General features: G+C 40.2%; 1 protein-coding gene across 1 annotated transcript; it reads left to right on the forward strand.

The window, feature by feature from the left end:
- The first annotated feature begins 19,415 nt into the window (after nt 1-19,415).
- On the forward strand, nt 19,416-47,066 carry LOC137018299 (dynein axonemal heavy chain 9-like). The gene is made up of 13 exons (XM_067382903.1): nt 19,416-19,565; nt 21,761-22,000; nt 22,554-22,714; nt 23,533-23,689; nt 34,200-34,312; nt 37,176-37,325; nt 38,088-38,226; nt 38,568-38,855; nt 43,568-43,778; nt 43,853-43,980; nt 44,162-44,270; nt 45,796-45,943; nt 46,871-47,066. Exons 1-13 carry the CDS (start codon nt 19,416-19,418, stop codon nt 47,064-47,066), a joined length of 2,190 nt encoding a protein of 729 aa, XP_067239004.1.
- The last annotated feature ends 25,023 nt before the right edge of the window (nt 47,067-72,089 follow it).

Here is a 72,089-nt window from a genome sequence, read left to right on the forward strand (position 1 = left end):
CATCAAATATGAGAAAATTCAAATTCTGCTGTAAACCAACACTACAGAAGACAATAGTGTTGACATTGAGCTCACGTCTGTTCAATGTTGATTCAGTTCAGTTCAATAAATGTGTAAAATTAATCTAGTCTCCATTTGTTTTCAGTTTTGACTGTGTGAATCCGCATGAGATGCTGGACACAGCACACAAACAAATTCAGGAGATGGAAACTATGATGGCTGGGCTTATTGAGATGGCCAGTCTCTTTGAAGTCAACATATTAGACTATAAACAGCTGAAACAGTGCCAAAAAGAGCTGCCCATTCTCAAGGAATTGTGGGATCTGGTCTTGGTGGTCCAGTCTTGTTTGGAAGCATGGCAGATGACACCCTGGAGACAGATCAACGTGGATGACATGGAGATGGAGTGCAAGCGTTTCTCCAAAGAGCTCCGTGCGCTGGACAAAGAGGCTCGCTCATGGGACGCCTTCACTGGGCTTGACGGTACTGTGAAGAACACTCTGATCTCGCTGAGAGCTGTCGCCGAGCTCCAGAACCCAGCCATCCGACCGCGTCACTGGTTGCAGCTGATGAACGCCACTGGCGTGCACTTCACCATGAACCAAGACACCACGCTGGCAGACCTGCTTCGCCTCAACTTACACCACTTTGAGGATGATGTGAGGAGCATCGTCGACCGGGCGGTGAAGGAGATGGGCATGGAGAAGGTGCTTGGTGAGCTGGACACCACCTGGACCAGTATGACGTTCGACTTTGAGCCTCACCCACGTACAGAGATTCCTCTGTTGAAGTCCAATGAAGAACTAATTGAAACACTGGAAGACAACCAGGTGCAGCTGCAGAACCTCATGACTTCGAAGTACATCTCGTTCTTCTTGGAGGAGGTTTCGACGTGGCAGCAAAAGCTCTCGGTGACTGACTCTGTGATCTCCATCTGGTTTGAAGTGCAGAGGACTTGGTGTCACTTGGAGAGCATCTTTATCGGATCGGATGACATTCGCTCTCAGCTACCAGAGGTCGGGTTTGCTGATGTATTTCTTTTATTATCCGTTCTTGACTGAAAACTTATTTTGCCCTCGGATAGTCACCCAACACACATGTAAAAAAAAGCCAGAATAGATAAATTGGAAATGTGAAACCGATATCTGAGATGCTTTAATGGAGAACTGAGAGTAAAATATGAGTGCTCAGATTTGAGTAGCATCTTGTACTGCCCTCTAGCACTCTATTCATAGATCTAGATGAGAGATGATAATGTCCATCTTATGCTTTTGGCCGAAAACATTTAGATAATTACTGTTGGGTGCCTGTGGCCAGTCACAGATGTTCTTCAGAATGTCAGAGGTTTTTTTGAGGTTTTTTTCTTGCAAATAAAATTGTATTGAGTATCGACTCATTCTTTCATGAATATCTCCGCAGGATTCCAAACGCTTTGAAAGTATCGATACTGATTTTAAAGAGTTGACACATGATGCCAGAAAAACACCGAACGTTGTGGAGGCCACCAATAAACCTGGGCTCTACAGCAAAATAGAGGATATGCAGAGCAGGTTTGCAGCTGGTTTCTGGATTTATTTGTCTGTCTGATTACCTTAAGGATTTTTCTCCTTATAGTGGACTTCAATGGGCACCAAATGGTTCAAGGTCCAAATGACAGTTTCAGTGCAGCTTTAAATGATACCAGACGATGAATAAGGGTCTTATCTAGCGAAACGATCAGTCATTTAAAAAAAATAATAAAAAAGTTTAAGTTTTTACAAATGCTCACCTTGCTCTGTTCTGCGATGCGCGTTCGTGACGTCACGTAATACGCAATTACGTTGAAAAGGTCACGCTTGACATAGGCGGAAGTACCTTTGAAGCTGCACTGAAACTATCATTTGGACCTTGAACCGTTTGGTGAACCGTTTGAAGTCCATTATATGGAGAAAAATCCTGGAATGCTTTCATCAAAAACCTTAATTTCTTTTCAACTGAAGAAAGAAAGACATGGACATCTTGGATGGAGTAAATTATCAGCAAAAGTTTATTTAAAAGTGAGCTAATGTTTTAACTTCCTCTCCTCAAGTCAGATGAATTGTTCACTTAGTTCAGGAGTTAATAGTAAATATAATTCAGGAATATGTACATTTGGACACTTTCTTGATGGCACTTATTTCTAGTCAAGTCAAGTCACCTTTATTTATATAGCGCTTTTTACAATGCAGATTGTGTCAAATCAGCTTTACAGTGATAGAGGGAGCATAATTTTGGCTGTAAAGCAGCTCTTCTGTCCTTTTCCAACTTAAGTAAGCTCAGTATTGATTCATTCCATTGTAAAAATAATTAGTTATTAATTTAGTGTATTTATCTATACAGCAGTCATGCTAGTTTGCATGTGACTGATTGTGGAAACTTCCAATAAGAAACCTCATTGAGGAAGTCTTAATTTCGGAAAGCACACAGTGTCTCATGATGCTTTGTGTTGAGCTGATGATTATCTCTCAGATTGAGAGTGTGACAGTCATTGCACCTGTTCTTGCAGATTGTCTCTTTGTGAAAAAGCCCTGGCTGAGTATCTGGACACCAAACGCTTGGCCTTTCCACGCTTCTACTTCATTTCCTCAGCTGACCTGCTAGACATCCTGTCCAGTGGCACTGACCCACACCAGGTACATCACAGTGGCCTTACATACAGCTTTCCATATCATATTCTTTAAACATTTCACATATGTTTTTGTGCTTAAATGTTTCAGCATTATAAGTATAAGGTTTGCTTATAGCTGAACTGCAGTGTAGCAATGGCATTTATTTACCTTTTGCACACACTAGATGGCAGTGTTGATTGCTGCTTCTCAAATATTCTTGAAGGCAAATTTCAAGTTTCCATGTCACATTAGGGAAAAAAATTGACTGAAATAGCAGCTGTGCAGTTGTGAAGCCATGCATTTTCTCCCTCAGGTTCAGAAGCATCTGTCAAAGTTGTTTGACAACATGGCAAAGTTGAAGTTTGAAACGGATGGAGATGGCAATCACACAAAGATGGGGCTGGGCATGTTCAGTAAGGAGGAGGAGTACGTTCCCTTCAGTCAGCCCTGCGACTGCACTGGGCAGGTACAGCCAGCACACATTTTCCACATTTGCACACATTACCCACAAAGCACCATCAATTATTTATCATGAGGGCAATTAGAAGAGTTTGTTTACAGAGACAGAGGGTGTTTCTCAATATGCGTTCTTCAGCGATCTTGTGTCCTTGTGTTCTTGCTCTACGTCATCATCAACCGTCGAAGTTCGTTCCATTACTCAAGAACGCAAGAACAGAGGACACATGAAAGTACCCGGATATGTTCTTGATATCGAGGATGCATTGAATGCAAACTTGAGAGAATTCCTTTCAAACAGATTCCTTTCTGAAGAAAGCATATGAGCCAGCTGCCTACATCACTTGGGCTGAGAACACTGTAGGTGATGATACATGGGGCAACTTTTTTAGCTGGGCAATGTTGCCATCAACGCGCAACCTGGTGAGGCACAGGGCAACTAATTAGGGTATGCCTACAGCTTACGCCTCTACAGACGCTAAACGGAACGCGTCTTTTTGAGTATTTAAATAGAAAGTTCTGGCATGAAACTCTAGATGGCGCAGACTAATAGGTCCTTTAATACAACCTGCTAATTATCACATCATTATCTATAGGTCACAGATGATTAGTTCCTGCTGTATTAGTAGACTATGAACTTAATCTTTAAATACATGCATTGCTTAGTAGCGCAGCGTGCTTCAGAAATCATCTAAGATAAGTACATGGGTTTTACACTATATAACTGCATTTTTGCGTAGTCTGCTTTATCAATTCTATGTCATATCAACAGTCTGTTTATTGCTTAGAGAGAATTACTACGCATTTTATCAGCTAACGCATATGCATGTTGTATAAAGATACAGAGACAAGCTTGCTGAACTTTAAATGGAAACAGGTTTCGCTTTTGTATCACATTCTAACGAAGCTACAACAAGTATTTTGTGCAGCAGCAGCAGCAGTATGGATAACAAATTCAGATAGCAATGGAGCGGATATCAACAACATAACATAGAACGCAGCAGACGTTGCGTGCGTGCCGTGTGCAGGGCTAAAGTAATCTGTTTGCTATTGAGTGAGATAAGTTTGTGTCGGCTAATGAGTGATCATGCAATGTGAATATATCATGATTAACCCGTGTGCATTTTTCAAATTCACTACCCTTTCGTTATGTTCGTGGCTGAAAACATTCACTAAATTAAACTGCTGTAAAAATGTATCAGATAAATATTTTTTTTTTGCATAAATCTGTTAATCAACCTCTGTCCTGATCAAAACTACTAAATGTTTAAAAAAAATTCAAGGTTTTTACTTTTTTATTGCCAAGTTTATAAATGATGTCACTGATTTGGGGAAAAAAAACACACAAAATGACTTATTTTCAATATAAAAAGTGATAGTGGACTGGATTTTATTTTACCTTTTATCACAGTCTTGGACATGTCAAAGATTAGTAACATTGGTTTTGACGTATTGTTAGTTTTTGTGCAGCATCAGATTTAAATTTTTTCTCCCTCATTTATTGTTCGTGGGTGTTTTTGCCCCATTGACTTCCATTATAACGCCATGACACCATAAAATCATGCATTCTTGATTTATGGTGGTTTTCCCTGTTGGCAAGAGGTAAAATGTCAAATTTTTACAGTTGATCATCAGGTTGCGCCATTAACCCTTTAGATAGGCCTGTGCAAAAAAAAGCTTAGTTACTGGCTTTTATATGGAATTATATGGAGTATAACAGCATATTATAGTGTGTGTGTGTGTGTGTGTGTGTGTGTGTGTGTGTGTGTGTGTGTGTGTGTGTGTGTGTGAGAGTAAGACCTTTGCGCACTTACCTTGAAACTATGACTCAAAATATGCACCTCAGCTCTCAGAACTACATGGAGTAAACAAAAACAAAGTAAGTGTATTTATGCACCTGCTGCCTTTTGATGGTGAGAAGTACAGACTAAACATAAACAATGTAAGTGGATTTAAACACTTGCATGCCATCCTGCTGCATGACTCCAGGGCCAACGCATTAAGGCAGGAACACACCAAGCCAACACCGACGAACTAGTGGCGACGAAAGCAGACTGCGAGGTTGGCTCACGTCGGCAAGGTCTGGGTCCAAAGTTGCCCTGACACACCAAATCGACGCTGACGGCCAAGTAGCACATCCATTTAGTGCCTGCATAAGATGAAATGCCTTTCCATACCAGCAGGTGGCAGTAGCGAAACAGCCAATCAGAATGACCAGATGACCCCACGGATGACGAGCTCGAATGTCGAATTGGCCGAAAAAAAGCTGACAGGGACCAACTTCAGCCGACAGTGAGGAACACACTGAGAAAACTTAGTCGGCTGAGGAACAAAATCTGCCCAACGGCTGACCGTCGGCTTGGTGTGGTTCTGCCTTTATGCCATCGCAAGGGTCCAGAACGTGGATTTTGTGTTCAATCTGTTTTTTTTTTTTACAGAGGAGATGAATGACCTCCATGGGTGCCTCACAATGAGAAACTGGAGTTGTTCCACTTTGGTTCATAATAAATTGTTCATAAATTTGATGCAGAGTAGACTTTTTACAGAAAAAAATGGAAAAGTGTATCAGTGAAGGATTTTTTATGGTTTTAAACTGGCTTTACCATCAAGAAAAGACAAAGCATTTCACACATTATCACCATCAAAAGGCAACAGGTGTATAAATACACTTACTTTGTTTTTGTTTACTCCATGTAGTTCTGAGAGCTGAGGTGCATATTTTGATTCATATTTTCAAAGTAAGTGCGCAAAGGTCTTACACTCACACACACACACACACAAACACACACACACACACACTATAATATGCTGTTATACTCCATATAATTCCATATAAAAGCCAGTAACTAAGCCTTTTTTTGCACAGGCCTATCTAAAGGGTTAATGGCGCCACCTGGTGATCAACTGTAAAAATGAGAAATTTTACCTCTTCCCAACAGGGAAAACCACCAACAATCAAAAATGCATGATTATATGGTGTCATGGCTTTGCAATCAAAAAATGTGGTTATAATGGAAGTCAATGGGGCAAAAACAGCCACGAACAGTAAATGAGGGAGAAAAAGTTAAAATCTGATGCTGCACAAAAACTAACAATGCATCAAAACCAATGTTGTTACTAATCTTTAATAAAAGGTAGACTGTAATAAAAGGTAAAAAAAAATCCAGTCCACAGTCACTTTTTATATTGAAAATAAGTCATTTTTTGTGTTTTTTCACCCAAATCAGTGACATCATTTATAAACTTGGCAATAAAAAAGTAAAAATCTTGGATTTTTTTTTAAACATTTAGTAGTTTTGATCAGGACTGAGGCTGATTAACAAATTTATGCAAAAAAAAAAAGAAAAAAATATTTATCTGATACATTTTTACAGCAGTTACAACAGTTTAATTTAGTGGATGTTTTCAGCCACGAACATAACGAAAGGGTAGTGAATTTGCCCACAGTGTATTTTTGAGGTTTTGAAAATTTTCAAAGCATTTTCCCAAAATATATATCAAAATAAGATTTGTCACCAAAAATCATTCCATTTGCTGAAACACAGAGAAAGTTGTGGCCAAATTAAGATTCAAAATCACCCCGTAGTGGATGAAAACATCCCCAACAACACATAAGGGTTAAAATTCAAACAATGATTTCATCTTATTTACATACTAAGTACGTGAGCAGCTGTATTCGGATTTTATTGTGCATATACTTTTCATACTACAGGACGAACAGCGATTTTGCAAGGTATGTAAGTCATTTAATTAATGGACTTCACGTAGAATGATATTAATCATTTCTGCTTACCCAAGAGCAGTGGTTCTCAACCTTTTTTGGGCCAGCGCCCCCTATCCATTATCCAGGTCCTTTACCGCCCCCCAAATACCGACACCCCCCCCCAACCCCCAACACACACACACACAACACACACTCACACAAGGGATAAATGTCTTTATTGAAAGTATGCTGATTATTATTCTGTATTAATAATAACAAAATGTATAATTCACATCTGTGTTTTCTTATTATTCTTATTCTTATTATTAATATTAAATCTGTAACTTTTTTGTATTTTGTAACTTATCCTGAATCACTATGACACACCTATAATAAGTGTTTATATTGGGACTATTAGACTGGTTTGAGTCGACACCGCTGCGGAGTACAGTACCTGCAGTACCAAGACGCCTGCAGTTTAGTTTATTTACCACTAGAGCTCCAAAAGTTACGGACTGCAGCTTTCATAATTAAAAGCATGTCACTGAAAGCCAAATAACAGATTTGATTTGACTGAACAGCGGCAGGAAGCCCTTAATTTGTGCCGGGACATGTTGGAACCGGAACCTCCGAAATCTGATCCGGCACCTCATTTGGGGATCCCCCTCTCATATAACACCAAAAGTGGTCCATATCGTGTTTTGTGTTTTCCGACACATAAGCAACATATAAAGCAGTGGCTGTCAAACTTTTTTTAAAGAACGACTTTTTTTTTTTTTTTTTTTTTTTTTTTTTTTTATTGACACGACCAAACCAAGTCAAGCCATACATAGCATAAGAGTACTAAAATATATAATATACATGTACAGAACAAGATTAAAAACTTATAAGTAGCTTATAAACAAGCCCAAACGAATTAATTTGAAGCGAAACTGAAAGTAAAAACCGGTCTCAAGCAGCCTCTCATTCAGCACGAATTCAAATGTTTCCATATTAGCAATGTATGTGGATGTTGAACTTTTATTTATTATGTCAAACAGGATTTGTACTTCACTCCTGTTTCAATATCAACGAAAACAATCATCCTCTTCACATGAGCAAAAATGTGTTTGGCAGGACCAGTTTCAGCGGTGGCCACACTGAACGATCACAAATAGGATATTATGGAGTATGTAAAATGAGCAGTGTAATTTTTTATATGTTTGGCTGACGGTATTTTATTTTGATAATGAACAGGCTGCGATGTCAAGTTTGCAATGAATATGTTGAGTGCGCACGCGAGGCGCCGGCGCGATCACTTCAACTGTTTCCTTATACCAGCAGAAACAAAAATACTCCGTAATTTACAGATATGAATAAGACATTATTCGATACTGCGAAGTTTACTTTTATACACTCACACTAAAAACAGAACATTATGCTTTTGCAAAATAAAGAAAACAGGATGCGCTTTTTGCCATCTCAGTTTCCTTTCCTTGAACTTGTTTGTGGAGCGCCGCACCTCACAAAAATGAATCAAACTCAACAGTATATAGGCTACTATTGGGCAGTTTTTCTTTTTTTCTTTCGCTTTGTTGATCAATTAAGGCAAATATATTTTGTTTTATATTCATTTTAGACTATGCTTCTATGAAAATTCCAACCCATTTTTAAGTCTCGTGACATGGGGTTTGAAAACCTGTGATATAAAGAATACATATAAATTATATAATTACATAGACATATAAATTTCAATGATGATGTTTTCTGAAACTTAAGCGTGCAAGTCGCATGCTTTGCATTATGAAGGGAACTTGTGACTACAGAGAGAGCTATTTGTGTTGTTGGATATCGTTTTATTGAAATGCTGTGAGGAGACGCAGAAGAACTGATGAAATACTGGTTAAATGCGTATGCCCATACACTGCAGTCTCCACATGAACGCGCTCGTGCACAAAATACGAGTTTAAACATCTGATTTCTGTCGAGGGCTGTTTGTCAGACTTTGTTGGGCCTAATGCATAATGCCATGGTGTTTTACGCACAAATGGTCACTACACACCATAAGTATGCCAATAAATGGTTTCCATCACCTTAACGCGCATTTGAACTAACGCAAAACTCAAGATAATCTGCGTCTGCCTATTGAATTTCTTTGATAATTCTGACATTATTATGGCTATTATATTATAAATGGAAGAATTGGAATGCAAGATTTCTTGTGACACCTTATAAACCGAAAGAATAAGGAATAGCATAAGTCAATTTAATTAAAACATAAAAATGTAAATTAATGCATTATTTTAAAAAATACAAATGAGTAGACATTTAAAATTGTTGTGCAATACTTGTTTTATGTTGAATGTTTGATTATTCATGTTAAAATGTAAAAATGCTAAATAAAATAGAATAAATTAATAAATATAGTAGTCATATATTAAAAATAGATATTGTCAGGTGGGTGGAGCGAGGACTCAATTTGCAGGGAAGAGGGCTTTTATTAATAAAAAATAAATAAAACAAAAACACAACAAAAACTACCCCGTGGGGGAAAACAGACTTGACAAAAACAGGACACGACTTGACTTGACTGACTACACCAGGGAAAATTATGACAACGAACCAGCACAGGACTGCAAACACAAGGAGAATAAATAGGAGAGCAAACAAGGCAGGTAACAAGGGAGGACAGGTGGGGCAAATCAACCAATAATGAGGTAACAAGGTGGGCGGGGTCAAGACAATAGACATGAGAGCACATGGCACAAAGAAACACATGACAAGCCATGTGCTCACACCAAACAAAACAAAGATACAAGCACATGGCCAATGAAGACAAATCACAAGCCATGTGCTTACACAAGACGAGACACGAACATGTGACTATGAAAACTCATAAGCCACGTGTTCACACAAAACAAGACAACATGAGAGCATGCAGCCTGTGAAACACAGACTGCGTGCTACACAACACAAGACAAAAACACAACATGAAAGCACGCGGCAGGTGGAAAAAAAACGCGTGCTACACAACATGACAATACAAGAGACAAAACATGAGACAAGAACGCACGGCAAGTGAAAGAACACTCGACCGTGCGCTCACAACAAAGACAGGACTGGGAGCGCGAGTGTCCGAATCCAGACACAAAACCAAACTAGACACGAGTGCCGGGATCCGAACGCCAAGCTCCCAACATGAAAACAAGGCACGCAGACAAGAGAGCACACGGCCCCGAGTACACTCGAGACCGTCTGCTCACACAAAAACACAACAAGAACGGGAGTGTCAGAGCTCTGTCACAAAACCAAGAAATAAACTAGACCGAAGTGACAGAACCCTGACACTACCCCCCCTCTAAAGGGACACCACCTGGCGTCCCTTACGAGGGACACAAGACAAACATGACAACATACACGACACAAGACAAAACACCAACAAGACAACATGACAGAACATCAGACACAAAGACAAAGAGGGGAGGGAGGGAGGGGAGCCAAGTCAGTCAACAAAACAAAAACAGAATGTCTTTAAGGAAACCAGGGAGGGATGGGAGGGTTGAGCCAGGGAGGCTCAGGCAGGTCTGGGGTCCCAGCTGCGGGCCAGGGAGGAGCCGGCGGGACAGACCAGGGCGGGACCGGCGGGACAGACCAGGGCGGGACAGACCAGGGCGGGACAGACCAGGGCGGGACAGACCAGGGCGGCTTCAGCTGGTCTGGGGTCCTGGCTGAGGACCAGGGCGGTACTGGAGGGACCATCCAGGCAGGCTCCAGCAGGGCAGACAGCTTAGCAGGCGCTGGCAGGGCAAGGTGCTCGGGTGGCGCCGGCAGGGCAGACAGCTGGGGTGGCGCCGGCAGGGCAAGGCGCTGGGGAGGAGCCGGCAGGGTATATGGCTTGGCAGGCGCCGGCAGGGCAGACGGCTCGGGTGGCGCCGGCAGGGCAAGGCGCTGGGGAGGTGCCGGCAGGGTATACAGCTTGGCAGGCGCCGGCAGGGCAGACGTCTCGGGTGGCGCCGGCAGGGCAAGGCGCTGGGGAGGCGCCGGCAGGGCAAGGCGCTGGGGTGGCGCCGGCAGGGCAAGGCGCTGGGGTGGCGCCGGCAGGGCAAGGCGCTTGGGCGGCACAATAATGGCTTCTGGGGTTGGAGCGGGCTCACGGGCTGGAGCGGGCTCTGGAGCGGACTCACGGGCTGGAGCGGGTTCTGGAGCGGACTCACGGGCTGGAGCGGGCTCTGGAGAGGACTCACGGGCTGGAGCGGGCTCTGGAGAGGACTCACGGGCTGGAGCGGGCTCTGGAGAGGACTCACGGGCTGGAGCGGGCTCTGGAGAGGACTCACGGGCTGGAACGGGCTCTGGAGAGGACTCACGGGCTGGAGCGGGCTCTGGAGAGGACTCACGGGCTGGAGCGGGCTCTGGAGAGGACTCACGGGCTGGAGCGGGCTCTGGAGAGGACTCACGGGCTGGAGCGGGCTCTGGGAAGGCCTCTGGGCCTGAAGCGGGCTCTGGGAAGGCCAGCCTCTCTGAGTCGGAGGAGGCCTTCCTTTTCTTCCTCCGCTTACGTCGACGAGGTGATGGCTTGGAAATCTCTCCCTCTGTGGGAACAGCAGCATCTTCAGCTGCCAACGGGAACACTGCAGCCTCCTCAGCTGCCAACGAAAGTGCTGCAGCTTCTTTGAACACCTTTGGGGAAGCTTCAACAGGAGGATTCCCATTCCAATCAAGGAATTCCACGAATTCCACAAAAGTCAGGTGATCCAGCCCTCTCATACACCACCAGTTCTGGGGCTCATCAAGGGCAGAATTAAAAAGGTCCTTGAGAGCTGGATCGTTGAACCCCAGTCCTTCTGCAGCACCGCTGAACTCAATGGCAAACTCCCTCAAGTCAGTCCCCTGTTGCCGGAGGGAGCTCAAGTATTTAAACTGGAGGATGCGATCATAGAGGGGGCTGGAGAGAGTGGAGGCTGGTGGATGGCGCAAGCCCTTCTTCCGCTGAGTCCTCATGTTGGCTGGTTCGTTCTGTCAGGTGGGTGGAGCGAGGACTCAATTTGCAGGGAAGAGGGCTTTTATTAATAATAAAAAATAAAACAAAAACACAACAAAAACTACCCCGTGGGGGAAAACAGATTTGACAAAAACAGGACACGACTTGACTTGACTTGACTTGACTTGACCTTGACTTGACTTGACTTGACCTTGACTTGACCTTGACTTGACCTTGACCTTGACCTTGACTTGACTTGACCAGGGAAAATTATGACAACGAACCAGCACAGGACTGCAAACACAAGGAGAATAAATAGGAGAGCAAACAAGGCAGGTACCAAGGGAGGACAGGTGGGGCAAATCAACCAATAATGAGGTACCAAGGTGGGCGGGGTCAAGACAATAGACATGAGAGCACATGGCACAAAGAAACACATGACAAGCCATGTGCTCACACCAAACAAAACAAAGACACAAGCACATGGCCAATGAAGACAAATCACAAGCCATGTGCTTACACAAGATGAGACACGAACACGTGACTATGAAAACTCATAAGCCACGTGTTCACACAAAACAAGACAACATGAGAGCATGCAGCCTGTGAAACACAGACTGCGTGCTACACAACACAAGACAAAAACACAACATGAAAGCACGTGGCAGGTGGAAAAAAACGCGTGCTACACAACATGACAATACAAGAGACAAAACATGAGACAAGAACGCACGGCAAGTGAAAGAACACTCGACCGTGCGCTCACAACAAAGACAGGACTGGGAGCGCGAGTGTCCGAATCCCGACACAAAACCGAAACCAAACTAGACACGAGTGCCGGGATCTGAACGCCACGCTCCCAACATGAAAACAAGGCACGCAGACAAGAGAGCGCACGGCCCCGAGTGCACTCGAGACCGTACGCTCACACAAAAACACGACAAGAACGGGAGTGTCAGAGCTCTGTCACAAAACCAAGAAATAAACTAGACCGAAGTGACAGAACCCTGACAGATATATGAGACTGTTTATTGACATCTTTAAAACATAGTTTAATAAAGCCAGCATTTAAAAACAATTTGACAGTTTTTGTTATCCATTTGAAAATATAGTTAAAATATGCTATTATAAACTCGTAGGGGCATCAAATCAACTTCCGACTCTCTCCCATGCCACTCAGAGTATGGGCTGTCATTGGACAGTAAAAACGACCATACGGTCATTTCAGCGCTAATGTGTTATTACGCATTTAGGAGAGTATTGCAAGAAGCTGCTTACATTAATCTTACTTTCGAAAAAGATAAGTAAATACAATCATGATTTTTCATGAAAAATTATGTTATAATTATAGGCTTAAATACCTTGGTATCAGCTTGTTATCATCAATGGTATAATTTATTTGGTTTGTCATGATTAATTTGTGTCCATAATCAGTAAAAAAAAAAATAATAATAATCTTCTAACAAGAATAAACACATATGAACAATTAGATTAAATTATTATTGTATTATTAGTTATTTTTAAGTAGCTAGCCTATCTTGAAATTATCCAAGCAGTGTTTTGCGCTCAGATGTGACGGCGAAATTACCTAAATGTGATTACAGAATTTTAAATTAATTATCCATCAAATTGTAATTTTCTCCTTACAGTCTTGCGAGTTAACAATAATGCCCAGTAAATTACTTTGTGAACAAAGAAAACATTTTGTCATCAGACATTAAAAACGTAAAAGTTTTACCTTATAAATAGAATTTAGTTTAATTCATTTTAAAATTCGTCACCGGAGTGAATGGGAACATGATTTATTGAACATATTTGAAAATATAAGTGGTTCTTAAGTCAATACTTTTTTAATGGCTTGTCAACTTTCCATTCCTCCGCTGCGTGGTTCAGCGCTAGATTGTTGTCAGCGCGAAACACATTTTTGTGCACGTGAATTTTTGTCAGCACTTGAGCACTGATCTATGACTGGAAAAATAATTGTTGCAAAAGAACCGATACATAGCCTAGCTTACATGTTGCGTGAAACTGGCAGATTTTAGAATGTTGTAGGCAATTCTTTTGCAAGTAATTACAAGTTTAATCTTGTCTTGCCTGGATCTTTGGTGTAAACTCGTGAACGCCCCCCAAGAACACCAGAACGCCCCCCTTTTAAAAATCTTGCTTCCAACGCCCCCCGTTGTTCTCTGAACGCCCCCTGGGGGGCGGTACCGCCCCCGTTGAGAAACACTACCCTAGAGCGTGCAAGGCAGTTCCATGTATTCTTCAAATGAAGCAAGAGCAACTCAGTATGCTTAATATGTATTTTATGTTATAATCTGTATAGCATAATTTGTGTTGCGCTCTGGATAACATTAGGTGTTTTCTATACGCGGTGTGTTGCAGTGGCAGGCAGTGTGGATGAATTATGGACACGCTTTGTTGATCTGATCTTTTGAGTTCGCTACTGAGATAAGTGAACGTTTTACACGCTTTCGCGGCCATACGTTTCATTTGTGTTTATCTGTGAGGACCGACAGTCTGTTGCACGCTGAGAAATGATGTTATGGCATTCACTGTCAAATTGCATCAACTGACATAACCTTTGCATATGGCACAAAGTCAAACATATAATAGAAATGCATTAGCATGCAACTAGATAGAATATTAATTAAAATATTGAGTTTCTATTAATCTCATTCATATTCATATTATGACTTGTAAACCTAAATGTTTCATAGTATTGCTCACTTCAACAACTCTTCAAGGCTGATGTTTCATGTACCTACGCGTTCGGGCTGGGTCAGCTGATGCATGTTGGAGTCATGCTCATTAATTTTTCAGTTCATCCGAATTAGTTTACTTTTTAGGAGTTTACAGGGTTACAGTGACGTTATCAAATGATCCTACATCATTATACTATTTGCTCAGGTGGTCGTGGAGGGTTTCTTATCTCTGTTAGCCTGCAACATTTTACCATTTGTTAAAGCCACACATAATGTGCATTCTAATTGGTATGTTTGAGCCATTTGGCTCACACACATATATACATAGGCCACTAGAGCTAAGCCATTCAGCGTGGTAGCCCAGGCACACATAGCCATATCGTTCACTAGAGCTAAGCCATTCGGCATGGTAGCCCAGGCACACATAGCCATATTGTTCACTAAAGCTAAGCCATTCGGCATGGTAGCCCAGGCACACATAGTCTAATAGGCCACTAGAGCCAAGCCTTACAGCCCAGAATTACTTTTTGTGACAAAAATTGGCCAGGCACACATAGATAGCATACACATGGTTCCTATGACTCTTCGGAGCAGCAGCAGTACATATGTTTTGGAGGTAGATCTGCTGGGGGGTGAGGGTGAATCATCATCTTGCCTTCTGCGTTGATGGGGGATCTCTGAAATCATGTCACCTGCTCTGTTGGGGGGTTATTCATGTATGCTATATTGTACAGCAGCAGCATATCTTAAGGCCAATTCACACCGCACCGACAACAGCCAACAAACGGCAACAAACTCGTCTGTCGGAGTTTGTTGGATCGGTGTGAAACCCCTGTTGGCATCTGTTGGCGTTTGTTGGCGTGGTCGGAGTTGGTTTTTATACCTTCAGTTTCGTTTTTAATAATTCGTTTTGGCTTGTTTAGCTACATGGTTGTATATGCTTATGGGTCTAGTTAATAAAAAGGGTCACGCTAAAAAAAAAAAAAAAGTTTAAAAACCGGTGTATACCAACCAATAGGTTACGATCAGATCGATGTCTACAGCGCTTCGGATTTCAGGTATTTTTGTTTTGCCTCAATACTTTAATACAATGGAAATATATATGATACTATATTACTAATATAATAAACTTGCCTGACAATATTGTTAACATGGTTACATATGTAGTTGTGGAATTTTCCCAATCAGACGTCACTCGTTGGTCGGTGTTTGTTGGGGCGGTGTGAACATGACAGTTTTTTTCTCATAGAATTCTAAATCCAACGGCCAACTTGTTCATTGGCGTTTGTTGGCTGTTGTCGGTGCAGTGTGAATTGGCCTTTACTTGCTCACAGCAATGGGTCGTGTATGTATTGGTAGTAGCAAGTCCCGTACTTGCTCTGCAGCAGCAGCAGCAATAATCAACAGCAGCAGCAGCAGCGTAACAGATCTATTCCGCCAAGACCAAATATATCTACATATCCATATCCATTACCATACCAAACACTCCGAGAGTTGTCATGACAGAAATACAAAGTTCTGGCATGAAACTCTAGATGGCGCAGACTAATAGGTCCTTTAGCACAACCTGCTAATTATCACATCATTATCTGTATGTCACAGATGATTCCTGCTGTAGCCTGCTTAATCTTTAAATACATGAGTTAGCATTGTTTAGTAGCGCAGCGTGTTTCAGAAGTCAAGTCAAGTCAATTCACCTTTATTTATATAGCGCTTTTTACAATGCAGATTGTGTCAAAGCAGCTTTACATTGATAACTGGTACATCATTTTGGCTGCACAGCAGCTCTTAAAGAATAATGTCAGTGCGGGCAGATCAAAGCACTGTTGAATAAATGTCAAGAATACTGTTGAATATCAACTGGCAAGTCAAATGTCAAGTGTCCCCAACTAAGCAAGCCAAAGGGAACAGCGGCAAGGAACCCAAACTCCAACAGGTGACATCAGGTGGCAAACAAGTGGCAAATAGGTGTTAAAATGGAGAAAAAAACCTTGGGAGCAACCAGGCTTAGTCGGGGGGCCAGTTCTCCTCTGGCAAACAGTGCTTTGTTACGAATCAGGTTGCTATCATAAGTCTGATAGGATCGCAACAATCAAAGTATTTATTGCAGTTCCATCCAGTTGAGGATCAACAGTTTGTTGAGGAACTGTGCTACTGGCTGTTGTGTTGATGAACCTAATTTATGCAGCCTAATAATCCTTTAACGGATTTGAAAATATAAATTGATAATGTGTTATGTGTATGCCAGGTTAAAGAGATGTGTTTTTAGTCTGGATTTAAACTGACAGTGTGTGTCTGCATCCCGAACAATGCTAGGAAGATTGTTCCAGAGTTTCGGTGCCAAATAGGAGAAGGATCTACCGCCTGCGGTTGATTTTGATATTCTAGGTATTATCAACTGGCCTGAATTCTGAGATCGCAATAAACGTGAAGGATTATAATGATTAAAGAGCTCGCTCAGGTATTGGGGAGCTAAACCATTTAGTGCTTTGTAATTAATTAGCAAGATTTTAAAATCTATACTATGTTTAACAGGAAGCCAATGCAGTGATGACAGAACTGGGCTAATATGGTCATACTTCCTAGTTCTAGTAAGAACTCTAGCTGCTGCATTTTGTACGAGCTGTAGTTTATTTATCAAGCGGGAGGAAAACCCACCCAGTAGAGCATTACAGTAATCTAGCCTTGAGGTCATGAACACATGAACTAACTGTTCTGCATTTTTCATTGAGAGCATATGTCGTAGTTTAGATATATTTTTAAGATGGAAGAATGCGGTTTTGCAGATAGTAGTAACATGGCCTTCAAATGAAAGATTGGTATCAAAGAGCACACCCAGGTTCCTAGCTGATGACGAAGACTTAACAGAGCAGCCATCAAGTGTTAGACAGTATTCTAGGTTATTGCGTGAAGTAGTTTTCGGTCCAAAAATTAGAATCTCTGTTTTTTCTGAATTTAGTAGTAGGAAATTACTGGTCATCCAGTTTTTTATATCAGCTATACATTCTGTTAATTTAGCGAATTGGTATTAACACTCCTCCTTCCCCAGCTCCACCTGTATAGATCTGCTATGGTTATTCATGTGCGCTATATTATACAGCAGCAGCATGTCTTACTTGCCTACTGCCTACGCACATTAAATTGGACACCTGTTGGTATTTTAAGCATTAAATGAGGTAAATTCCCTGTTTTGGGTTGACACATGACAACTTACAAGCGTAAAAAGACATAAGTTCATGCTCCTTTTCTTCGCTCCACTGCTACTGAGAGGCTGCCATCTTGTTGCCCGGCCAAAAAACATCTCTACAGTATGGGGTGTTACTGAGACTGTTCGGGATGCTGGTGGCAGCCTCCTCCGTGATTCCCCTGGGATTACTTCATCTGCGACCCCAACTTGATTTAAAGGGGTGGTTGCATGCGATTTCACTTTTTTAACTTTAGTTAGTGTGTAATGTTGCTGCTTGAGCATAAACAGTATCTGCAAAGTTACAGCGCTGAAAGTTCAATGCACATGGAGATATTGTCTTTTAAAGTTATGGCAGTTTATTGCCTACAAAAACGGGTGGTTTGGACTACAACGAGCTTCTTCCTGGGTTGGTGACATCATAAACCCTTGCTATTAACATAAACACTGCCCCCGGGAACACGCAACAAAGTGGGCGAGGCCATGTAGCGCAGGATAATGAAAGCGAAAGAGTTGTTTACACCAAACGCGAGCTGCGCGACGCGACGCATCAAAAGATATAGAACCCATTATTATCTGTGATATTTTCTACACTGGATGCGGTGCTGAAGACAGCTTCCTGAATCTACACGAGTTTAATGCTGGATTTACACAAAGACTTTTACTGAAAGATGAAGCAGTTCCCACTTTAAAAGCAGAAGCTGCTGTTTATCAGCCCCAAACTGTAAGTACGTTTTATTGTTTGTCTTTTAAACGTAATGTTATAGTTCTGTTGCTATTTTTAATGCATCTAGGACGTATACAAAGAGCAACTCGTTTTTGCTAGCCAGTTAGCTAAATTCTAGTGCAACAAACACCAACAAACTTCTATGTTCATAGACAAACAGTTGTTCATGCTATAAATTAAACGCTACCTTTACAAAAATGCGACTACTCAGGCATGTATTTACTACAGTAAAGCTTTAATCAGGATAAAACTGTATATTGAAAGCTAACAAACAGCAGTGACAGCTTATCTAAACACTTTGACACAAATACTAAATGAAATACCATTCATAAACATCCTTCAAAAGCCGCGATTGCAGAGGCTCTACTTTTTCCTCTTCATCTGGGTCTGATTTGGCTCAATTTGATACAGCAATGTAGGCACTATTATTTACTTTCCACCTAAGCGCGTAACTACGAATGGTAAGGGGCGTGGCATTTCCGGACACTTCAGCGAATCACGACAGACTGGGCCAGTAACCAACCTGCTGACCAATCTGAGCACATTGCGTATGTCGGAGGGAGTGGCTTCATAGAAGCAGGAAGTCAAACGAGCCGTTCATATCACAGTCGAAACAGAGGTGTAGAATTAAGATAAAATATATGAAAAATACAGCATTTAAAAAAAAACGAAGCATTAAGACATGTTAAACTGTGCCCCCAAAACACAATCAAGCCTAGAAAAAAAACATGCAACCACCCCTTTAAAATAAAAAAACCCAGATCAACAAATCCTAGATTAACTCTAAACTTCGCCTTTAATTCTTATTGGCACAACTCATCCTCTGTGTTTTTATTCTGCAGAATAATGTTTACAAAAGGAATTTAATTAGGATATTTGCAGGGCTAAAATGGCATACCGACATGAATGATGCCTTTTTACACCACAATCTAATCCTGCTCCTGAAGTTCTGTATTCTTGTCGAGTTTTGCTCCAGTGCTCCTCAAACATCTGCTTATGGATTAGACAGATGCATACATATGCTGACAAACATTATCATCACACTGGAGTGATGTAATGCATGGAGCTGTGTTTGTTCAGGTGGAAGTGTGGCTGAACCGTGTTTTGGACACCATGCGTGCCACTGTGCGTCATGAGATGACTGAGGCGGTCTCGGCCTATGAAGAGAAGCCCAGGGAACAGTGGCTGTTCGACTACCCAGCCCAGGTATTTAACTCCATTTTCACTTATGAATTCTAAAAAGTGCAACTGATAAAGTTTTGTGATGATTCAGCACTGGCCAGATTGGGACAGTGAAAGTTCAGCCAACTGTCCCAAGTGTCTTTCACTCTCACCCTGGGCCATCATCCTTATTGTTGAGCCCTGACAGGTGAGTTTAATCGAGAATGCACGCGTTGGCAATAATGCACATATAGACATTGTGTGAAGATGTCGAGAGTGTCATAAAGGTGCCTCTTAAAAAAAAAAAAAAAAAAAAAAAATATATATATATATATATATATATATATATATATATATATATATATATATATATATATATATGGGGTTGGGGGTCAGGGAAAAACAGCAGTCCACTAGAGAGCGCGCACGGACTTTGAAAGGTTTGCGTGCTGAACTGTGCACAAGAAGGAGCGGGACATGGAAAATGAAGTAAGGCCTGGCTATAGTCTACCCGCGGCCTAAGACAACTTTTATTTTCTTTCACACACAGCACAGAGAAACATCTTTCTAATAAAACGACCAAACTGCCTGTCAAGTGATAGACGAAACTGACAATGATTTTATATTTTTTAAACAAATGAAAGGCAATGTGGATAAACATTCACAGCCACGAGAACACCACACAAAGATATTGAAGAAAATGAATAAAAACATTTTGGATCAATAAACTTATATAATATATATATATATATATATATATATATATATATATATATATATATATATATATATATATATATATATATATATATATATAAATAACTGCAGAAAGGCCACACTGCAGAAATACATTTCATATGTCGGCAAATAAAATTACATCGGCTAGCTTTAACTAATCTACTGCGCAACATTGATTATTATAATAAATTATATATTTTTTTATCAAACATTAATTTACAGAATTGAATTAGAACAGAATATACCGTTCTAATATAAATGAAAATAGCCCAATTAAAAAAATGAAATATGATCAAGTCAAACTGCAAAATGCCTGAAGTGCAGGGAACATATATTCAAAACACAAGCAAGAAATAGTTAAATTAAATAACCCAGAGTGATCAATAAATAAATTAAAATTAAAGAAATTATTAAAACAACGAAAGTATAGCTAGAATTGTCAACTTGTCTTTTTAACTGCAGAGACAATAAATGCTAAACTGGAGTGGCAGTCTTTTTAGCTAAACATTCACAACATCCAAAAATCATATTACATCCGGCTGAAATAGTTTGAAATCACTTGTAGCTACCCTACCTGATTAAGAGAGAAAAATCCAGTCTTTCACGCGATTTGCCTGTGTCCGTTTGAGTCTTTTCAAATAGCGCGCTATAGTCAGCTCGTTGGCCAGCAGAAGCGCGCCGCAGTGTTTGTCGTTGTTGAGTTCTAGGACATGATCGAGCTGTTGGCACAACTTGCATCATACGTTTTTTTTTTTTGATCATCTTTTACCATTTCAAAGTGCATCCAATTGTACACTTTATCCCAGACATTGTTGAAGATTTAATCCCTGCTGCAAAGATGCTCATCTGCCGGTCACGGATCATGGAAGTGAAACTTAAATCGGTCACAGGTTGCATTTATTCACGCACATTAAAAATATTTATTAAAAGCTTATTTCTTTTCACATTTTTATTTATATTATTAACATAATAGGCTGTATGTTAACCTATTGGGAAAGAACCGGTATGTCTATGTAAAATCAGATATTGAGCGCCCCCATATCTCGTCTCATAACACCTCTGCGACGATTCGACTGTGAGATTGGTAGTCGAATCAGGCTCCTCCTATCGAAGATTCGAATCGTCGACTATTCAGGGTCACCCCTAAAATATATATATATAAAATATGTTGCATCAATACATCATATTGTTATACATATTTTTTTCCCCTTTTACCCTTGAACAAATGTGTGTGCAAGTATTATTACTTTTTTTACTTGAACGCAAATATGTCATTGACCCTCATACTGTACCAAATACTAATACATCCTGACATCAGTGTTAAATTTTTTACATGTTGTGCTGAGATATATATATATATATATATAATTTGTAATAAAACAATCTAAGTTGATCGTAGCTCCATTGGTTTTTAATGGAGGTACGATCAACTTAAGCTTACGATGCTTTTGGGAAACGCTGCTCTGGACTAGTGGTCATTGGTACTGTGTGTATATCCATAGGTCGCTCTTACCTGCACTCAGATCTGGTGGACGACCGATGTAGGTATTGCTTTCTCCGGACTGGAGGATGGAAATGAGAATGCAATGAAGGAATACTATAAAAAGCAAGTGAATCAGTTAAACACTCTCATCACCATGCTGATTGGCCAGCTCACTCCTGGAGACCGGCAGAAAGTCATGACCATCTGTACCATTGACGTCCATGCGAGAGACGTGGTGGACAAAATCAATAAGCAAAAGGTACAGCAAATTTGTCTCCATATCATTTTTCCTATTGTTAAACACTACATTGAGTGTTATTTTTTTCAGATATCTGCAGATGAGTTGAACCCACACATGCATTAGGCGTCTCATAAGAGAATATTATATTCTGTCTCTATTAACATTTGCCTCCATAATGAAAGTCTCGATGTGCTCTCATGTGATTGCTCATATTTTGGTCTCACTTGAAGGCCTGTGGTTCAGTAGAATAGAAGTCAAATTGTCTTGAGGCCTTTTCACATGACTGGCATTAGGACTTTAACGTCAATAAAATAATATTTAGTTCTGCCTCTATTCACTCCATTTGTGAATATTCACTCCAATTCTGCCTCTATTCACACCTGCATAATGAAAGTCTCAATATACTCTCATGTGATTGCTCATATTTTGGTCTCACTTGAAGGCCAATGGTTCAGTAGAATATAAGCCCTGATGAAAGCTGTATAGAGTGGCTTAGAAGCGCACTAATGTTTTATCCAGCCCAGCTCAAAATATTTTCTTCCTGCTAATCCTTCATAATCATCTTTCTCAGGTGGAGAACTCTCAGGCCTTTCTTTGGCTGTCCCAACTCCGGCATCGCTGGGGCGAGAGAGAGAAGCACTGCTTCGCAAACATTTGCGATGCCCAGTTCCTCTATTCATATGAGTATCTGGGCAACACTCCACGATTAGTAATCACACCACTCACAGACAGGTAAGACAGCCTGACAAACACATCTTTAGGTTTAAAATGACTAATTTTGAACATCCTCATTTAGATAGAGGAGCCCATTAAACCGTAAATGTCCCAGCAGTTGGCCTTATGCTAAAAGAAGACAGCAGGTTGCTTAGGAGAATCTGTCTTGAGCGCTTGAACCTTTTGAAAGCATAGAAAGCAGAGACCCTCCTGTTTGATGGTCAAATAAATGCCAGTGCAGCTTCCTGAGCATATGGTGTGTCTGAGTCACACTTCTGTCTTTCATTCACACTGAAGTGAGAACATGCAAAGAAATGACACCGGCACATCAATATTTGAACCTATGCAAGCTAAAAAGAAAACTCATCAGACTTGCATGTTATACATTAAGGATCATAAGAAATGTACACTACTGTTCAAAAGTTTGGGGTTGAAAAGATATTTATTTTTAAGAAATTAATACTTTTATTCAGCAAGGATGTATTAATTTCATCAATAGTGATAGGAAAGGCATTTGCTTATTAATGCAAATTATCTTCACTGAAGGACTTCTTATAGGTAAAGGTTTGCCAAATAGCCTTAAACACTTAAAATATGTTTGTTCCTTATCAGTAAATACACAACATTTAGCAGTGCTCCGTCTCCCAAAATCGAGTGCAGGCTGAAGGCTCTTGAGTCTGTAGTCACAGCTACAGCACACTGTAAAAACAGGAGTTTAGCCTTGGGCAAACATTTGAATTTGAGGAAGTCTATATTTATACACCAAATATTGTATGTGACTGAGCATTTGTGTTCATGTTTTTTGCTAAAGCATGTTTTTCTCCTCTCAAATGCAGATGTTACATCACACTGACCCAGTCGCTGCATCTGGTCATGAGCGGAGCCCCGGCTGGTCCTGCCGGCACAGGCAAAACCGAAACCACTAAGGACCTGGGCCGAGCCCTGGGCATCATGGTCTACGTATTCAACTGCTCGGAGCAGATGGACTACAAGGTGATGAGAACTGAGCATATCACAGGCTGTTGAAATGGACTGGCCATGGTGTGGTATAAAAAACCTTTTTGCATCTACATACATTTATGCCTTTGGCATATGCTTTTATCCACAGCGACTATCCCATTTCTAGAAAAATTGGGACATTTTGTAAAATGCAATAAAATCCACAATCTGTGATTTGTTAATTCTCTTGAACATTTTTTTTAAACTCATAAAAGTACTAAGAAATGATTTCCAATGTTTTCACTGAACAACATAATTGTATTTTGTAAATTTAAACAATTTCAGATTTTGATGGCTGCAACGCACTCCAAAAAAGTTGGGACAGAGGCAAAATAAAAGTGAAAAGATTATAGAATATCCAAGTTAAACTGTCCACAATTAGCAGGTGAATTGGTAATAGTTTAGGGTATCGTGTTTGGGTGTAAAAGACCTTCTCAGTCTTTGCAAGCAAAGATGGGTCATAAAAGCTGATTTATACTTCTGCGTCGAGTGTACGCCGTAACTACGCCGTAGGCTGTGCGTAGCATACGACGTAGCCTGACGTGCACCTCTTCAAAAATGTAACAATGCGTCAATTCTACGTGGACCGTAAGCGCTCTGATTGGTCTGCTAGAACCCCTCCCGCAGGTCAAAAAACTGTTGCAGAGCACTCGGAGAAGAGCGAGCACTTTTCAACTTAACTATGAATGAAAAACACTCTGTTTCAGAGGACACATACAGTCAAACTGCAACAAAAGTCATTACCTATTTGCCGCTTCTCTGCCGTTTCTGTTTGTAAGCTTCTCTGACAACGTACATGACGAGCTGCTTCTTCTTTGGCTTTTGTTTTGATACTCAACATGACCGCGGACACTGCCTCCTAGTTGTCTGCATGCACGTCGACGCGGACAACAACGCAGAAGTATAAATGAAAACAGACGCATAGCCTACGGCGCAGAGGCTCCGGCGCAGAGGCTCCGGCGTAGGTCCGACGCTGAAGTATAAATCAGCCTTAACTCACCAATTTGTGCCAAATTTCATTGTCAAACAATTCAAAAATCACTTTTCTCAATGCAAGATTGCAAAGAATTTATGTCTTTCACCATGTACCATATGTAATTGTGAAAAAATTGTGAAAAAATTCAGGGAATCCAGAGAAATCTCAGTCTGTGTACGGCCAGGCAGTATACTTCTGTTTAATGTGTGTGACCTTCGAACCCTCAGATGGCATTGCATGAGAAACCGTCATGCTATTGTGTTAGATATAGCCACATGTGCTCGGGAGTACTTTGGAAAACCGTCGTCACTTAACACAGTCTGCCGCTGCATCAAGAAATGCAACTTGAGTCTCTGTTACACAAGGAGAAAGCTATACATCAGTTTAATGCAGAGATGCTGCCAAGTTCCCTGGCCCCGAGCTCATCTAAGATGGTCTAAAAAAGACAGTGAAAATGTGTGCTGTGGTCAGATGAGTCCACGTTTCATCATGTTTTTGGGAAAAAACTGTCATCGAGTTCTCAGTCCCAAAGATGAAAGGGACCGTCCAGACTTTCATCAGTGACAGTTGCAAAAGTAAACATCTGTCATGGTATTGGGGTGCAGCAGTGCAAACGGCATAGGTGACTTTCATATTGGTGAAGGAACCATTGACGTGGAGGCATATGTTGGGATTGCACAAAGACATAAACTTTCATCAAGATGACATCTTTCCAGGGAAGCAAGACAATGCCAGGTCTGCACGTGATACATCAGAGTGGTTTCGTAGACACTCTACACTGTAGAGTGGATGTCCATGACTGACCTGCCTGCAGTCCAGGTCTTACTCTAATTGAAAATGTATGGCCCATCATGAAAAGGAGAATCAGACAATGATGACCATAGACTGTTGAACAGCTGTCTTGTATCAGGCGAGATTGGGCAAAAATTTCACTTGCAAACTTCAACAATTAGTATCCTCAGTTCCCGGACAATTTAAAAAGTCAAATTAAAAGGAAAGTTGATGTGACACAGTGTTAAACATACCTCTGACACAACTTTTTTGGAGTGTGTTGCTGTCATCAAAATCAAAATTTGTTTATATTTACAAAATACATTCAAGTTGGTCAGTGAAAACATTGGAAATATTTTCTTGGAAATCAAAAACATTACCTCGGGTTACCTACAATTCATTTTACAAAACTTGTCTTGTATTGTTTGTCAGTGCCGAGGCAGCTCTTTATTGCTCATGAGAAACTGTATACTTCAGGTAAAGACAGTTATGGCATATACATAAGAGAATTAAAATATGGGGAGAATGAAAATACCAGTTGTTTTCATCTCATCGAAACAGCAAACTCCGAACTCTCTGTGTTGAATCTCTGTCTCCGTCTCATTGCTCAACACCTCGCCTGATTCTGTCATCCATCTTATGAGCGATTTCCTAATATACTTCTCACATCATGGGGTCCAGCAGATTAGTAAAGCTCTGATGGCCGGGCTTAAAGGGTTAGTTTGTCCAAAAATTAAAATTCTGTCATTAATTACTCACCCTCATATCGTTCCACACCCGTAAACCTTTGTTTTTCTATCCTTTGTTTATCTTGTTTATCAAATTATTAAATTAAGATATTTTTGATAAAATCCAATGGCTTAGTTAGGCCTCCATTGACAGCAAGATAATTAACACTTTCAAATGCCCAGAAAGGTATACTAAAGACCTATTTAAAAGTTTATGTGACTACAGTGGTTCAACCTTAATGTTATAAAGCGAAGAGAATACCTTTTGTGTGCCAAAAATACAAAATAACGACTTTATTCAACAATATCTAGTGATGGGCAATTTCAAAACACTGCTTCATGAAGCTTCGAAACTTTACGAATCTTTTGTTTTGAATCAGTGGTTCAGAGCGTGTATCAAACTGTCAAAGTCATGCGAACCATTGAAATTTCAAAATGTTTCGAAACACTTATGATGTAATAAAGCCTTGTTTACTGAAATCACGAAACACACACAAAACAGATTAGAAACAAAAGATTCATAAAGCTTTGAAGCTTCATGAAGCAGTGTTTTAAAATCACTCATCACTAGATGTGTCACAGACACGCCAGGCTCCACCTCACCACAGGACCCACGCACCCAATCACCAGCATACTAATCACCACACTCACACACACTCACTGTCGGCTAAAATAGTGTTCATTATTTCACAACTGCAAGGGAAGGCTCTGCAATGGGCAGATTCGCTATGGACCCAAAAAGGCCCAGTCGTCCAATCCTATTCGGCGTTCGTCTCCCACTTCCGGGAAGTATTTGGGAAACCTCTGACGGATTCCTCGACTGGTGAGAAACTTTATAATCTAAAGCAAAGAAATCTCTCTGTTAACGAATATGCCTTGCAGTTTCGAATGCTAGCCGCCACCAGCGGATGGAACGAGCAAGCCCTCATCACCACGTTCCGTCAGGGGCTGGAACCCTCCGTGCGGCTGCATCTCGCTGCATACGAGGACTCCATGGGATTAGAACGCTTCATCCAATTCGCCATCCGCGTGGGGTCCCGTATGCAGTCGTGTATTCAGGAACACCAGGGCCAGTCATCCACCACCAACCTCCTCCGTCGGTCCGAACCCGTCAGCTCCCCAGAACCAGCCACGGAACCCATGCAAATTGATCATTCTCGTCTCACCCCTAACGAAAGACAAAGAAGGCTGGCCCTGAATCTCTGTCTCTATTGCGGGACTATGGGGCATAATCTCTCCACATGCCCAATACGTCCTCCTCGACACGTGGTGAGTGCAATATTTCCCTCCATTCAGAAAATGAAACCACTCACTACAACTGTAACCCTTACTGCTGCAAACATCTCTGTTCCAGTGGTGGCGCTCCTTGATTCAGGGTCAGCCGGAAACTTCATCTCAGGCACCCTCTGTAGACAACTCAACCTCAAGATCTCTCCTTCACCGACGAGCTATCAAATCCACTCCATCACGGGCAAACCCCTAAGCCGCAAACACATCCGTCATTGCGTGGGTCCACTTCAACTCAGCATCGGAATCCTGCACACTGAACACATCCATTTGCTGGTTCTGGAGGAATCCACCGCTGACGTGGTTCTAGGGCGCCCGTGGCTGGAACAACATAACCCCAACATCTCCTGGCGCACGGGCGAAGTCCTGAAGTGGGGCGATCACTGCTTCCCAGACTGCTTCCCAGCGCTTCCTGTTCCGAAATCTCCACTCCCCAAGTCTCTTCTCGTGAACGCCACATCCATCGAGAGCCCTGTTGAGAAGCGCTCCGTGGATGTTCCCCCGGACTACGCCCCCTTCAGTGACGTGTTCTGCCCGCAACGCGCCTCCAAGCTTCCTCCACACCGGCCATGGGACTGTGCCATCGATCTGCTGCCGGGTGAACCAGTGCCCAGGGGACGCATATACCCCCTGTCCATACCGGAGGAGAAGGCCATGGAGGAATACATCAAAGAGGCACTCGAACAAGGTTACATCCGCCCGTCTACTTCCCCTGCTGCTTCAAGCTTCTTCTTCGTGGCAAAGAAGGACGGAGGCTTGAGGCACTGCATCGATTACCGTGCCCTCAACAAGATCACCATAAAATTCCGCTATCCACTTCCCCTCGTCCCAGCGGCCCTGGAACATCTCCGCGGTGCCACTGTGTTCACCAAGTTAGACCTCCGCAGCGCGTACAACCTCATCCGGATACGTGAGGGGGACGAGTGGAAGACCGCCTTTGTCACGCCCACAGGACACTACGAATACCTCGTGATGCCGTATGGCCTGGTCAACGCCCCCTCCGTATTCCAGGATTTCATCCACGAGGTGCTCCAGGAGTTTCTCCATAAGTCCGTTCTGGTTTATATGGATGACATCCTCATCTACTCCCGGAGCTTGGCCGAACATCGCCACCACGTTGCGGAGGTCCTCCAGCGCTTACGGCAGTTCCATCTCTTCCTCAAGGCTGAAAATTGCTCGTTTCATCAACCCTCCGTCCAGTTCCTGGGGTACGTGATTGATCACAGTGGCATCCGGATGGACGAGGGGAAGGTCTCCGCTATACAGTCCTGGCCCACTCCTACTACTATCAAAGAACTCCAAAGATTCCTAGGCTTCTCCAACTTCTACCGCCGGTTTATCAAGAATTACAGCACTATCGTCAGTCCACTCACCAACCTACTCCGTCACCAGCCCAAGTCTCTGTCCTGGTCTCCACTAGCCACCAATGCCTTTGAGACCCTGAAGAAAGCCTTCACCACCGCTCCCCTCCTCGTCCACCCTAACCCGAACGCATCTACCACCGGAGTGGGAGCGGTCCTTTCACAGCAGCAGGGGACACCAAGTAGACTCCATCCATGCGCCTTCTTCTCCCGCAAGCTCAACCCGGCGGAGGTCAACTACGACATCGGTGACCACGAACTCCTGGCCGTCAAGCTTGCCCTTGAGGAGTGGAGGCATTGGTTGGAGGGAGCTACTCACCCGTTTCAAGTTCTCACTGATCACAAAAACCTCGAATATCTGAAGGCCGCTAAGAGACTCAACCCTCGCCAAGCTCGCTGGGCTATGTTCTTCTCTAGATTCAACTTCTCCATCTCCTACCGTCCTGTTTCTAAGAATACTAAAGCTGACGCCCTATCTCGCCTCTATGCTCCTGAGGAAAAGCCCGAAGAGCCTGATACTATTCTGCTGGAGTCCATCTTCGTGAGCCCCATCCAGTGGTCCGAGGAAACCATTCCCTCCGCCAATGCCTCCACACGCATTCCGCCGGGTTGCCCCCAAGGCTTGCAATACATCACACGGGCACGTCGCACTCCACTCCTGCACAGCATCCACTCTTCACTTTGCACTGGTCACCTGGTGTCAAGGAGACCCTCTCGTTGCTCAAACAACGCTTCTGGTGGCCTAACATGGCCAACGACGTCAGGAGGTACGTGCAGGGCTGCAGGGAGTGCGCCATGTCCAAGAGCCCACGCCATCTTCCCACCGGCAAGCTCTTTCCTCTGCCCGTTCCTGAGAGACCCTGGTCACACCTGGGAGTGGACTTCGTCACCGATCTCCCCGAGTCTGACGGTCACACATGCATCCTGGTGGTTGTGGACCGCTTCTCAAAATCCTGCCGATTGATACCCCTGGAGGGTCTACCTACCGCCATGGCCACCACAGAACTAATGTTTAATCATGTTTTTCGCTATTATGGATTACCTGAAGACATCGTCTCCGACAGAGGACCCCAGTTTGTCTCCCACGTCTGGAAAGCCTTCTTCTCCCTCCTGGGTGTGACCGTCAGCCTATCGTCTGGATACCATCCTCAGTCGAACGGGCAGACGGAACGGAAGATCCAGGAGATCGGCCGCTTCCTGCGTACCTTCTGTCACGGCCACCAGAACTCCTGGAACCAGTACCTGGGTTGGGCCGAGTACGCACAGAACTCTCTCCGCCAAGCCTCAACTGGACTAACACCCTTCCAGTGCGTACTCGGCTACCAACCCCCGATGTTCCCCTGGGACGGGGAACCCTCCAACGTTCCGGCAGTCGACTACTGGTTCCGGGAGAGCGAGAGGGTGTGGGACTCAGCTCACCACCAGCTGCAGAGGGCCCTGCGCAGACGCAAGATGGCAGCCGACCTTCGGCGCTCCGAGGCTCCTGTCTACCAGCCGGGGCAGAAGGTCTGGCTGTCCACCCGGGACATCAGGATGCGTCTGCCCTGCAAGAAGCTGAGTCCCCGCTTCATTGGCCCATTCACCATCCTTCGGCAGATCAACCCCGTCACCTATCGTCTCCAACTCCCAGCACAGTATAGCAGAATTCACCCCACATTTCACGTGTCTCTACTCAAACCTTACCACCCTTCTGTTGTTCCCTCCACAGAGCCTGACGTGGCAGCCGCCGAGCCCCCCCTTCCACTTCTCCTAGAGGACGGCACAGCCTACGTGGTCCACGAGATCCTGGATTCCCGGCGCCGTGGTGGTAAACTCGAGTACCTCGTGGACTGGGAGGACTATGGTCCCGAAGAACGCTCATGGGTTCCCAGGAATGATATCCTTGATCCTCTTCTGTTACAGAACTTCCATACCAACCATCCAGACAGACCTGCCCCGCGACCCAGGGGAAGACCACCACGACGTCGGGGTCCGCGGCCCTCAGGAGCGGGCCGTGGGAGGGGGGGGTACTGTCACAGACACGCCAGGCTCCACCTCACCACAGTACCCACGCACCCAATCACCAGCATACTAATCACCGCCACCTGCATCTCATTCACTCTGTAATCACCAGCACTACAAAGCCACCACACTCACACACACTCACTGTCCGGTCTCGTTTGCACTACTTCATGTATATGCTTACCTTAAGGACTCCCCATCGACTTACTTACCTACTCCAGCGATCTCCTTCATCTCCTTCGTCTCCTGGTCCCTTCTTGTGCTTACCCTTCTGTGTGTGTGAGTGTCTCCAACGTCTCCCTCCATCTCATCTCAGCTCCTGGATCCACAAACCAAACAAGGACAGTATCACTTTATATTCATCTCTCAAGAACCATTTTCACTCTGTGTTCCACACATTGTTCAATAAAGCACACCTGGATTGCTTTTATCTCTGCCTCCGTGTCTATATCATAACAAGATGTTGTTGAATAAAGTCGTTAATTTGTTTGTTTTTTGGTGCACAAAAAGTATTCTCGTCGCTTCATAACATTAAGGTGACCATGGTTCACTATTGCAGAGGAGATGGCCTTCCTTAAACCCGCAATCAATCCCATCTGTGTCTGAGACAGTGTTGGGATTAATCCATTACAAGACATTACGTAATGAGATTACTTTTTTTGATGTAACAAGTAATGCATTACAAGTAACGTGCATTATGTAATCACATTACTTTTTGATGTACAAATAAAGTAATTAATTACAAGGCTCTGATTACGTAATCAGATTACTTTTTTGATGTAACGAGTAAAGTAACACATTACAAGTAACGTGCATTACGTAATCAGATTACATTTTTGATGTAATGAGTAATGCATTATTTTATACATGTACACATTATTGTTTTACTTTTTTTTTTACTTGTAAGGTTCATTAATTTACTTAAACATTTTGTTTTTTACTAATGAATTCTCTCTTCTCCATATCTTAGCAACTCAGACATGCACACTTATGCATGCAGAAATAGAAAAAAGTACAAAAGAAACAAAGCACATTATTTTCAAAAAAAAAAAAAAAAGAATTGTATGGTAGGTAATATAACCCGTAATGTTCAGATATCTTTTGTATGGCAAGCAGTAGCTCTAGGGCTCAGGAAATATTCAAAGTGCTATGAATATAAAAGTCTTCTATATGTGAAAAAGAAAATTAAGGTGCATAAATAGGCTATGTTGTTGAATGCATTACTGCATTAAACACTTGCAAAGAAATTTCTCAAAACTTCTCAGTGAAATGCACATGCAAGTCCTGGAAGTGATCAAGACTCAGCCAGGAGAGAAAAGTAATGCAAAAGTAACCTACATTATAATCAGTAAAAAGTAACTAAGGAATGCAATTTATTACTTTTTTAGGGAGTAATGCAGTATTGAACACATTACTTTTAAAAGTAACTTTGCTCCTGCACTGGTCAGAGACAACTGCAAGAATATGAATGTGTTTTTGCAAATGCTGTTTTGCATTTGATATTCTTGTTTATAAGGTGGAATTTCACCATGAGCTCATTTCTTTTTTTTTTTTTTTTTTTTAACTTTTATTTTAACAAACACAAAACAAAATAACAAATTGCCCGACACACATCGAGGATAAACACAAAAGTATACATAAAATAACAACAAGGCATTGTACTATGTGCAAAAATGTGCAACAGGACCAACAGAGAACAAGGAAAAAACAAGACAAATAAAAGCTCTGGAGACATTATATCATACCAAACTTCAGAATATCACAGATAGAGGCATTTATAGTCCAAATATGGTGTCCAAATGCGAATAAAATTATCAGTTGTAGAGTGAATAAAACATGTTAGAAGTTCCAGAGGAATAATTTCTCTAATAACTGAATGCCATCCCTTAATAGAGGGAGGTTTATCACTGATCCACGACATTAGTAAATTCTCCTGGCAGCAAAAGTTAACAGGCTAAAAAGACGTCTTTTATGCTTATTTGAAATAAGCTTACATGGAAAACCCAGGAGAAGAGACAAAGGGTCAGGATCCAAGGCCAAACCTAAGATGTTATTCAACTGAGCTACGATTCTGGACCAGTAGGTCTGGATCACATGACAATCCCATACACAGTGAATATAATCTCCTATGTCAGATTTACATTTGGGGCAGAATGGTGAGTGAGCTGGATTGTATTTGTGTCTTAAATGAGGCGTAATATGTATTCTGTGGAGGATCCTAAACTGAGTGGCTCTTGCTCTATTGCAGACTGAGAGCCTATTGGCTAGAGACCAAACCATCTCCCATTCATCCTCCAGGATATCCACCCCAAGCTCTCTTTCCCAGGTTAATCTGAGGTGCGAGGTGTTATCTGTACCATATGAGCACAAAGCTTTATAGAAAAAGGAAATGAACTTTTGTGTAGGAGGGTTTAAAAGTATCTTCTCAATTACTGAAAGTGAATATTTGGAAGTAAGTGTAGTATTTCTAAATATATAATCTCTTATTTGCAAAAATCTAAAAAACTGTTGCCTAGGTAAGTTATATTTTGAGGTTATAATATCGAAGGACAATAGTGATCCCTCCTCAAATAAGTCACCTATTCTACATATACCATAAGCAGGCCAGAGGTTGAAACCAGAGTCCATAGTGCTTGGCAAGAACTCTGGATTGTTTAGGATTGGCAAAAGAGGAGAGGTTGTGTCGATCCTATCTTCCAATCTTTGAATAGCACGCCATGCTTTGAGAGTATTACGTACTAAAGGACTATCACACATAGCTCTCCTCATCTTAGAATTACGGACAAATAATGTTTTGTAAAGGGCATTTGGACTGTGAAGATTCAAGATCAAGCCAGACTGTTTTAGGATCTTCATTAAGCCATTCAACAATAAATCGAAGCTGGCAAGCCAACTGGTACAGTTTGAAATTTGGGAGATCCAAACCGCCCTTTGCACTAGGGCGCTGAAGTTTTGATAATTTTAACCTGGGTTTTCTTTTGCTCCAGATAAATGAACTTAACCACCCATTCAACTCTTTTATGACCTTATTAGACAGTAAAATAGGAATCATCTGCATTGGATATAGTAAACGAGGTAGGACATTCATCTTTATCAAGGCAACCCGTCCCAGCCAAGACAGAGGGAGAGTCATCCACCTGGTCAAGTCATCTCTAATCTTTTCAAGCACTGGTGTAAAATTGGCTTTGTACAAATTCCTAAAAATAGGGGTTATATTAATACCTAAATAAATAAAACCATCCTCGGAATTTTTAAAAGGAATGAGCTCATTTCTAGAAAACAAAAGATGCCCTGAATAACTTTGCATGCTTCAGTTTGTTGTGATTGATGCTTTCCAGTGATGCGCTTATAAGCCTCTGGTTTCTCTCTCTCTCTTTTAGTCATGTGGCAACATCTATAAAGGCCTGGCGCAAACTGGAGCCTGGGGCTGCTTCGACGAGTTCAACAGGATCTCGGTGGAGGTGCTGTCTGTGGTGGCGGTGCAGGTGAGCGAGTTATGACACAGTTGTGAATAACTAACAGCTCTTGAGCTGCTGGCCAGATTTATGTGTCTATCAGCTTAGAAAACTTGAAATGGAACCAGGGAAAGTTTTCAGCTGTAAAGAAAGATATAATGCATTGTGAAAACACCATGCGAGGAAATTCTGCCATTATGATTTGCTCAGCTGCTTAAGTGTCACACCATCTCATAATGCCCTGTCAGCTGATGTTTGCCATTGAGATTTTATGCCTTGCAATTCATAGTTTACACAGGGAAGCTGAAGACAGTGTGTACTGTAGCTGAATGAATCATCTTCATTATGCTGGCAGACGTCATTTGCTTACAATGGGTATTATGTTAATGATGATGATTATGGCCATGATGTGTAGCTACTCATCGTTTATCTCGAGACACATTTTGTTGTGATACAGTACGACAGGTTTTAATGGCCAATTCATGGAACACTTTTCCTTTGAAAGTTAGAAAGACTCATCTGAAATCTCTGGACACTGAAAGGTGATTCTCCCTTGTGATAAATTATTTACTTTTCCTTTTCCTTTTGTAGTGTTTTCAAGTCAAGTCAAGTCACCTTTATTTATATAGCACTTTTTACAATGCAGATTGTGTCAAAGCAGCTTTACAGTGATAACTGGTATATCATTTTGCCTGCACAGCAGCTCTTAAAGAAAATGGTGTCAATGCAGACAGATTAAAGCACTGTTGAAATATTAAATGTCAAGCGTCCCTAACTAAGCAAGCCAAAGGCGACAGCAGCAAGGAACCCAAACTCTAACAGGTGACATCAGGTGGCAAACGGGTGTTAAAATGGAGAAAAAAACCTTGGGGGAAACCAGGCTTAGTCGGGGAGCCAGTTCTCCTCTGGCGAACAGTGCTTTTTTACGATTCAGGTAGCTATCATAAGTCCGATGGGATCGCAACATTCAAAGTATTTATTCCAGTTCCATCCAGTTGAGGATCGTATTCATCATGCCGGTATGGACGGTTTGTTGAGGAACTGTGGCACTGGCTGTCGTGTTGATGAAACATTCACAGTGGATGATCTAGTTGACTCAATCTCTGCTGATACTTCAGGGCTGCATTGTGGTCGTGTCAAGGCGCAGGTCGTCGATCTCACCTGGATACGGCCCGGATCCGGTTGACTACAGTAAACCTCGGGATAAACAGAGACTAATATTAGCGTTGATGCAATTCTTCTTCTGATGAACGAGTACATCTGGTGTTATAGGAAGTGTTCCCGGTTCCGGCTGACCTAATTTATGCAGCCTAACAATCCTTTAATGGATTTGAAAATATAAATTGATAATGTGTTATGTGTATGCCAGGTTAAAGAGATGCGTTTTTAGTCTAGATTTAAACTGATAGAGTGTATCTGCTTCCCGAACAATGCTAGGAAGATTGTTCCAGAATCCTGCAGTTGATTTTGATATTCTAGGTATTATCAGCTGGCCTGAATTCTGAGATCGCAATAGACGTGAAGGACTATAATGCATTAAGAGCTCGCTCAGGTACTGGGGAGCTAAACCATTTAGTGCTTTGTAAGTTATTAGCAAGAGTTTAAAATCTATATGATGTTTAACAGGAAGCCAATGCAGTATTGACAGAACTGGGCTAATATGGTCATACTTCCTAGTTCTAGTAAGAACTCTAGCTGCTGCATTTTGTATTACGTGAATAAGTTTTTGGTCCAAAAATTAGAATCTCTGTTTTTTCTGAATTTCAGAGAGCAGCTGTCATGAAGAACAATATACAGTGAATCAGAACATCAGAGTAATGATACGAGATGTTTGTCAGGCCCTTAGATGAGCATCTGATGGGAAGTGCCTGCTGTTTAGCGTTATCCATTTTAAGTAGGAGGATGGGCAGGGATGTAGTTCATTGAAATTTTATTCTCACAGAGAGTGATAGAATCAATTTTCCATTCCGTTAAACTAAAACAAACATAAGGAGCTTCAGATGTATCAATATTGAGACAAATTAAGCGAGCTCTAGTATTCACCTCACCACAGCTCACCATGGCAGGGGAAACAGATTTCCAGAGGAGTGTCTGCAAATATGAATACTTTGTTTTCATCATTTCATTTATTATGGACAACGAGTTGGGTTTTTAACCCAGGCTATTAATGGAATAGGAAACAAAAATTATCATTCTGTCTTCATTTACTCACTCTCACGATGCCCCAAACCTGTATTGATGCACTTCTGTGGAACACAAAATGAGGTGTTTAGCAGAATTTCTGAGCTGCTCTGCTCCATACAATGGAAGTCAATGGGGAAACAAACAACAAAAAAAAAAATGTCCCAAACGCTCCATTCCTCTACTGTTTCAGCTGCTCTTAATGCATGGCTATGCTTGGCTTCACTGCTCTTCCATAGAACAATATATAAAATTCATGAAGGCACTACATAATGTGGGATTTGGAGTTCATGTAAGGCCTTTGCAAAGTAGATAATGTTATATTTCAGTGTTTATTTATGTCTTCAGTGCAGAAGCATGTTTTGCTGACACTAAACTGATCCACACACCCTGCTTGACAGGTTGACCGTTCGGTGTGACACTGTAATCCAATTTTTTGTTGATTCATTTTGATCAAGGTCAGTGGAGAGATTGAAAGGAAAGGATTTGGCAATTTAAACAAGCCATGCCTCTTGTACAGTGTACTATATGAGTTATAGATCATAACTGTGATTTATCACTTTTCAGTGGCCGTATTTTATTTTCTTCATAGAAAATATAAGTTCTTATCTCTTGTGCTCTTTTGCACTCTGATTCTCACTTTCTCATTGGTTTTTAAGAGCAAGTAATACACATTTTGTGCCATTTATATTGTCAATGTATGATCCATCAGGTCAAAAGTATTCAAGATGCCATTCGAGACAAGAAGAAGAGGTTTAACTTCATGGGTGAGGATGTAAACCTGGTCCCTTCGGTGGGCATCTTCATCACTATGAACCCCGGCTATGCCGGCAGGACCGAGCTGCCAGAAAATCTTAAGGCTCTCTTCAGGTGCGTTTAGGATTTGCATTTCATTCTGCTGTTTTGAACACCAGCATCTGCATCCTGCTCATAAGGAGATTGGATGCCACCTACAGATTTTGATGGACAGAGCTTTTCTGATGTGATGCCTGAGGTGGATCAGCAGGTATCAGTCCTATTAAGAGACCAGAAAGAGCCAGTTATTAATAAGATAAGAACTGAAAGTACATATTTCACACATACTGTATGATATATTTTAGGCCTGTAATAAGCCATGTTGAAATATTTTTCTATAGTAGGCTACTGTGTAACATACTTAAAAAGAACATTAAAGGCCAAAGCATAGTGGAGTTATAGAGCGTAACCGCGATCTCTCACTTTTTAGTGGCATATTTTTTCCAGCTTGTTTTCTCCATAGTGATTTATAAAGTTCTTATTTATAAAGATTTTTTAAAATAATTTTAATGTTCCTTGAGGTTCACTTATGATGGTTTTTTTTTTGTTTTTGTTTTTTTGCACAAACATACATGTGGAAAAATATTTTTTTCCATTCTGTCTGAAATAATCAATTTTTAGGGTGACTGATCCACAAACCAAAAATGCCTCATACATCACATCAGAAAAGCTCTGTCCATCAGTAATTTAGTGTCAACATTAATGGTAATAAAAACAACAGCCTGCAGTCAAAGTGTCCAGTAGTTTGTATCCTGATCTGCGTGTATGATTTGTTTGTAGGCTCACAGTCACGATGTTGTTCTTTCTTTGTGTTTCTGTGGTTTCTCTGTCCTGTAGGCCATGTGCGATGGTGGTGCCAGACTTTGAGCTCATCTGTGAGATCATGTTGGTGGCTGAGGGTTTCATCGAGGCTCGACTTTTGGCCAGAAAATTCATCACTCTCTATCAGCTCTGCAAGGAGTTGCTCTCCAAACAGGTTCAGAAGTCTTTATGCTGATAGTCTTAAATGATTGCGCCAATGCCATTACAATTTTCTGTTTCAGATCAAGGCCTTTAGTGAGAGCAGTTTTTCTAGCATTTTGAGGAATGTTTACCTGTTTTTGGACTTTATTTGATTGCGATGTTATGAGACATCCAATTGTTTTCTAATAAAAATGCTGTCAATCCCACTATCATACTGCTTTTACTTTATGAACTGTTTTTAGGTACAAACTGTGAAATATCTGAACAAGCTGAACAATCAAAGTTTGGCCTGCATAGGTTGCAGTTGATTGGACTCTCTTTAGTTTTTGTTTTTCCTGTGTCTCACCGTCACAGGATCACTATGACTGGGGTCTGCGGGCCATTAAGTCAGTGCTAGTAGTGGCCGGTTCCCTGAAGAGAGGAGATCCGCATAGACCGGAGGACCAGGTGCTGATGAGAGCCCTGAGAGACTTCAATGTCCCAAAGATCGTGACCGATGACATGCCTGTTTTCATGGGCCTCATCGGGGACCTTTTCCCTGCTCTTGATGTGCCACGCAAAAGGGACATGGACTTTGAGAAATTTGTCAAGCAGTCCGTGTTGGATCTCAAACTGCAGGCTGAGGACAACTTTGTGCTCAAGGTAAGTTCAGGTGACACATACCAACTGACTATATGCACGGTTACTTCCTGGTTGTCGTTAAGCCAGCTTGGGCATTTCCAGTGAACTGTTAGCTGTTCATTCTGTACTTTCTGTACATCGACACAAAACCATCAGTGGTTGACTTTTTAAAGTTGTATTCATATTTGTAGTAAAAGAACAAAGTTTGTAGGGAAGGAAGACGACAAGGGTCGGCTTTGACTGCTGACTGAGAGTTTTTATTTTCTCCAAAATAAATAACAGTGCACAAGCACAACAGATCTCAACAATAACATAAAGTTCACTCCAGAAAGTTCCTCTCCAAGGACGAGTGTTCCCAGTCAGCAGTCCCTCTCTCTCCTCCACACCCCTGCTTCTCCTGGCGTTTTATCCTTTCTCCACGCCAGTCACTGTAATCAGAAACAGGTGTTCGTTATTTACGTTTAACCCGCTCATTCACCAAGCGTCTCCTGACACTCTCCCCCGCTGCAGCGTTCGCTGAACCACGCCCCCCTCGCCACAATATTTTAAAGGTGCCCAAGAATGCTTTTTCACAAGATGTAATATAAGTCTAAGGAGTCTCCTGAATGTGTCTGTGAAGTTTCAGCTCAAAATACCCCATAGATTTTTTTTAATTAATTTTTTTAACTGCCTATTTTGGGGCATCATTAACTATACACTGATTTTGGCAGCGCCGCCCCTTTAAATGGCGTGCTCCCTGCCACACGAGCTCTCGACTATATTGCAGTGCATTTACAAAGTTCACACAGCTAATATAACCCTCAAGTGGATCTTTACAAGATGTTCGTCATGCATGCTGTATGCATGCTTCGAATTATGTGAGTAAAGTATTTATTTTGATGTTTACGTTTGATTCTGTATGAGTTTGAGGCAATGCTCTGTGGCTAACGGCTAATTCTACACTGTTGGAGAGATTTATAAAGAATGAAGTTGTGTTTATGCATTATACAGACTGTACATGTTTAAAAATTAAAATAGCGATGACTCTCTTGTCTCCGTGAATACAGTAAGAAACGATGGTAACTTTAACCACATTTAACAGTACATTAGCAACATGCTAATGAAACATTTAGAAAGACAATTTACAAATATCACTAAAAATATCATGCTATCATGGATCATGTCAGTTATTGTTGCTCCATCTGCCATTTTTCGCTGTTGTTCTTGCTGGCTTACCTTGTCTGTGCACAGATCCAGACGTTAAAACTGCCTTTCCTTGTCTAATGCCTTGAACATGGGCTGGCATATATGCAAATATTGGGGTCATACACATTAATGATCCCGACTGTTACGTAACAGTCGGTGTTACGTTGAGATCTGCGTGTTTTCCGGAAGTCTTTTAAAAAAATGAGATTTATATAAGAAGGAGGAAGCAATGGGGTTTGAAACTCAATGTTTGTCTTTTCCATGTACTGAACTCTTGTTATTTAACTATGCCAATGTAAATTCAATTTTTGATTCTAGGGCACCTTTAATGCAGTTATCACATTTACCTAATTTGCCAGTAAACAAGTTTTATTGCTTGCAATAAAGACAAAGCTATTGGGACTGTTTAAGAAATGCCGTGTCTGAATTAGAAACGCACACACATTATTTTCTCCAGCACTTCAAATGTTATTTTTAATGTGATGACCACAAACATTATTTGTCCATCCTTCTGAGATTGTCCCCATTGTAAAACCAAACGTTTCAAAATGTAGGAAATCCAACATTTGATAGAAAACACTTATTTAAAAAAAAAAAGATGACAATAATTACCACTATAACCAGCAGGTTGTGGCAAAGTAGCATTTATTTGTGCATATATCAGCCATTTCCTCTAATAGTTTTTCACTTTTGTTTAGTTTTTGACTAAAAGGTAAACATTATAAAATATCTAGGTTTAAAAATACATTTTGTCAATGTGAAGTATGAAGTACTCACAAAATCTTATGAAAAACAATAACTTTTATTGTGAATGAATTACACAGAAAGCGAGCACCGTGCACCCTCATAGCATCTGTCAGTCAGTGCAGCGCAAGATCAGTGATTTCGGCACACTTGTGAAAACACACATTTTATTCAATTAATCTAACTAAAGTGCACAATAAATATTTAAAGGTGCCCTAGAATTAAAAATTTAATTTATCTTGGCATAGTTGAATAACAAGAGTCCACCACATGGAAATGACATACAGTGAGTCTCAAACACCATTGTTTCCTCCTTTTTATATAAATCTCATTTGTTTAAAAGACCTCCGAAGAACAGGTGAATCTCAACATAACACTGACTGTTACGTAACAGTCAGGGTGTACAACCCCAATATTTGCATATGCCAGCCCATGATCGAGGCATTACACAAGGGCAGCCAGTATTAACGTCCGAATGTGCACAGCAGTATCATCAGACTAGGTAAACAAGCAAGAACAATAGCTAAAAATGGCAGATGGAGCAATAATAACTGACATGATCAATGATAACATGATATTTTTAGTGATATTTGTCTTTCTAAATGTTTCGTTAGCATTTTGCTAATGTACTGTTAAATGTGGTCAAAGTTACCATCGTTTCTTACTGTATTCATGGAGACAAGAGCCGTCGTTATTTTCCTTATTATTAAACACTTGCAGTCTGTATAATTCATAAACACATCTTCATTCTTTATAAATTTCTCCAACAGTTTAGCATTAGCCGTTAGCCACGGAGCATAGCCTCAAACTCATTCAGAATCATGTGTAAACATCCAAATAAATACAATACTCGCATAATCCAATGTATGCATGCAGCATGCATGACGAACACTTTGTAAAGATCCATTTTGAGGGTTATATTAGCTGTGTGAACTTTGTTTATGCTGTTAAAGGCAAGCAAGAGCTCCGTGGGCGGGGGAGCACCAGATTCAAAGGGGCCGCAGCATGAATCGGCTCATATTTAATGATGCCCCAAAATAGGCAGTTAAAAAAAAAATAATTAAAAAAAATCTATGGGATATTTTGAGCTGAAACTTCACAGACACATTCAGGGGACACCTTAGACTTATATTACATCTTATAAAAAAAACATTCGATGGCACCTTTAAGTTTTGATGCTTTTTTTCACACAAAAGTTTGTTATTTATTTTGTATGCCGTCTTGCTTTTGAATAACTAAATTAATGCTATGCCTGACTATTTAAGTGACTATATTCTGATTATAAACTAGGTATTACACTACTGATGCTCAACACACCAGCAAGTGACTCACTGGATGTTTTCGAGCTGGCTTATATTATTGCAGCTGTTCTAAAGAATGCTCAGTGCATATAGTCAACTGAGAAATGTCTCAGCAGACTTCAGTCAGGTCTGTCAAGTTTGCTTTTCTATAATGGTAAACGCCTCACCAGGGTTATCATAATCTAAAGTTAAACATAAGATTATTGGCCAATCCATATAGGGTTTTCAATAGCCGATGATTAACAATATCTAAAGAGCATAATATATATAGATTCCATATTTGGATTCCATATTCACTGTTACTGTGATAGAAGTGATATCGTATTTATAATTAAATGTATTGATTTGTGACAGGAAAATGCATAAAATACCAATGCAGTGTGTGTCACCTGAACAAAATCAAGGAACCATAATTTTTTGTCATATTAACTTCGTATTTGGAACAGAGATTGGTTAAACATATAGCTTTTTAGACTCATTTTAGACATAATTTTGTAAAATATATATTTTGTATAAGATAATTGTTTAGTACAGTGCATTTGCATTACAGTAAACTTCTATAACGTTTTACACTTTCATTTTTTGAAGTTCACCTCTGCAAGACCTACTGTATAATAGTGAAAAGTGGGTCTGTATTCTAAAGCATTCATGAATTACAGCTGTTTAAAACGGTCAAATTTTCATGCTTAAAAAGGGGGAAAGAAAGCTAGAATAAAATATGTTTTTGTTTAAAAGCAGATGGTATCTATTCTTTATTCAGTTTATTGAATATTACTGACAAAACTACATGTTGTCATATAAACAACCAGTCAGAAAAAGGTCACTGATTTACAGTAAGTCTATACTTATAAGTCTTTTATAAACTTATTAGAGTCATGCAGTAGTGAATCATACTGCACATACTGAATCGTTTGTCTACTTGGTGCTACAGATTCAGTAGCTGTGTTGCGGAGCTGTTGAGAGTTTTAGGTTCTAAATGACATTTCTGCAGTTCTATTTGGTGATGCTAGTGGTGCAGAAATCACACACTTTAGACAAACCAATGTTTTAATTGTAGCGCTTTCACTGTAGGAAACAGAGATGTGTTCTGCATATGCATTATTAAAACAATAACAAAATCTGCACTGAGAACTGCACTAAGACTGCTCGCTCCCACTGGAATGCAGAGCGTCTTTGATGGAGGACCTGTCCTATAACTGTACTTGAGCTGAACACAGCTGAACACTTGAACTCTACTTGAACTCACTTGAACTTGAGTTTAGTTACTGCTGCTGTGCTATTGAACAGCACAGGGAAAAGATTTCTTGAACTTTTTGTTGTTTTTGTTTTGAAATGTTTGGTATGAAGTCACACTGGTGCTGGATAACTTTTTCTATATGTACATAGTGAAAGCTGTTTCAGCCACCCAAGCTAGATTGTCTCTCGTGTGTGCGGTTTATAGCTAAAAAGCATCAAGCAAAGCAATGCTGTGTGTGTCATATTTAGCTCTATTCTTCTTCTCAGGTGGTTCAGCTGGAGGAGCTGCTGGCTGTCCGTCACTCCGTGTTTGTGGTGGGAAACGCTGGCACCGGCAAGTCCCAGATCCTTAAATCCCTCCACAGGACATATCAGATCATGAAGCACAGGGTCGTCTGGGCCGATCTTAACCCTAAAGCAGTCACCAACGACGAGCTGTTCGGTATTATCAATCCAGCCACGCGCGAGTGGAAAGACGGTGAGGGCTGCTGTTTTTCCTAGTGCTTCCGTCACGGCCGAATGTGAGATTCAACATGTGCTTTTCCCTTGCAGGACTGTTTTCTAATATCATGCGTGAGCTGGCCAACATCAGTCACGCTGGGCCCAAGTGGATTGTCCTGGATGGCGATATCGATCCGATGTGGATTGAGTCACTGAACACAGTAATGGATGATAACAAGGTAAAGTTTTGAGACTGCCAAAAGCCGAGACTGCCAGAACTCCAGCTCAATATCGGCTTTCACACATAGCATTCAGATATCTTTATGAAAGAGACCACACTCAGCCACATACAGGCGGAACATATTAAAATGACCCTGACCTTTAGATGACCTTTATCTATGTGTGTGTTTGATGCTGTAGGTGCTGACTCTGGCCAGTAATGAGCGGATTCCTCTGAACCCAACCATGAGGCTGGTGTTTGAGATCAGCCACCTCCGCACGGCCACTCCAGCGACAGTCTCCAGAGCCGGTCAGTGCTGGAGAGAAGCAGAAGCTTTGTGTACTAAATATATGTCAATGTAAAATAACCTATATTCTAAGAGATAAATATAACATTTTTGATGGAGTTTGGGGACCTTTCAGACTGTTCTTAAATCATGCTAACCGAAGACTAATATAGAGGTGCTGCTGAATATTCATATAACAACACTGAGATTTTGTTTTGTTTCTGTTCTCAGCTCAGCTGATATAATAACAGTGTAACTTTTTCAATAAGCATTTTTTTTCATTTCATTGTTGTTTGATATAATATAGAGCTGCACAACTGAATCAAACATCCGTCATATGGAACATTAGGAATCAAATTCAATTTCATAGTGATTCACTATAATTTACAGTTGTATGTGAAAGTTTGGGAACCCCTTGCAGAATCTGTGAAAATGTGAATAATTTTAACAAAATAAGAGGGATCATACAAAATGCATGTTATTCTTTATTTAGTAATGTCCTGAGTAAGATATTTTACATAAAAGATGTTTACATAAATTCCACAAGACAAAAAATAGCTGAATTTATTAAAATGACCCTGTTCAAAAGTTTGGGAACCCTTGGTTCTTAATACTGTGTGTGGTTACCTAGATGATCTACGACTGTTTTTTGTTGTTGTTGTTGTTGATGTTTTGTGATGGTTGTTCATGAGTCTCTTGTTTATTCTGAGCAGTTAAACTGAGCTCTGTTCTTCAGAAAAATCCTCCAGGTCCTGCAGATTCTTCAGTTTCAAGGATTTTTTGCATATTTTGAACCCTTTCCAGCAGTGACTGTATGATTCTTAGATCCATCTTTTCACACTGAGGACGACTGAGGGACTCAAACACAACTATTAAAAAAGGTTCAAACATTCACTGATGCTCCAGAAGGAAACACGATGCATTAATAGACGGAGGTGAAAACATTTTGAATTTGAAGATCAAGGTAAATTGTACATAATTTGTCTTCCTGGAAAAATGTGGATATCTTCTGTCGCTTCCGGAGGGCAGTACTAAATGAAAAAAATTATATTTCAACAAAAAGAAAAATGTGAAAATCTTTATCCTGTTCAAAATTTTTCACCCCCCGGCTCTTAATGCATCATGTTTCTTTCTGGAGCATCAGTGAATGTTTGAACCTTTTTTAATAGATGTGTTTGAGTCCCTCAGTAAGAATATTTATTACAATAATAAAACAAACATAGTTTATATATTAAAATGTTATATTTATTTTATTATATTTAAATATTTTATTGATTTTTGTTGTTGTTGTTGGTTTTTTTTTTAATAATATATGTCGTTTTCGTGCCCATTATGGTTTTTTTTTTTTTTTTCGCATTCAGCTGTCAAATGCTATTTAGTGTGGTCACTAACTGAGATTTCAGTGTAATTATAGTGGAAATGCATAAATGTAGAGTTTAGTGATTCAAACTAATCAAACCACTTATAATTCAAAGTAGCTTCTCCAGCACTGCTTCACAGCGAGCCAATAAATACAACTCCATGATCACGTTTCATTTCTCCATACAGGCATTCTGTACATCAACCCTTCTGACTTGGGCTGGAATCCACCTGTGTCGAGCTGGATTGACCAGAGAGAAGTCCAGTCGGAGAAGGCCAATCTGACCATTCTGTTTGACAAGTACCTCCCATCATGCCTCGATACTCTCAGGTCAAGGTATGTCACTTTCCTGTCTTCTTCACTTCAGTTCATAGTGATTGCATCTGTCGTACTAGTTTTGAATTCAGTCTTTCCCTTTCAGCCTCCCTAGAGTTAAACTCAACTCGATAATATTAATTAGGCTCCATAACTGAGAATTCTACGAAGATATAGCAACAGCAGCATGAATTGATTAATATTCATGAGCTAAACTTCTTATGTGCTTTATGTACCCGTGTTATTTTAGTGTACTATTACAGTTTTTATTAATATTATTTCTTTATGAATTTTAATTTGAAAGTCTTAGTAATTTTGTTGTGGGTTTTTGTCATTTGTATTCATTCTTTTTTTTTATTTTATTATTTTTTTTTTTATATAAACATCTATATAGTCTATATAGTGTTTTTATTATTATTTTAGAACATCAAGTTAAACTAACTGAAAATTAGAAATGTTGCCTTGGCAACTAGCTGAAATAAAATAAGTAGTGAAAATGTTATTTAATGGTGTTTGTTTTAGTAACTGTAATAACTTTACCCATCATTTTCACAGTAGCCCACAGAGTAACAACAGAGATGGTGAAAACAGCACAGATCAAACATGCCATACTTTTCCCAGTCATTAGCACGTTCTTGAAAACATGCAACACAGCATGTGAAAACAGCCTATGTCAGTTTACTGTGCTGAAACAGTCAAGCAGAGATCTAAAATATATGAAACACTTTCCTCCTGGGCTTCTGGAAGGCAAAGTCCTCATTCTGGTGCACAAGTTTGTCAAACAAATCAGTCACTGAAGTCGTCAGTCTTTTTAATTTGTTCTTTTTTCCCTCTGGTGTTGGAGACAGAATTCCTTTCTAAAGCCAGAAGTGCAGATAGAGGCAAACTTGTGTTTTTGAGATGTGTTAAAATTGCTGATCACAGAGCTGCTTTCTGTCCTGCTCCCAGATTTAAGAAGATCATCCCTGTTCCTGAGCAGAGTTTGGTGCAAATGCTGTGCTACCTCCTGGAGTGTCTCCTCGTCCCAGAAAACACTCCTCCAGACAGCCATAAGGATCTCTACGAGCTCTACTTCGTCTTTGCCGCTGTCTGGGCCTTCGGAGGGACCATGTTCCAGGACCAGGTGGATCTCCATTTTCTTTAATTCCACAAGTTCACGATGAATGATGAGTGTTTTAACACGGCAGCCTATAATTTCTGTGCGCTTTCACTGCAGCTCGTGGATTACAGGGTGGAATTCAGTAAGTGGTGGGTGACAGAGTTTAAAAGCGTGAAGTTTCCAGCTCAAGGCACCGTATTCGATTACTACATTGATCCCGAGAGCAAAAAATTTGAGCCATGGTCAAAAATGGTTCCGAATTTTGAGATGGATCCTGACATACCTCTGCAGGTTAGTATCAATAGTTTTGTTCTGTTTGTTTTTATAGTATCATTAAACTCAGATAAACGTCTGACGACACTTCAGCATCAGACTGATGGTCTGCAACAAAACAAAGCCAAGCCAGCATGACTTCAATGTCATTGACATACTATTGTAGTGGTTTTTAAGTTTTGAATTAGATTTCATTTACAGTTAGAATTTTAGTTAAAGTCTTAGTAATTTTGTTGTTAAAGTTTAACAACATTTATTTACTTGTCTGCTTAGCAATACTATGAGTGAATTCATTCAGAAAGTAGGTCAAAGTGTAAAACTACACATATACAAAATGTGCTTGTGAGTGTTTTTTTAAAATTTGGCTATATATTATCCAATTTTATTTCAGTTTTAGTTTTATTTTAGTACATCATTGATATTGGCTTTACAAAGCCTTCTCTGAAAGTTTGAAATAACTTTATACTTGAATTAACACATTGCAGGCATGTTTCTTGCATGCTTTAGCACACTGCTAGCATGATTAACATGCTGATAATATGATTTAATAATTTTCTGGCTTGTTTCTAGCATGAATTAACACAGTTAGCCTGTTTTAGCATGATTTACTATATTACTTTCGAACCCATCAATAACAGTCTATGGGACATTTCATAGTTTTGATCGTCTGGTTTACTAAAGCCATAAGCTAGATTAGTTAGAATAGATAGCAACCCGAGTCAGAGCAGTCTGAATGTTTAGCCGAGTTACAGCTAGAATGGTTTGGGCTGCATTCATTTTAGAAATAGCTGTCCAAATTCCCTCGAAAAAAGGGACAGATGAGAGCGAAGTTTCTTCATAGCGAAATGCTCACAGTGCACACATACAGCCCCCTCGATGACTGAGCATGCATGCTCCACGCCCAGGCACACAACGAACATATCATGTGTCATCCGGTGTCAGAAAACGCTGGCACAGATGAACACACTTCCTAAAGATCCTAGCACTAGTGCTGGCCATAGCTTGCCAGTTTAGACATGTGTTCAAACAAACAGTCTCCTGAAGACAAGAAAGAGGATGACGTATTTCACAGGTTCCCTTTTATACTCAGTTGCACCAGTAGTGACATCATAGGTTGTCGCTGGCCAATGTTAAGTTCATTATTGTGTTTAGACTCGTGCTCCAGACACCAGTCATGCCGGAGGCATTCCTCATAGTGTCCTCTAGAGGATGCAGTGCGAGTTCTCATTCAAAAGGGAACCACTTTTACAGAATCACAAAACTGATGCGTAAAAGGTGAATATACGCAGGTTATAAAGAATTTTAGGAAAACCAATGGGAAAAAAACAGGGAAGATAAAAATATTTTCATATGATTGTACTATATACTAAATAAATTGCTGAAAACAATGGTCTGAAAAATCCACAGAGAGGTTTGTTCTAAATTAAGCACACTCACAATGCCTTAAAACGGCGCACACGTAGGCTCTCACAGAGTTTGTCGTCTCTGGATGTATGTCGTTGAGAAATTAAGGTCATTGGCCATGTGTCTTCCTCAGGCCTGCCTAGTCCACACTACAGAGACCATCCGTGTGCGCTACTTCATGGACAGACTGCTGGAGAGGCGGCGGCCCGTCATGCTGGTGGGCAACGCTGGCACCGGAAAATCTGTTCTGGTGGGAAACAAGCTTGGCTCCTTGGACCCAGACAAATATGCCATCAAAAACGTCCCCTTCAACTACTATACCACATCAGCCATGTTACAGGGTATGTTTGTGTGCATCTGATTTTTGTTCTAGCAAGCACCAAATAAACAAAACTTACATAAATATATAATATAATATGTATAAATCTGAATGGATAACTGGGTTGAAAATCAGCAAAATTAGCAAAATATTTATTTTAATTTTTTTCTTGCAATAACTTGAATAACATAAGTAAAGTTTGTGTAAATTATTTTTCTGATCATGCAATTCTAAAATATGATACTTTCTGGGTATCACAATTGAGAAATGCTGTGTTTTTACTATTAGTAAAATGAATATATTCAGCAAAATTAGCCTAACAATTAATTCAAGAACCTTTGCACACTGAACCAAATACCATTTCAACAGATTATGTAAAAAGATGGCAAAAGCATGATTTTAAAGGCTTGATAGACATTAGATGGATTTTAAACTGTGTTCATTTTATGTTAGATAATAGTTTATTAAACATATTTAAAAGTACTGGGGCACCAAAGTGAAACCCTTTTCATGAAAATTGCCATTATGTTTTTTATGCACTGCAGTTTTCTTGTTAAATTTCTGTACTTTTCTGCAGTGTTTGACATTGATGAGACTTTATAAGTCTATAAGCTTCATGCAATTGTATTTGGTAATTCTGTGCTCACAAAGCATCTTCCGTGCAGCTGTTTTAGAGAAGCCCTTAGAGAAGAAGGCAGGCAGGAACTACGGGCCACCCGGCAGCAAGCGGCTAATCTACTTCATCGATGACATGAACATGCCAGAGGTGGACGAGTACGGCACGGTCCAGCCTCACACCCTGATCCGTCAGCACATGGACTACAACCACTGGTACTGACTATCACATGACTGATTCAGCAGTCTTAGTATGATGCTTTTTCCCAAGTTCATCTTTCTTTACTGTGTAATGTTGCTGTTTGAGCATGATAAAGCTCCCTCCAAAGGGAGTTATTTTCTATATCAGTGCGCACTGTTTCGGAACTCCCTGAAACACCTCCATTGTAGTGTTGAGTTTTCTTCCAGGATTAAACACGTCACAATATTCCTCTATTAAATAATTCACTAGATAAAGGGACGAGGCCTGGTTGAGTTAGTTAGTAGTGTGTTGAAACTCGTGGTTATGGTACGGGGCAAGACATTTCCCAAACACGCTCGAAGCACATGATCAATCACAACGCACTGGTCCAACCAACCACTCAGAGCACATTGCTTCATAGAGACAGGAACTAAACAGAGCGTTACTGACAGACTGGGAAGAGAGGAGCTGTGACATTGTCAAATTTGGGGAAAATAATGAATATTCAAGCATGAAAACCTGTTCTAGTAGAGACATAAAAAAATCAAGACTTTGTAAAAGGGCATAATGTGGTTAAAGTGTAGTTTCTGTTCGAATTCCCTGAGATGCTCAAGCTGACCCTCATGGCCATTTAGCCTTGTTCAGACTGTCAGTCCAAATCCGATTTTTGTGCATATCCGATTGAAATCCGATCAGATTTAGCAAGTCTGAACGGCCAAGAACTGTACTCATCCAGAGTGAGTATAAAGGCTGGCAAAATCATTCTTGACCCCTCACACCCAGGCCAATTCCTTTTTGAACTTTTGCCATCTGGTCGGCGCTACAGAGCACGGTTTCTTCCCTCAGGCAATTCATCTCATGAAAAAGTTAATGGCCCCACTTGACAATAAACATGTGCAATACACAACACTATTTATACATTTATTTATTTAACACACCTCTTGCATGTGTACATAACATACCTGTACATGCATATTTTATACCGTCTATTGTCTATTTTTGTATATTGTGTATTTATTAAATTATTTTTTGTATATTGTTATTTCCTATTTAATTATTCTATTTTTATTCTTTTATTATCTGTGTCTCGGTGTGCATACAAAGTGTGTGTTTGTGTGACTTACGGAATGCTGTTTCCTCTCAGGTACGACAGGAGCAAGCTGCAGCTGAAGGAGATCCACAATGTGCAGTACGTGTCCTGCATGAATCCCACCTCCGGCAGCTTCACCATCAACCCCCGCCTACAGGTGCTCACTATCAGTGTCAATTCAGTACCAGACGTTAAACACTCTCTCACCCTCTCTGACACTGTTTACTTTCACTACATGTTGTATTTGGAAAATGTTTCATATAGCTAGTGTTACCTGTCAAAGCTTAAGCAAAGGCTTAATGTAAAACTGTTGAAACATGTATCTCAGAGGCATTTCTCGGTGTTTGCGCTCTCCTTCCCTGGAGTGGACGCACTGAACACCATCTACTGCAGCATCTTAAACCAGCACCTGCGCAGCGAGGGATTTGCAGCAGTTTTGCAGAAGAGCAGCTCACAGCTGGTCAAGCTGGCACTCGATTTCCATCACCGCATCACCACCACTTTCCTTCCCACCGCCATCAAGTTCCACTACATCTTCAATCTCCGTGATCTCTCCAACATATTCCAGGTACAAGCCTTTTGTCAGCTTACAGCAGACTGAAACAAAAGCCTTCCAGTAATAAATCATTTATCCCAGCAACACCTCTTCTTGCTCTCTGAATGCCAATCAATCGCTCTTTTAACTGGTGAAAGGTTATAATCTTTCCTATGTGTAATATTACATTTATATGATTGCCTCATAAGTCATGAACTCTGAAGAATGAACCAGATGTCGTATAGATTGTACAAGACTGACTCATGCATTTTTGCATAAAGGTGAAGACCCGACTCTATGCATGTTTTGCAAGACTCTCCTTTTATTAAGCATATTCTATTGGACTGTCCTGGTTTTAGTGCAACTGCAAGCTCTTAGTTTAGTTAGTTAGTTAGTTAGTTAATTTAAGGACTTAATTAGTAAGATTTTGTCTGAATTTTTATTATATTTTAATAAAAAAAAATCTTATATAATATTACTTGCTGTGTTTATTTGTTTGCTTGGTTTTTATTGTATTTACGTGATATTGGTATTTTTGTAATTGAGATTTTGCCATGAAAATAGCCTCAGATGCTGACATGGCATTAAATAAAATTATACTACTACTACTACTACTACTATTCTGAAAACAGTGCAAGTCATTTCTGTCTCAAATGAATAATGATTGGAAGGCAAAGCTAGTTGTTTGAGATGTAGATTATTGACTCCAGAACTGGTGGTGGATTTATTGAAATAAAAATGGCGGTTCAAATGTAACTGCACTTGTTGGTGTGACTCAGGGCTAAATCTGATTTATTGTTTTATAATGGCTTTACTGAGCCCCGTTTCCTCGATGATATTGAAAGCAGAAACAGTGATGTTGATAGCAGAAAAAAATAGCCTGTGAACCTCTAGTCATTGTTTTGGGTGCAGTTGGAGCAATGAAGTGAAATGAGAGTGGGAGAAAAGAGCAGATGAGACACTGCTGATGGAACATTTGAAGTGCTGCCCTTAGTTCTGTCTTACTAATTCAGCTGACAGTTCAGCTGTCTGAGGACAGAGACTGAATTACAGCAAAGCCTCAAAGCACACTTTCCCTCTGATTTCTCCATAAGGCTTCATCTACGTCGCAATCTTCGGCTCTTTCTTATTAATCTCCACTGTACGTTCAGTGTTTCTGTTGTGATGAGACAGCAGTGATTGCTTGGCTATTTCTTGGACTGGTTTAATTAGTTGGTGATATGTAGTTTAAAATGTCTCATGTTTCGCTGTGAAGGACACAAAGGCACAATCGGATCCATCTTGTTTTTGTGAAAGATTTAAAAAAATTAAAAGGCAGTCTATTCGTCCCATGTACAAGGAAAAGTTTTTTAAACATTTTTAATAAAGTTCTGTGGAAAACTTCCCTGTTCAGATGCTGCTGGTAGGAACTGTACAGGTGCTGGTCATATAATTAGAATATCATCAAAAAGTTTATTTATTCCACTAATTACATTCAAAAAGTGAAACTTGTATATTATATTCATTCATTACACACAGACTGATATATTTCAAATGTTTATTTCTTTTAATTTTGATGATTATAACTGACAACTAAGGAAAATCCCAAATTCAGTATCTCAGAAAAAAGTATCAATATTGAAGACACCTGGTGCCACACTCTAATCAGCTAATTCACTCAAAACACTTGCAAAGGCCTTTAAATGGTCTCTCAGTCTAGGTCTGTAGGCTACACAATCATGGGGAAGACTGCTGACTTGACAGTTGTCCAAAAGACAACCATTGACACCTTGCACAAGGAGGGCAAGACGCAAAAGGTCATTGCAAAAGAGGCTGGCTGTTCACAGAGCTCAGCTCTGTGTCCAGAGGCGAAGGGAAGGAAAAGATGTGGTAGAAAAAAAGTGTACAAGCAATAGGGATAACCGCACCCTGGAGAGGATTGTGAAACAAAACCCATTCAAAACTGTGGGGGAGATTCACAAAGAGTGGACTGCAGCTGGAGTCAGTGCTTCAAGAACCACTATGCACAGACATATGCAAGACATGGGTTTCAGCTGTCGCATTCCTTGTGTCAAGCCACTCTTGAGCAATAGACAGTGTCAGAAGCGTCTTGCCTGGGCTAAAGACAAAAAGGACTGGACTGCTGCTGAGTGGTCCAAAGTTATGTTCTCTGATGAAAGTAAATTTTGCATTTCCTTTCGAAATCAGGGTCCCAGAGTCTGGAGGAAGAGAGAAGAGGCACAAAATCCACGTTGCTTGAGGTCCAGTGTAAAGTTTCCACAGTCAGTGATGGTTTGGGGTGCCATGTCATCTGCTGGTGTTGGTCCACTGTGTTTTCTGAGGTCCAAGGTCAACGCAGTTGTATACCAGGAAGTTTTAGAGCACTTCATGCTTCCTGCTGCTGACCAACTTTATGGAGATGCTGATTTCATTTTCCAACAGGAATTGGAACCTGCACACAGTGCTAATGCTACGAGTACCTGGTTTAAGGACCATGGTATCCCTGTTTATAATTGGCCAGCAAACTCACCTGACCTTAACCCCATAGAAAATCTATGGTGTATTGTGAAGAGGAAGATGCGATATGCCAGACCCAACAATGCAGAGGAGCTAAGGGCCACTATCAGAGCAACCTGGGCTCTCATAACACCTGAGCAGTGCCACAGACTGATCGACTCCATGCCACGCTGCATTGCTGCAGTAATTCAGGCAAAAGGAGCCCCAAATAAGTATTGAGTGCTGTACATGCTCATACTTTTCATGTTCATATTTTTCAGTTGGCCAAGATTTCTAAAAATCCTTTCTTTGTATTGGTCATAAGTAATATTCTAATTTTCTAAAATACTGAATTTGGGATTTTCCTTAGTTGTCAGTTATAATCATCAAAATTAAAAGAAATAAACATTTGAAATATATCAGTCTGTGTGTAATGAATGAATATAATATACAAGTTTCACTTTTTCAATGGAATTAGTGAAATAAATAAACTTTTTGATGATATTCTAATTATATGACCAGCACCTGTACATTTCAACATGGTGATTGACGTTAATTCATTATTTATATCCGGGTGTGAGAGAACACTAAGATAACAAGGCTCCATCAAGGGCGATGACACTGCCTGCTGTATGTCATCATTACGGACTTCATCACATGCTCTCCAGGAACGACTGAACCTATATGCTGAGCAGAGATGGCCATTCCATTTGATCTATTTGTTTTCAAAGGTGGCCACTGTGAAATGGCATCTTGACTGCAGTGCTGGACTGCAGAATAATGGAGCAGCAGACTCTATGAAGTGTTTGTAGTTTGATGATATTTCAATCATGACAACTCTTGGAGTGGATTAAATTCAACCAGCATTTATTGGCATGGGGCATGAAGTATACATGGCTTGATTTTGACGTACGAGATCTGCTACGCCGCTGCTGCTGCTGCTGCTACTGCTGCTGCTGCTGAGCAAATACAAATTTGTTCAGCTTAGTCGAATAAAACAACAAAGAAAAAGCTGCTGCAAGAATAGTAGAACCCAGTAGCAGATCTCTACAGGTGGCGCTGGGGAGGAGGGATAACAGCGCTTCACATTGCGCAGCTTGTCGATCGCAGACTAGGGTACAAAATATATGGTTGCATGGATTTGGAATTACTTCTGATTGGCTGGTGCCACAGCATAGAAAGAACCAATCAGCTCTCTGTTAGAGTTTCATGACACTAAACTTTGTATTTATTGTTTCATTTTTTTATTTTTTATTTTTTTCATTTTGAAGTTTTTTTTGTAACTAGGTGTTTTCCTGTCTGGATTTTTTTTTTTCTTTGACTTTATCAACTTTATTCTTTTTGTTATATGAATGTCACATTGACAACTTTGTCTTAAACTTTTTTTTTACATGCTTTCATCATTTATTTTAAATGCCTTTTATGTATAGATTTTATTGTTGCACCCTTATCCCAGACTTTCATAATTTAAACAAAGAGTGATTTAAAAATACTAAATATACATGTAAACAATAATAATAATAATAATAATTATATAAAAAAACAACAAAATAATTTACTATTTTATGTGAAATCATTTATATAAATAGTCATTAATATATTTAATAGCTAAATAAAGTGTCATTTTATTTCAAAAGATTTTTATTTTGCCACTTAGATGCATAAGAATATCTTGTGCAGTATTTTGAGATTTGAAATGCTCAAGAAGAAACACTAAACCTTCTGTTGTTCATTACAGGGTATCCTCTTCTGCACCAGTGAGTGTGTGCGGAGTCCTCAGGAAATGCTTAAGATTTACCTTCACGAGTCCAACCGAGTTTACCGTGACAAGATGGTAGAGGACAAAGATTTTGCCCTCTTTGACAAGCTACAGTCAGACACAGTGAAAAAGTTATATGAGGTGAGATAGTTTCACTGGAAGTCTGTTGCAGTGGAGAGAACAAGAACCAATGGTAAACAAAGCAATACCCTATCAGTCCTGCAAATTGGCAAATGATTTTTACTTTTTTTTTCTCTCCATGCCCCCCAAGGTTCATGGGCAAGTAAAGGAGAGAAATGGCACTTTCCATCTAATCATCTGACATGTGCACTTCTGCACAGCGCACACTTGCTCCTCCAGAACAATAAAGGGCAAACACACATTTTATGTTGGTTGTAAAGAGGAAAATGAATTGATTGAATTCTTAGGGTGGCAGTTATTTCGTTTTACTTGAGCTCCTTCCCAAGGCAGCAGCACTGAACGTTAGTTATTCACCTTTTAATATTTAATGTGTTAAGGCATGTTTTTTATTCCCACCAGGATATGGAGGAGACCCTGGAGGAGACCAAGGCAATGAATATGTATTGCCACTTCGCCACAGGCATTGGTGAACCCAAATACATGCCAGTGCAATCCTGGGGGAGTCTGAACAAAATCTTGCTGGAAGCGCTTGAAAGTTACAATGAAGTTAATCCGGCTCTGAACCTTGTTCTTTTTGAGGATGCCATGTCTCATATGTAAGAGTGCCAAAAAGTGCCACTGCTGATGCATGCACAGCTTGACACAACATTAGATTTCTCAGAACCTCTTTAAACTGCTATAGATTGTGCAGCTTACACCAGAAAGAGTTAGTTGACTTGTCGACGTGACGGGTATAAGCCCTCTCGGAAATATTGTATCTGTAAATTTGTCCTTTTTCCACAGCCCAACGCATTTAGATGGATATCACTGCACTGAAACCATGTCTTGTGCTGTTTTTTTATATATTTTCCATCAGCGTTTTATAGACACCATGTCACATTTAATGTAGTCTAACATTTTTAAATGCACATTATTTTTTTCTTATTATATTGACATCCTTATTTTTTTAACAGAAATAATTTAACCATGATTATCTCATGATTTCAGGCTTTAGAAAGCAAAATTAAGCTGTAATAATTTAAAATTTAATTTTTTATTTATTATAAATAAGTGTAACTCCCTTAAAACTAATTAACTGACTAGCAACCCACCAACTCATTGATTATGAAAATATGTACATGTTTTGCACATCCCTAGTAGTGACAGAGCAAATCATTGATCGATTTTTGTTTTGCCCTTTCCAAACTACTGACAGCATTAGCAATTAATAACAAGCAAATATGCTTTCAGATCTGTTTAGTGAGTAGAGTAAAATAAGTGTTTATTGAATTGTACTGTCACACATTATTCAGTATAATGAATAAGAACCTGTACTGATCAACCACTAACTATGCAGAGTGGTTGATTTTTCATGGAGTTTGTTTGGCATTACTCAACAGTGTGATTGTTCCTCTGCTTCTCATGTCTTCTCACCTGCTTCAGCTGCCGTATCAATCGGATCTTGGAGTCTCCGCGGGGAAACGCTCTGCTGGTGGGAGTGGGAGGCAGCGGGAAGCAGAGCCTGACAAGGCTGGCAGCATTCATTAGCTCCCTGGAGGTCTTTCAAATCACGCTGAAGAAAGGATACGGCATCCCTGATCTAAAGGTTAATTAGCCTGACCCAAAACAATTGCTCTAAATCACACTAGCATGAGACTCTCATCTCTGCTGTGACTGCTTGCTTTTGGCCCTATCAAATATTCATTGTGATGCTCCCCGCCAGAGTGTAAGTCTAGGTGCAACTTCAGACAAATTTCTGAAAAATAATGGAATAATTATCATGTACAAAGAGGAGCTCTTGAACACAATATTGCACATTTTGGTGTGTGTAGCTCATCAGCTTTCATGCCTGTAATATGTTTAATTTCTTACTGCTCTGCTGGGACTTTTCCAGGGAAGAGGAGCTTGGTGGCATGTGACTGTGGTTTTGTTTATTCTTAGAGCGATTTGGGCGCGTTGTACATTAAAGCTGGCGTGAAGAATATTGGCACGGTGCTTCTCATGACAGATGCCCAGGTCGCAGATGAGAAGTTCCTAGTGTTGGTGAATGACCTTTTAGCATCTGGTAAGCCTTGCTGTGTCTCTGCGCCCGCTGGCATCAAGCTCTGCTGGTTAATTATTATTAACAACAAACAATAATAATATCATTATTAAAATGATCACGATCATTAATATGCATTTGATACTTTTAATATGCATTTATTTTGGAAACCAATTATGTAGGTAATTATTGCTGTTTATGTATTATACTGATCCATATGTTGTTCATATATTGAAAAACATGCCATAATTATTTGTAAATGTAGGTTTTTACTGTACTTGCTTTAAAATGTCCTGTTGCCTATGGCCAATTTCTAATATTTTCTTTTGTCAAAGCGCTGTGTTATTCCACTTAAAGACTGATATCATCAGCATCTGTCTGAACGGGGTGCCTCAACATCATCCTTTGTCTTCATCACAGGTGAAATCCCTGACCTGTTCCCTGACGACGAGGTGGAGAACATCATTGCTTCTTTAAGGAATGAAGTGCGTGGCCAGGGTCTGTTGGACACCAGGGAAAACTGTTGGAAGTTCTTCATCGACCGCGTCCGTAGGCAACTCAAAGTACGTGAGCAGGAATGATGCATGAAGCCTCACAGTGCTGCCTTTGTACTCCCAGCAGTCTCTGTAAATGAGTTTTCAGTTCTCGCAATGTAACTAGATTCTGCTGCCGATGGATGGAGGGCATGTATAGGATTTTTGTTGATGTGTGTAATGTCTAAGATTTTTGGGTGTTGTAATAAGCATGGTTGTCATGGTTGAATGTTTATTTTTTCCCCATATTTGACATTCTCTTCCAAGTGAATGTCAAATATGTCTCAAATATGTCTCTTCCAAGTTTGTCAGTAATGCTCTGTTTAGTTCCAGTTCTGAAGCCCCTCCTTCTGAAAAGTACAATGTGCTCTAATTGGTCGGCTGGAGCAGTTTGTTGTGATTGGTCAAGCTCTTCAAGTGTGTTTGAGAAAATGTCCTGCCACCTACAATAACCGTCAGTTTCAACACACTATTAACTTAATAAACCAGGCCCCGCCCCCGCCCCTTTATTTAGCGTGTGAATTATTTAAATGAGGAATATTATAAAGTGTTCATTCCCGAAAGAAAACTCCAGACTACAAATTAGGCATTTTAGGGAGTTTAGAAACAGTGCGCACTGATATAGAGAATAATTCCCTTTGGAGGGACTTTGGAACTTTGCAGAGCTTTTTCATACTCAGATAGCAAAATTACAAAAAGAAAGATGAACAGGGTGAAAAAGCAGAATAGGTCCTTTTTAAAGTCATGTCTCGAGACACTTGCACTCATTTTCTTAAACTCCAAACTCCAGAGCACTTTCTGTGTGAAGGGCCCTTAAGCCATTCACGCACCAGGCGATAAGCTCACAGGCAAAGCTGTCCAAAACAGTACATCTAATCACCAAACAGGCAAAAGTTCACTTCAAGAATGATGAAATGTTGATGTTGGTGTTTGAAAAAAACAGACCAAACGGAAAGAATCTGTCATTGCAGCTCTCTATTCAGAATATTGACAGAAAGTCAAATTTTTGCTGAAAAATGCACAGTATACAAACCTCCAGCATAGGGTGATTATGTACATTAACAATTTAGGATAAATATAATGTAATTTAAAGAAAAACATCACTTTCAGTGATGATTGAACTCTAGAAACACCCCTGGATAACAAGTACTTCAGATTTCTACAGGGGTCCGTGGGCATGCAACACTATTGTTGCACACTATTGTGCAACTGAATATGTAACTATATGTAACTATGAATTACCATGGTCATTTTTAAACAATTACTAACAACATTAACTTCATCGATGCAAGTTTACATTTTATTTGACACTTGTTTGAAAGAATTCAAATTATTGGCTAGTATGGGCATATTGTCTAGTATTGTTTAGGAGTGTGTTTCACACAGATGTTGTCCTGCAGGTGGCACTCTGTTTTTCTCCGGTGGGCAGTAAGCTCAGGGTGCGCAGCAGAAAGTTTCCCGCGGTGGTGAACTGCACTGCCATCGACTGGTTCCACGAGTGGCCACAGGAGGCGCTGGAGTCAGTCAGTCTGCGCTTCCTACAGGACGTGGAGAACATTCAGGTGAGACACACACATCTGTAGAAACAGTACATCTTCATCAACAGGTTTTATCGTGATTTCCTCAATCCAAAGCATTGAGATCCCATTTATAGGTCTCAGCTGGTTAGACAGAGCACAGCCCCTTATACCGATCTAACGGACTGGGTGAGTGAGCGAGATTGGGCGAGCGCTGTGCAGTCACTTTCTGCATTATATTTCAGGGAAATTAAATGGCTGTGACGGCCCAGTAGTATGACATTTCTGCCAATATGCTGGTAATTATATTTCATGTATGAACTGCATTGTTAATTGTTCCACATGTCTAGCCTGAGGTAAAGGACTCGGTGAGTAAGTTCATGGCTTATGTACATGTGAGCGTGAACAAGACCTCGAAAGACTACCTGACCAATGAGCGGCGGTATAACTACACCACGCCCAAGTCCTTCCTGGAGCAGATTAAGCTTTACGGGAACCTGCTGGCGCTCAAGAGGAATGATCTCACATCGAAGATGGAGCGGCTGGAAAATGGCCTGGAGAAGCTCAACAGCACCACAGCTCAGGTGATCTCAATCAGGTCCTCCTGACTTATAAACCTTGCTGCACATCACATAATAAATGGCAAGATAAAGATCTAATGACTTTGATGAGCACATTGCGTGTTTGGCTGTTTTCAGTGAACCAGTCGTTTGCTCTTCTGTTCTTAAAACAAATTTGGTGTGCTTTTTTTATTTTTTTTATTTTACATAATAATGGTAGCCTGTAGGTGAAATGGTTAAGAAAAATTACATTCCAGGAGCAAAAGCAGGAAGAGCTTTAAAAGCATTAGCTGTGAGGCTTCATTGGCATGAGTGCTTGCAGCACAGGTATGATATTCATTTCCATGCCATAAATTCATGTGCCATTAGCCAATTTATTTTTTCAGTGGTCACTGGTCAACACACATATTATTCATTAATAGGTCCTCTTCATTGTAAAGTAAGCACTGCCTGATATCTTTTATACCGGTCTTTTAAATGCAAGCTGTGTAGGACAGGCTTGAAGTGTTTCTCTTGCCAGCAAATGTTTTGTTGTTGTTGTCGCTTTCCTGACAGCAATAATGGAGTCTTTCTGGTAGGAGAGCAGGTCACTCAGTATCTCTAAAACACAGCAACACTTCAGCCAGGTGACTTTGTCTATTGATGTATTAATATTGTGTTAAGAAAATTTTAGTCATGTGGCTTTATGGCCTACTGTATAATTTCTGTAGTTTTAGGATGTCACTATTACTGTTAAAGGATTAGTTCACTTTGAAATGAAAATTAGCCCAAGCCTTACTTATCCTCAAGCCATCCTAGGTGTATATGATTGTCTTCTTTCTGATGAACAGAATCACAGAAATATTTGCTTTATAATGGCAGTGATAGGGATCAGTGTGTATAAGCTAAAGAAAGTGCTTCCACATGGCTCTGGTGGGGTTAATAAAGGCCTTCTGAAGTGAAGCGATGAAAAAAAATCCATATTTAAACAAGTTATAAAGTAAAATATGTAGCTTCTGCCAAACCATCTTCCATATTGAAGTTACGAAGAAAGTGTAAACTGGCGTCACATCAGTTACACTTTTTCCATGAGTTGAATAGGAAAGGCGCAGGACTAGGCATAAGCTTTGTGAACTGCAAGAGTTTTATTTCATAACTTGTTAAATATGGATTTTTTTTTTTTTTTTTTTTTTTACACAAACATGTCACTTTGGTTCAGAAGGCCTTTACTAACCCCCCGGAGTCATGTGGCACACATATTTATGATGGATGGATGTGGATGGAAGCACTTTCTTCAGCTCATACTCATTGATCCCTCTCACTGCAATTATAAAGCTCAGATGTGTCAGGATATTTATTAATATTTCTGCGATTATGTTTATCAGAAAAAAAAAAGTTATATACACCTAGGATGGCTTGCGGGTGAGTAAAGCTCGGGTTAATTTTCATTTCAAAGTGATATAATCCTTTAAGGACTTGATCCCATAACCCCTGTGTACAGTATGAATGTCCGGCACATTACATTACTATAGATGAGAGCGGCTCCTCATGTGGACTGGAATGAGCTGGTCTGATTGTATGTGACTGACTGTTCTTTTATGTAAACTTTGATGTAAGGCCTGTGAAGATGAGAACAGAGAGAGAGAGAAACTTCCATCAATAGCTTTATGTGCACTTTCTGACTGTTTTTTCAGGGCAATTAGTTCTCCATAATTTTTCCTATTCAGTTTAATTACCCAAATGATAGCAACTTAATTTTGTGGGTATTATAGAGTTTTGCTACCCTTTGGAAGTTCATCCCTGACTTCTTGTTTTCTTAAGGCTAATTAATTTATTTTGGAGGCTGAAGAAAGGAGCAGATTCGAGAGGAGTTTGGGATTGCTGTTGAACGGTTTCGGCACACCTTTTTTCACTATTTGTTTGCTTTCCGAGGGACATTGTTGATGATGACATATTGATGCTTGGGATCGAGTCTGACAACAGTTTTTCAGCTAATTGCATATTTCGCCAATTTTCTCTCCCGATTGGCTTTTCCCACTCTGACTCTGTTTGCCATGCAGAATAAGTGCCAATAGCATAATCCATTGTGACATATTAAAAAAAAAAGACGTTCATTACTAGGGGTGTGACGAGACAGGTAGCTTACGAGACAACAACAATATTCAAGCACTGTAAAACGTTTTGCTGCAAACTGGCTTCTCTCCTGTATTTCATACCAGTCTCTTAACCAACATCAACAATGAGCAATATCTTTGCTACAGTATTTATTAATCTTTGTTAATGTTAGTTAAACATAAAAATAGTCATTCATGGTTAGTTCATGATAGTGCATTAAGTAATGTTAACAAATACAACTTTTGATTTTAACAATGTATTAGTAAATGTTGAAATTAACATTAAAATGGTGTAGAAGTATTGTTCTTCCTTAGTTCATGTAAAGTTAACTACATTAACTAATGAAACCTTATTGTAAGGTGTTACCATAAAAATAAATAAGTTTTCTTTTAGTCTTAAGTGTAAACAATATGTGCAACCATAATCAAAGCACTCTCTCAATATTTAAAGTGCAAATACAGACCATATTTTTCTTTAAGCATGATACAGAGCTGAGAGATGCTTACAACTACAAGCCGGGGACACACCTAACGATTGTAAGGCCGATTATGAATGTAAATTGATACTTATGACTGATCGCGCTCAAACGCGTCCAGTCAGAGCCAGTTGCGTTCAGTCTGCAATTACAGTCGGTGTTCAAATTCCATGTGTAAGTATATAAATCTGCTTCAGTCGCAGGAAACAATCACTGTATGTTGAGCACAGTCTTAAGCCGCGGTCACACTAACGTTAGACTTTGAACGTGCAAAATTTTTTGGATGCTGTAACGGTCGTGATATGACGTCACGGTTTACAGCGTCTTTTTTATAAGCATGAATTTAACACATAACTTAAAGTAATACATTTAAAATGTAAAAATATAGAACCTACTCAACTTTACTGCAAAAATATAATTCTTTTAATTCAGCCAAGAGGTCATGCCGTGACGAATCGATCTTCTACTGGTCGCACGTCTTCACGTGATGCGAATTCGCAGGTCAGAGTTCACCAAACTTGAACTTTGGAACGCAGCAAAATGCGAAATTTTGAAATTTTTCGCATGAGCTTGCGTTTCCGGTCTGATGCATTCGCATGCGTTTGAATTGAAGTCAATTGAAATGAAAAGTGCAGTGTGACCGCACATTTAGAATGTTAAATGTCTGCCCGGCTTAAGATAGCTTTCATATTGGAAGATATTTGCATGCATCAGGGAGGCGTTTTCAAATGCGCGGGGTATAAACAGCGCTTTCGCGATCACGCTTCTGTGAATAGGGAGCGGCAGCGACTAGCCTGGATACCAGCCGAACTTAGCCCTGCCCACAACATTTTGAGGTCGGGGAGTTCGGTCTGGTCTGGACCATAGACTGTAAAAAAATATGGACGTAGCGTCCGTGACGTCACCCATAGAGTTCTGAACAGCAGTTTTGACACGTAAATGAGGCCGCGGCCATCTTAGCTGCGCGTCACCGCACGTCACTCCCGGATAACTGAAAATGGGCAAAGAGGCGGGGAGGTGGTTTGAGCTGATATGACTGGTTGCTGAAACCACGCCCACCTAGCTCGACGCGACCATGTTAGCAGGAGCTATCTATCTATCTTAGATACGATCTAAAATATTAATCAAGATAAGTTTTTATCATCAGAACGTTCTAAAGGTTTACTGTCAATATACTGTGTTTTTTTTAAGATATAGATCCTCCAACACCAGTAGTGTTGGTTGTGCAAATAACAACATGGAAAATCAAATGGGACTTCATACCTTTATAATGATATAGAGATCGCGAGATGAATCCAATCCGTGGCACTTGGGTAAAATATGAGTGTCCATTGCAAAACAAAAAAAACATGTCACATTTCTTCTGAATGATCTGCTCTCTGTCATCGTTCTTCAAGAAAGGATGCAATCTGAGCAGCGTTTATGTTGTAAAACTGTATACGATCGTATCTAACAAACAAATGAGCCTATGTCCAAAGTATATTTTTTTTCAAAATAGTGCAGCAGTTTTAGTTATAATATCCAAGCAGTGCTGTCGGATTTTGATATCCTCCCGCCATTGTCATTGTAGTAAATCTCACAACCAAAATTTTCAGCCAATGCCACGATCCAACAACGTGTGTTCTGTTTCTTCCGCATGCATGCACATCTACACAGACACACATCAGTCTCGAATATTATGCAGCAAGCCATATTTTATAATTGTATAAAATAATCGAGCACAAATACGGCTGAGATGCCAAATTCAGCGGCAGCTGAGGTAACATGACGGCTCACAGACAGCAGCGCAATCTACCTGTCACTCAAGTGACCATGCCCTTAATTATGCAGAACTTTAAGGCTTAATATAATTTAAACGGATACGTTATAAAAAAATTCACCCCCCTCAGAGTTGTCATGAAGGGCTAAAATAGCAGTATAGACCAAAACCACAATTTGAACCAACTTGTAAACATGTTTTTTTCTGCTATAAACTTGGCCAATTTAACATGGGACTCTATGAGATTCTGCTCTCTTTTGGAGCCTGTCCCTAGCGGCCAGTCGATGAATCGCAGTTTAAGTTACTTCCGTATTGGCTTCACGAGAGAAAGGGGGAGGTTGCCGCTTGGTCTGGACTTGATCCGTAGAGGAGTAATTATTCCCGAACAGAAACTGTTCAGACCAATCACATTGTCAGGGCGATGATTGACAGATTATCACCAGAAACATAATCAGCCACGTCATCAAAGAGCGCTTGGGGAGTTTGATTGACAAGCGATCTAACCAATCAGAACGCCGTATCCGCTATTTTGTCCGACAAAGCAGTCAGGAGTTAGAAGATTAACATCGGTGGAGTTAAACTTGAAAAATTGTGTATATTGCCGTCTTTCCGCGTTCGAAACAACATTCATTCTCATGTTCATTCATGTTTATTTGATGCTATAAATGGACTAGTAGGAAGAGATGATCGGTTCACGAGCCTCTTGATCTGAAGGTGATGATACACGGGGCAACTTTTTGAGCAATGTTGCTGGGCAATGTTGCCGTCAACGGGCAACCTGATGAGACACAGGGCAACTAATTAGGGCAACAGACAGTTGGCAGCAACCAATCAGAGAGGAGCAAATCTATTGCCAACTCAATAAATACTTTATTATAAACACTTGTTAGGCACTTTATTTCAACTTTTCAAGTATTTTCTTCATTTTTATTAAAAATAAATGCCTTTCCGATCTGATTTGTGACAGGAAAAGGGAGAAGAGCGAGTTCGGCAAAAGGCGGATTCGAACCCGCGTCGATAGTATCAAAAGCTATTGAAATGTCAAACGCCCTACAGCCTACGCTACTACAGACCGGGTGTGTCTCATACGTTCTGAAAAGTGAAGCCACGGGCTCTTTGATCGCCCCCTGGAGGCTGGATGCAGTACAGGTCATAAACCCCGCCCTCTCAATGCAGTCGAATGAGACTTCAGTGAAAACTTAAAAATAAATTCTGCTTCAAATAAAACTTTATGAAAAATGGTTTTGGTCATTTAAGGTAGTTGTTATCACACTGATATATATTCAATTGTTCGTTTTTGTGATGATTTAGATTTTAGCTAGCAATTTGATGCTATAAAAACGGGGCGTGTCGTCATGATTCGAACTTGATTGACAGCTCAGCTTGTCTGAGGACTGTCGGAGCTTCGAGGGGAGATTGAAGATGTATTAACTAACTGTTAATTTTCGATTTCTTTGTTATTTAACACCAACAAAATGAGTTGTTCAGCAGTAAACTGTACTAACCGACCTACAGGATCTGACGGATCACTGAACCTTTTTCTGTAACATTAAATATGGGTGTTATAAGCTAATTAATAAATGTTATTAGTTAAGATAACACACCTAATGTTAACAATGTCGGGAAAAAGCAGGTGATCGTTATCTGGCAGTTACTTATTATTTTTATGGGTATAAAATAATAATTAGCAGGACAAAACTAATGATAGCTTACTCTAATTACAGCAATCGATCTCCTGTAACATTAGTTGAACTTGATTTAAAATGGCAGGACCGTTTCTGACGATTTAGAGTTGTTTCTAGTGGCATATTATATTGATTTTATCTACTGAATTTGCTGTTTTAAAAGTATTATTGCTCTAGAAATAGAATAGCCTATTATTTTATAGGTAGAATTTTAAATTGTATATAATTTTTATAGTCTATTTAAAATACATGAATGATGACGCAGTCGTCTGGGCGGAAGTTTGATATCGCGACTCCGCCTCCGGCTCCACTGACGGTTCCTTCTGCGCATGCCCAGGCTCCAAACTTACGTATTGCGTAACATGTCAGCGCCCATTCGGTCGGCCATTTTGGCTTCAGTTCATTACAATGGAAGGAAGCGACGTTGCGTCGTCCATCTTTTTTTACAGTCTATGCTACAGACCTTGAAAAATCCCGTCTTTTTAGTATTTAACTGAAATCATTCAATAGCTTCATTACAGCATACACACATTACTTTCGGACAGTTCTTGGTATTTTAAGCAATATATGAGGTTAATTCCCTGTTTTGGGTTGACGCATGACAACTTACTAGCGTAAAAAGATAAAAGTAGTGATGACCGTCTGACACCGATGCTCCGACACAAGCTTCGAACTCGAAGCACCATTTTTCTTGAACTACTGCTTCGGAGCTTGCTTTGGTGCGGAAAAACACACGTGACCGATGACGTCCGAAGCAACAACTGCTTCAGTTCTCTAAGTTAATCACGTGTATGGCGTTCGGACGAGCTCATTAATATGACGTTGCAACTTGCACTCGTCTCACTGAACGTCACGTCTGCGTCTGCCGAACGTGACATCTGCGTCTGCCGAACGTGACGTCTGCGTCTGCCACATTACAGTTCGACTGCCTGGACGTGACGTCTACGTGACGTCTGCTTTGCTGCAAGGGTTTCCAGCACATTCCATACACTAATTAGAGCTTTATTATACCTATTCATTCTCTATTATTGTTTACACTTATCCTCAATTATGTTTAATTAGCAATTAAGTGCTTTTTACCTTTCTTATGTATAGCTTTTTATTCCAAAAAGTAAACATTTATACAAATGATATAAAAAATTCTGTATGCAATTGCTTCTTCCACACATCCACGACTTCGGTAAAGTTGGTTTTATATTCGCACATTCGCACATCCGTATTCAATAGCCTTGTTAATCACACTATATTGGACATTCAGTGGACATTCACAAGTAAATATGCCATTAAAACAATGCTTGCCTATTTTGATCGACTGTGAAAAATGTTGTAAGTTGACAATCGTTGGTTGTCAATATCATGTCGCTGCTTAAAATTTGCAAACATTAATTTATTGCACATTTATTGGAAAGCCTGAATTTATCAGAAGTCTGAATGTGCGAATATAAAACCAACTTTACCGAAGTATATCCACGGATGTTTTGAAGAAATCATAAAAAAGTTGTTCTAGCATGTATTCACCACTAGGAGTCTCTAGACCAACACCAAAAGAACGAATGTTTAAACACTGCTATATTATGGGCTAATTTTACTAAAATAAACAATATTTGCAATCTTTTATTTTGGAGTTGTAATATTTAGATTTATAGTTTCGCCAAAGTGATTGACAGGCGATCTGTTAGAATACTATAAAACATTTACACCTCAAAAGACAAAAGCGAGCACATTTTATTATTATTTTTTGTTTTTATTTATTTATTTATTTATTTATTTTAATCAGTAGTGCACATTTATCTAGGGTAATTTTTTTTAATTAGTATGGTAAAATGCATGACATGTTTTTTTTTTTCTTTTTTCTTTTTTCTCATCCATAAATATTATTTTATGCAAGTCGTGTTGATTTGTGAAGAAGGCTAAATTGATCAAACATATGCTCATTGCGCTTCCTGCGACTGGCCGCTCGGTTGTTCCTTAAAAAAAAAAACTTGATTTTAACAAACATAGAATGTTCCCAAAATATTTCTAAATTAACTAAAGAAACGAAAAGAAATTGACCACCTTGCCATTAAAAACAAAACTGAAATATTGTAATGGCTGCACATCAGCTGTGTTTGGGAAAGAGAGAGAGAAAGACAGACTCAGCTAAAATATAGTCTGATTATGGTTATGGCTAAAAAATCCCAGAAAATATCGAGATATCATTTTTGTCTCTATCGCACACCTTTATATAGCCTATTCAATTAATCTTTTCTTGTTTGGTACACAATCCACTGATCATAAAGCTTAAAAAAACTTATCTTTTCTCAACGATATCTGGTTGTCCTGCATCTTCAATAAACAAGTTAAAGTTAGTCCATAATGCAGCTGCTAGAATTCTTTCCAGTAGTTTTTACTTCTATTCATGACTTCTTTGTTAACTTATCTGTTTTCTTTTCTTCTTGTGGCTACTGAAACTATTTATTTATTTACATACTTGTATGAGCACCCAATCATTTATTTCTGTTGTCGGATAAAATGAATTAAACATGGGCCAACGACGCCATCTATTGGTGAGCGAGTGCCAGCGTCGTTGTTTAGCTCTATTTTCATTTCACGCAACGATAAGGATCGAGGACACGACAAATAAATAAATAAACAAACAAATAAAATTGGTGAATCATTTATATAAGGTTTTATTTATTTATATATTGAAGAGGCGGGGTCTGGTTTATAGTGTTATTATAATATTGTTACAATTTAAAATAATGGTTTTCTATTTTAATATACTTTATATTTATTTCTGAGATGCAAAGCTGAGTTCTCAGCATCATACTCCAGTCGTCTTTGACGCATGATCCTTCAATGTCAACGTCGGAAAAAATCGTGCTGCTTAATATTTTTCTGTGATATTTTTACAGGATTGATTGATGAATACTGGCAGATTATTATTCAAAATATAGAAATCTTATCAATTTAACATTATTGCTGAATAAAAGCTAACATTTTCTTTTTAAAAAAGAAAGGAAAACATGATAAAATAATATTAGAATCCTAATTTATATTTTAAATGTAAAATATAAGAAGAGAGGTGCTTGAAAAACTGAACATTAATCAGGCATAATGCATTTTTCCATGTATTTTATTATTATTTACAGCAACAGTCTCAGATCTAGCAGCTGATTGCGATCGATGGGTTGGCCATCAAGCATGTAGGCTATATTAAAAATGTAAAAAGATAAAAAAAACAATAACCCCCAAATGTAAAAAATTTCAAAACGGATTTCATTAAACTAAACGACATGAGTATACCTAAGAGCAACACAAACTTCGCTTTTAGGCTTTATACTTTTTATGTTATCTTTATACTTTTACAATTTAAAAAAGTAAAAAAAAAAAAAAGTCTAAATTGTTATATATGTTATATATTAATATATGTATATTTAATATGCACGTAATTAATGTATATTGAGTTTGCCGGGGAAAAGTTGCACTAAAAACTGAACGTCCATTGAGAGCAGTGAATGAAGTGCAGGTAAATACTGCATTGGCTCACACACTGCACTGAGCCGTGTGAGGACCGTGTTCTGATACGTGTTAGCGAAAAAATAAATAAATAACTTCACTGCTACACGTGAATCACGCGTGAACGTCTGACTCGACACTTCACTGCCACACGTGATTTACGTGACGTCTGCGTGACGTCTACGCCTCGTCTGCGTCTTAAAATGAATGGATTTAATAGCAAAAAATTAAGACGTCAGTGAGACGTTCAGTGAGACGAGTGCAAGTTGCAACGTCATATTTTTGACCTCGTCCGAACGCCATACACGTGAGTGGTTCAGACCAGTCGATACTGCTTCGCATCGTGAGAGGCTTCATGACGCGAGACTTTGCTGCGCGCACGCTTCAGCAGCTTTTTAGGTGCGTAATAGGACTATATAGACACCCAAAATGATGCACAAGATGTGGGTTTGTTGTATTAGGAGTTTGCATAGTTGTTATTATCACTGCATTGTTTGATCATCATCATGGAGCCAGCTAGGAAGAGAACCTGTTCTCCAATGTGGGAACATTTTTATCTGATCAGTCCTAATAAGGTGCTTTATTATACCTTGGTTATCCTACTGCACCTGGCTTATTTATTTTGTGGCTGGTTTATTTACATCATTCACACAAGCCCTAGTTACACTTATACAGACATTATATTGCTATCTACAATTTCGCCACTAGATGTCACTGAAACGAAACTTTGAATGAATGAACCCATTTTCAAAACAATTGATGAAGTGGTTCAATACTGATTCGTTGCTTCATTTGGACATCACTAGATAAAAGTTCACACTCCTTTTCTCCGCTCCACTGCCGCTGAGAGGCCGCCATCTTGTTTGAATTTTTCTGAAATCTCCGAACCGGTCACGTGATCGGCTGCTAACATTCTGATTGGAGGATCTCAAAAAATTGCCCACAACCGATCTAACGTATCCAGATAATTTGTTGCTCATTCTCAATGGGAAAGTGCCCAAGCAACGTTGCTCGGCAACACTGCTCAAAAAGTTGCCCTGTGTATCATCACCTTGAGGCGCTACAGCAATCTGTCACGATCATGGTCACAACACATTGCCACAAAACGGTTTTTATTGTTTGAATTTTTTTAATAACTACACAGTTTGAAAGCTGGGGCTCTGTTTCATATCATAAGTAACCTGTCCTGTCTTCTCTGTCGACGTGTTGTCAGTTTCCGCTTTGCTCCGCGATGTATTTTCCACTCTGTGTGGCGTGACAGCACCACGGCTTGTCGGACAAAGCAACAGTAATTAAGGTGGGCGAGTCTTTGCGAAAGGTCAGTTAGTTTACAACAATGATGGCTGTTGTTGAAGAACTGAGAAGTGTAGATTCCGCCATCGCGTCCGTTATAGAAGATATCGACAGCGCATTAATTTTAAAAGAGGAACAGAGGACCGCGATCAAGGCATTTGTCGATGGGAAAGATGTCTTTGCCGTCCTTCCTACTGGATTCGGCAAAAGTTTGATTTATCAGCTGGCCCCGATGGTCGCTAAAAAGAGTTCTGTTGACAACTATGCGTCGCTCAACATACGTCACTTACTCTGTAGCTTTGATTGGTGGTAGGTCTATCCAATTGAGGTCTTTCCTGGATCGGTTGAAATACGCCCCCATAATCAAAGCCCAGTGGAGCAGTATCAGACTTGTATTCGAACTAGAATAGAGTGCCCCAGGGATGACGCGTTTTTGTAGGCAAAACCCGGAAGCGAGTTAGCATTTTAGGACTTCCGGTTCCAACGCCGTAAAGTCTATGGGTTTTTTGAATGGGTTTTTGCTAAATCGCCTGAAATAAGGTCTGTGGTTAACAAAGCCTCTAAATACTTTCACGTTTTGATCTATGACATAAAACAAACCAGTTATAACCCGCGTGTGATTTTTAATTTTTTTTTACTGTGTCTTCAAATCGGCGGTTGCTAACAAATTGCTAAAAGGGACTACTTCCTTTGGCGGGGACTTTAGACGTCATCATTAAAAACGGGACATTTGGACAGCATTTCTCATGAAAAAGTGGATAAGTACTCATACACAGCGCAGATCATAATCAGCGAGCATGTTTTTAAATAGAGTTGTTTTCTAAATAAAGTTTGAGGACGCT

Source organism: Chanodichthys erythropterus, chromosome 4 (assembly GCF_024489055.1).
Source record: "Chanodichthys erythropterus isolate Z2021 chromosome 4, ASM2448905v1, whole genome shotgun sequence".
Taxonomy (NCBI): domain Eukaryota; kingdom Metazoa; phylum Chordata; class Actinopteri; order Cypriniformes; family Xenocyprididae; genus Chanodichthys; species Chanodichthys erythropterus.

Bases quoted from the DNA above. Each gene is read 5' to 3' on its own strand.
- LOC137018299 (XM_067382903.1), top strand. From the start codon at position 19,416: ATGCATGGAGCTGTGTTTGTTCAGGTGGAAGTGTGGCTGAACCGTGTT. The intron at 22,001-22,553 runs GTACAGCAAATT...CATCTTTCTCAG, and splicing joins ACAAAATCAATAAGCAAAAG to GTGGAGAACTCTCAGGCCTT. The intron at 34,313-37,175 runs GTTATGACACAG...TCAGGTCAAAAG, and splicing joins GTGGCGGTGCAGGTGAGCGA to TATTCAAGATGCCATTCGAG.